This window comes from Jaculus jaculus, chromosome 9 (genome assembly GCF_020740685.1).
Source record: "Jaculus jaculus isolate mJacJac1 chromosome 9, mJacJac1.mat.Y.cur, whole genome shotgun sequence".
Classification (NCBI taxonomy): domain Eukaryota; kingdom Metazoa; phylum Chordata; class Mammalia; order Rodentia; family Dipodidae; genus Jaculus; species Jaculus jaculus.
In genome coordinates, this window is record NC_059110.1 from 123,970,082 (window position 1) to 124,038,439 (window position 68,358).

Consider the following 68,358-nt stretch of genomic DNA (forward strand, 5'->3'; position numbering starts at 1 on the left):
CCCAGATGCTGAGGATACAGGCCTAGATCCTGGGAATGCAAGCCCAGACAGATCCTGTTTGCAGAGCGAGCTTCCCACAAGGAACTGCGACCTGGGGGCGCCGCGTGGAGACAGAAACACTCTGCCCTTGGACACCACCTGCTCGGGGCGCGCGGGATGCTGCAGGGACACCCGCCCGAGCAGAGCAACAGCTGGCGGCACGGCCACCACTGCCCAGCCAGCCCGCGTCCTGTCCTCCACCTCCGCCTCCAGCCCAGCTCAGCGGGCGGAAATGACGGTGAGCGCGGGCAGCGTTGACGTTGGCAGAGCCCAGCCGCTCCCAGTCACCGGCTGGCAGACGGGGAGGGCGCTTCACCGGACTCTCTGTGTCCTCCTGGGTTGGCAGACCTCACACGTGCGGCGCATCTTGGGTTGAAGTGAAAGGGAATCCTTCTGTCCCCCACCACGCCTGCAGGCGGCACCTCCATCCCTGTCCCCAGTCGGGGAGGCTCATGGCACTGAATGATCTTGCCTCAGCTGTCCTTTCTACCAGTATGAGGTCAGCGCCTGGCAGGGTAAGGCATTCAATGCATCTGAATGAGTGAGGTCATCTGGTGTCTCTCCCCCTCCCCCACCAACACCATCTGAGTTTGTCCCAGACAACAGTCTGCTCTGAAAGGGGACTTGGTGCAGATTCCCACAGTCCTTGTGGGCAGGAAATCCCTCCGCATGTCTGCCTCTAACCCCTGCAGCTCAAACCCTCCAGGCCTGACACGAGTGGAGGGACTTTTAGGATGTTTATCCTGACAACATTTATCCTACTCCAGTAGCGTCTCCTCAGGGGTTGTTGGGAGGATCCCAAAAGTTGCTGGGAGCCTCGTGCTGGACTATGCAAGCAGCCACAACTGCTTGCTATTAGCATGTTATTATTATATCTAACATCATGACATACATGTGTATGTATATATGCGCACATATATATATAATGTATACATGTATTATATATAACATCATGATATATTTGTATGTACATATGCAAATATATAATGGGTATGGACGCAGATATATACACGCATATGCATATACACAAATCTACATAGTCTCATGATGTAGTCCAAGTTGGCCTCCAGCTCTATATGTAGTTGAGAATGGCCTTAAACTCCTGATTCTCCGGCCTCCACCTACCAAGTGCTGGGATTATAAGTGTGTTACACCATGTCTATCTTACAATTTTTTTGTTTTTGTTTTTTCGAAGTAGGGTTTCATTCTAACCCAGGCTGACCTGGATTTCACTATGTAGTCTCAGGGTGGCCTTGAACTCATGGTGATCATCCTACCTCTGCCTCCTGTGCGCTGGCATTAAAGACATGTGCCACCATGCCTGGCTCATCTTATAATTTAAAAAAAATAGTTTATCTACTGATTTACTTGACAGAAAGAGAGAGAGAAACAGGTAGATATATAGAGATAATGTGTGCACCAGAGCTTATAGCCACTGTAAATGAACTCCAGATCCATGTGCCACCTTGTGCATCTGACTTTACATGGGTACTCGAGAATCAAACCTAGCCCTTTCACTTTGTAGGTAAGCACCTTAACCAGTAAGCCATCTCTCCAGCTCCCCTCGCTTTTTAAAAAAAATTTTATTAGCATTTTCTATGATTATAAAAAAAAATCCCATGGTAATTCCCTCCCCACCCCCACACTTTCCCCTTTGAAATTCCATTCTCCATCATATTACCTCCCCATCACAATCATTGCACTTACATATATACAATATCAACCTATTAAGTAGCCTCCTCCCTTCCTTTCTCTTCCCTTTATGTCTCCTTTTTAACTTACTGGCCTCTGCTACTAAGTATTTTCATTCTCACGCAGAAGCCCAATCATCTGTAGCTAGGATCCACATATGAGAGAGAACATGTGGCACTTGGCTTTCTGGGCCTGGGTTACCTCACTTAATATAATCCTTTCCAGGTCCATCCATTTTTCTGCAAATTTCATAACTTCATTTTTCTTTACTGCTGAGTAGAACTCCATTGTGTAAATGTGCCACATCTTCATTATCTACTCATCTGTTGAGGGACATCTAGGCTGGTTCCATTTCCCAGCTATTATAAATTGCACAGCAATAAACATGGTTGAGCACGTACTTCTAAGGAAATGAGATGAGTCCTTAGAATATATGCCTAGGAGTGCTATAGCTGGGTCATATGGTAGATCAATCTTTAGCTGTTTTAGGAACCTCCACACTGATTTCCACAATGGCTGGACCAGATTGCATTCCCACCAGCAGTGTAGAAGGGTTCCTCTTTTTCCACATCCCCGCCAACATTTATGATCATTTGTTTTCATGATGGTGGCCAATCTGACAGGAGTGAGATGGTATCTTAATGTAGTTTTAATCTGCATTTCCCTGATGGCTAGTGACGTAGAACATTTTTTTAGATGCTTATATGCCATTCGTATTTCTTCCTTTGAGAATGCTCTATTTAGCTCCATAGCCCATTTTTTTAATGTTTTTATTAGCATTTTCCATGATTATTAAAAAAATTCCATGGTAATTCCCTCCCTCCCCACCCCCCACGCTTTCTGCTTTGATATTCCATTCTCCATCATATTACCTCCCCATCACAATCATTGTACTTACATATTCCATAGCCCATTTTTTGATTGGCTTGTTTGATTTCTTATTATTTAACTTTTGGAGTTCTTTGTATATCCTAGATATTAATCCTCCATCAGATGTATAGCTGGCGAAGATTTTTTCCCATTCTGTAGGTTGCCTCTTTGCTTTTTTCACTGTGTCCTTTGCAGAGCAAAATCTTTGTAATTTCATGAGGTCCCAGTGATTAATCTGTGGTTTTAATCCCTGAGCAATTGGGGTTGTATTCAGAAAGTCTTTGCCAAGACCAACATGTTGAAGGGTTTCCCTACTTTTTCCTCTAGCAGTTTCAGAGTTTCAGGTCTGATGTTAAGGTATTTAATCCATTTGGACTTAATTCTTGTGCATGGAGAGAGAGAGAATCTATTTTCATCCTTCTACAGATACATATCCAGTTTTCAAAACACCATTTGCTGAAGAGGCTGCCTTTTCTCCAGTGAGTATTTTTGGCATTTTTATTGAATATCAGGTGTCTACAGCTACTTGGACTTACATCTGGGTCCTCTATTCTGTCCCATTGATCTATATGTCTGCTTTTGGGCCAGTACTATGCTGTTTTTGTTACTATGGCTCTGTAATATAGGCTAAAATCAGGTATGGTGATACCACCAGTCTTATTTTTGTTGCTTAGGATTATTTTAGATATTCGAGTTTTTTTTGTGATTCCAAATGAATTTTTGGAATTTTTCTATTTCTGTGAAGAATGCCATTGGAATTTTGATGGGGATTGCATTAAATGTATAGATTGCTTTAGGTAAGATTGCCATTTTCACAATATTGAATCTTGTGATCCAGGAACAAGGGATGCTTTTCAACTTCCTAGTGTCTTCTGCACTTTCTCGCTTGAGTGTTTTAAAATTCTCAATGTAGAGATTCTTTATTTCCTTGGTTAGGTTTATTCCAAGGTACTTTATTTTTTTTGATGCAATTGTGAATGGGAGTGATTCTCTGCTTTCATCCTCTGTGTGTTTGCTGTTAGCATATATGAAGGCTACTGATTTCTGTGTACTTATTTTGTATCCCGCTATGTGGCGATAGGTTTTTATCAGCTCTAACAGTTTGCTAGTAGAGTCTTTAGGGCCCTTTATATATAGAATCATGTCATCTGCAGATAACGATAACTGGATCTCTTCCTTTCCAATTTGTATCCCTTTATGTGTGTCTCATGCCTTACTGCTATGGATAAGACTTCCAGAACTATATTAAATAAAAGTGGGGACAGTGGACACCCTTGTCTTGTTCCTGATTTTAGTTGAAAAGCTTCCAGTTTTTCCCCATTTAGTAATATGTTGGCTGTAGGCTTGTCATAAATAGTCTTTATTATATTGAGATATGTTCCTTCTATTCCCAGTCTCTGTAGGACTTCTATCATGAAGGGATGTTGGATTTTGTCAAACATTTTCTCTGCGTCTAATGAGATGATCATGTGAGTTTTGTCCTTCGGTCCATTTGTATGTTGTATTACATTTATAGATTTGCATATGTTGAACCATCTCTGCATCTCTGGGATAAAGCCTACTTGGTCAGGGTGAATGATCTTTCTGATATATTCTTGTATTCTGTTTGCTTGGCCTTCTTTTTAAAGATGTTTTCTTTTTTTTTCAGTTTTTAAAATATATTTTTATTTGCATGCAGAGAGACAGAGAGAAGTGAAATAGAGAGAGGGAGAGAGAGAGAGAGTGCAAGAATGGGCCTGCTAGGGCCTTTAGCCACTGCAAATGAACTCCAGATGCATACGTACTTTGTGTATCTGGCTTTACGTGGGTACTGGGGAATTGAACTCTGGTCTTTAGGCTTTGCAGGCAAGTGCCTTAACCACTGAGAAATCTCTCCAGCCCTTCCTTGGCCTTTTGGATCTTTCCATGACCTTCTATGTCCACATTTCACAGAACATCTTTAAATTTTTATTGATTTATTTACTTTGGTTTTCCAAGGTAGAGTCTTGCTCTAGCTGAGGCTGATCTGGAATTTACTATGTAATCTCACGGTGGCCTTGAACTCATGGCAATCCTCCTACCTCTGCCTCCTGAATGCTGGGATTAAAGGCATGTGCCACCATGCCCAGCCAAAATTGTTTTCCCTTATCTATTTGAGAGAGACAGGGAGAGAAAGAGAATGGGTACAATGGGCATAACAGGGCCTCCTGCTACTGCAAACAAACTCCAGAGGTATGCAAAATTTTGTGAACCTGGCATTCAGTGACTACTGAGGAATTAAATCTGAGCTGTTAGGCTTTATCAGAAAGCATTTTTTTTTTCAAGGTAGAGTCTTACTCTAGCCTAGGCTGACCTGGAATTCACTATGTAGTCTCAGGGTGGCCTCAAACTCCTGAGTGCTGGGATTAAAGGTGTGTGCCCTCACACCCAGCTAGGAAAGCACTTTTTACTGGGAATGGTGGCACACACCTTTAATCCCAGCACTCAGGAGGCAGAGGTAGGAGGATTTCTGTGAGTTCGAGGCCAGCCTGGGACTACAGAGTGAGTTCCAGGTTTGCCGGGGCTGCAGTGAGACCCTACCTTGCAAAAACAAATAAACAAAATAATAATAATAATAATAAAACTCAAGCAGCAACAACAACAAAAAGAAAATAACAAACAGTATTTTCAAGACAGGACTCTTGGTTGAACCAGAAAGGCTGTTAGATCTAAATTAGAGGATACAAACAAATGGGGGGAAACTGAGTATTTATCCCACTTAGGTATGTTAGTGGTCAAGTTCTTTAGGACAGTGCTAGTTTTCCATGTCCTGAGAAAAAAATGAACAGGAATCTAGAGAGACTCCCTGGAGATGAACAACTAACTGAGTAACCATACTCAGCTGAGAGTGGTCTCCTTTAAATCCACCCATAAGGGGCAGAGGAGAGGGCTCAGCAGTTGAAGACCCTTGCTTGCCAAGTTTTCTGGCTGGAGTTCAATGCCCCAGCAACCATGTAAAATGGGATGCAAAGTGGTGCACGCAGTTGTGACCCCAACACACCTGCAGCTCAGGGGCCAGCTGGTCTGATCTTTTTCAGTCCGCCAGCTTGCAGCATCAAGAGACACTGGCTCTAAGACAGTGGAGCACAGACACCTTGAAGTGGTCCTCAGACCTCCACACTGCTCTGCAGCATGTCTCCCCTACAAATATAAAGAAATACAAGGCGGGTGTAGTGGGACACGCCTTTAATCCCAGCACTCAGGTGGCAGAGGTAGGAGGATTGCCGTGAGTTCGAGGCCACCCTGAGACTCCATAGTGAATTCCAGGTCAGCCTGGGCTGGAGTAAGACCCTACCTCGAAAAAGCAAAAAACAAACAAACAAACAAAAAAAGGAATACAAAACTTTACTTATTTATTTTCACTTATTTGCAAGGAGAGAGAGTGGGGAGAGAGGAGAGAGAGAGAATGTATTCTGGCGCCTGTTGCCACTGCAAATGAAATCCAGATGTATGTTCCATTTTGTGCATCTGGTCATGGGTACTGGGGAATTGAACCTGGGCTTTCAGGCTTTGCAAGCAAGTGCCTTTAACCGCTGAGCAATCTCTTCAACCTCATACGAAGTTTTTTGCTTGTTTGCTTGTTTTTCAGGGTAGTATTTTACTCTAGCCCAGGCTGACCTGAAACTTTGTAGCCCCATGCTGGCCTACCTCAGCCTCCAGAGTTCTGGAGCTAAAGGCATAAACCACCACACCTGGCTCTTGTCTTTTTGTCTTTGTCTTTTTTTTTTTTAATTTTTATTTATTTGAGAGCGACAGACACAGAGAGAAAGACAGATAGAGGGAGAGGGAGAGAATGGGCGCGCCAGGGCTTCCAGCCATTGCAAACGAACTCCAGACACGTGCGCCCCCTTGTGCATCTGGCTAACGTGGGACCTGGGGAACCGAGCCTCGAACCGGGGTCCTTAGGCTTCACAGGCAAGCTTAACTGCTAAGCCATCTCTCCAGCCCGTCTTTGTCTTTTTTATATCTTTATTTGCTTATAAGGAGAGAGAGAGAGAGAGAGAGAGAGAGAGAGAGAGAGAGAGAGAGGGAGAGAGAGAGAGAAAGAATGGGCACACCAGGGCCTTAGTACCACCATAAAGGAACTCCAGGCACCTGTGTCACTTTGCACATTTGGCTTTATGTGAGAAGCAGGGAATTGAATTCAGGCCCTGCTTTGCAAGCAGTGCCTTAACCACTGAGCAATCTCTCCAGTGCCCTTTTCCTTCTTCTTTTCTTTTTAAGTTTAGGTTTATTGAGGTACAATTTATGTACAGTAAAATTTGCTCTTCTGAGTTTATAAGTTCCTTATAAAAGTTCCCATAACTATATGTCAGAATTGTCATGGAAACACTGCCACAATCAAACAGAATGCCCTCTCTGTGCCAATAAGTTCTTATTACCTTCCTTTATATACTTGTTCCATTTCTAGCCTGGGCATGATAGCGCACACCTTCAATCCCAGCCCTCAGGAGGCAGAGGTAGGAGGACTGCTGTAAGTTTGAGATCATCCTGAGACTACATAGTGAATTTCAGGTCAGCCTGAGCTAGAGTGAGACCCTCCCTCGGAAAACAAAACAAAACAAAACCACACCAGATAATTTGGCATCTGACTGGGGGTCCCCTCAGAGGCCTGCAGGTCAGTGGCATTGGTGCAGAGTGCCCCCTTGCCAGAGTGCCACTTATGGAAGCTTCAGAGTTTCTACTGTCATTCTGGTCTGGCTGAGGGTTCACTGAACAGTGGGCTTATATTTTTAAATGACAAATAAAGGAGCCATTCATCCATTACCTTGAAGTAATAAGAAAAGCCCTGGGGCCTGCCCAGGATTTTGAGCAGGGCAGAGACAGCTTGCCTCCAGAGGAAAGAGCTACCCCTGTGATGGTGGCCTGCTATGACATGATGACGTCCCTGTCCTCTCACCTGGTTCACCCACCTTGATGGGGTACTCCTCATTTTCAACCGTGGCACTCCTGTGTAGGCTAAATGCCACCCCAGTTTGAAGTATGCGGGATTTCTAGAGGCTACCAGGTACAGTGACCAGTAGGACTGATGATGATGTAGGAAAAATGCCATTTCTTTTGGATCAGGTGTGGTGACATTGGTCTGCAATCCCAGCACTCAGGAGATAAGGGCAGGAGGGTCAAAAGTTCAAGGTAATGCTAGGTGTGGTAGTGCACACCTTCAAGGTAGGAGGATCGCTGTGAGTTCAAGGCCACCCTGACACTACATAGTGAATTCCAGGTGAGCCTGGGCTAGAGTGAGACTAAAAAAAAAAAAAAAAAAAAAAAAAAATTCAAGGTCATTTTCTGCTACACAGCAAGTTTAAGGTCAGCTTGAGCTTTATGAGACACTGTCTCAAAAAAAAAAAAAAAAGAAAGAAAGAAAGAAAGAAAGAAAGAAAGAAAGAAAAAAGAAAACCAAGGCTGGAGAGATGGCTTAGCAGTTAAGGCACTTGCCTGCAAAGCCAAAGGACCAAGGTTCTATTCCCCAGCACCCACGTAAGCCCAGATGCAGAAGACGGCGCCAGCACATGCATCTGGAGTTCGTTTGAAGCGGCTGGAGGCCCTGGCGCGCCCATTCTCTCTCTCTCTCTCTCAAATAAATAAAAAATTTAAAAAATATAAAAAAAGTACACTCTACTGTACCATGGCTAACTCCTTGTTTCATTCTCCTGAAAACAGGGTCTTGACTGTGTTCCCCATGGCCCAGCCCATGGCAGGGTTGGTAAATACCAGTTGTTCAACACACTTGTCGAAACGGATGGACCTCAAAGGGTTTTCGGGAGCCGGGCGTGGTGGCGCACGCCTTTAATCCCAGCACTCGGGAGGCAGAGGTAGGAGGATCGCCGTGAGTTCAAGGCCAGCCTGAGACTACAGAGTTAATTCCAGGTCAGCCTGGACCAGAGTGAGACACTACCTCGAAAAACCAAAAAAAAAAAAAAAAAAAAAAAAAAGGGTTTTCAGGGAAGCTCCCTCCCTGGCGCCAGCAAGCTGCCTAGCGGCTTTCCTGGAGCGGGGACACCGAGTCTCCCTCCGTCCTTCTCTTCCTCCCTCCCTCCCTTCCTTCCCTCCCCTGGAGCAAGGGCCGAGCTGCGGCTGTGGATCTGTGGTTGGGAGTCACTGGAGAGCCGTCTGGACACGTGGAAGTGACAGGTCAGGAAGAGGAACCAGGAGTACCAGCGTTCTGCGAAGACCCAGTAACTACGTTGAGAAAGACGGGTTGAAAGCGGGGCGGGGCGGGGCGGGAAACGCGCGGAGACCCCAGGCGGAGGAGCGGTGGCCGGGACATGGGGCGGGGGTGAAGGGTGCGGGCGGGGGCGGGGGAGGCGGGGTGCGGATGCCGCCGCGGCTTCAGGTCACGTGCGCGGACTGACAGCTGGGGAGGCGCAGGGGTCACCGGGCTGGGACGCGGAAGCCCCGAGCCGCGCGCAGCCCCGGGGCCCGGGCGGCAGGTGCGAGGGGCGTGGCCGCCAGGGCGGTGGGCGGGGCCTCGAGGGGGCGGGGCCGGCGCTGGGCGGGCGGGGCCGGCGGCTCGGCTCCTCCGAGAGCAGCGGGGGCCGCGGAGCCCGAGCCGGAGCCGGAGCCGGAGCCCGAGCCCGCGGCGGCACCGTAGCAGAAGGGCTCCCCCGCGGCGACATGGGGTCGGCGGACTCCAAGCTGAACTTCCGCAAGGCGGTGATCCAGCTGACCACCAAGACGCAGGTGCGCCCCGGGGCCCCGGCCGCGCCATCCACCTGCCTGCCTGCGTGGGGGGCGGGGGCGGGGGTTGGGCGCCCTTGGCTCGCCGGGAGATGGGGTGACGGGCTGCTCCCGAGGGTGACGCTGAGGCCAGCACAGGAACGGAACGCTTTTCCGCTTGTACCTCGGGTCTCCATCCCTGGCCCTGAGCGTCCCCTCCCCGCCCCCCCAGCCTCCTTTCCCGGGAACTCCTCTCCCCGCCGCCGCCGCTGCCACCTTAGGCTGACGTGTGCCTACTCCGTGAGCCCGCGACAACGCGGTCTGCCCCCCGTCCCGCCCCGCACCCCCTCCCCCCCCACCCCCGTGCCCACAGCCTCGCTTCGCCAGCCCCTTCCTCCCCGCTCCCACCTGCCCATCCACCGCCTGGTTCTTCTCCCTGCCCCTCGGTGCCCGTGGGTCCAGGACGTACAGCTCTGGCTGACTCAATGCAAACAAAGCCCGGCCAGCGCCTGCTCTGGTGGTGGAGGTGGTGGTGGTGGTGGTGGTGGGGGAACAGCTGGTCTGGGCAGCAGCCGGCCTCCCTGGGCCCTTGTCAATGCCTGCCTGCGGGGCCGGGAAGGCCCAGGTCTTCCTGGGAGCTTGAAAAGAGTGGCCAGCAGCGGCAGCCTGCTAAGAGGATCTGTCATCAGGCCTACAGAGAGCCCTGGCTTCCCTGCTCCAGGCCCTGCCAAGGGGACGATTACGTTTGTTGTACCCTCCCCTGTCAGGTTCAGGGATGAGCAGGGAATCCCGGGATGGCTTCAGCGAAGCCCATGCTGGCATACTCTACCCCGAGTGTACAAGAGTCATACCCATCTCCTCCTGTCCCCAGCACTCACCCTCCGACCCTAGCAAGGATGGCCATGACAATACTTGTCTTGCTTCTTCAAGGGTCTCATGATCAAGGGCTCAGGACCGCCTTTATCTAGGCCCCTCAACTTCATGGGGGCTGCCCTCAGGGTGGCCTCTTGGTCTTAGCTGTCCGAGTTGTATCAGGAAAGCCACACCGCCCATCCAGCCCATCCCAGGCGGCAGTCCACTTCTTCTCCCTGCCCTGGCAAAGGTGAGGGGCTGGACAAATGCCCAGAACCTTTGGAGAGTTCAGCCGCAGCTAAGACGTGCTTGATGGAAACCAGACCTGCTTCTGCTCCTTGTGGAACCCCAGGGATGGGGCTCTTGGTCTGTGGGTGGCAGAGGCGGGTGGCATGTGGGCCTGTCTGTCAATGTAGGGTGACGGGGAAGAAGAAGGCAGGCTCCCATGTTTACCTGCCTGGGGAGGAGAAGGCTTGCCGGAGAAAGGTGTGGTTGGCCCAGCATGTCCTTCGCCATGCCAGCAAGATGATCTCAGTCTCCAGTGGCCTGCTTGGGTCCCCTTCCTTAAATGTCTCGTGCCTCTGTTTTGCTGTCTGCAGTCCTGTGGGATAGACTGGAGACCCAGTCTTAGAGCAAGGGAGTTGTGTGGGTTGGAGGGGCCTCAGTGGCCAAAGCCTGGGACTCTTCGTAGTGATCTGGTTTGGGCAGCTAGGATATGCCAGTCAGATCCCAGCGGACCTTATCGCTTAGTATCCCCATGGCTTCAGGCCAGTTGTCCACAGGGTGACCTGGCTTCAGGCCCTCAGGGGCCATGCTTTGGCCAGTAGACAAATGGAACCTTTCCTGTAGCCCGGCCCAAGCTTCTACTTACTGCCCAGCTTCCCACACCTCCCTGCCCAGCATCCTGTTTTCTTCCTGCTCTGCAGGGCCAGCCCTGACCCCCAGCATGGAGGCCAGCAGCCTAGGTCCTGTTTCTTTTACTTTTTTTTTTTCCTGTTTTCTTTTGCATGTATATGTGTGTGCATGCATGTGTGTATGTGTGTGTACATGTGCATGTGTGTGTGCGCGCGCACGTGTGCATTTGGAACATTAGGCACTATCCTCAGTTGCTTTCCCCTTTATTGAGTCAGGGTTTCTCGCTGAACGCAGAGCTCAGCGATTTGCTTAGTCTAGATAGAGAGCTTGCCCGTGCTGTCTGCCTGTCTTCGCCTCCCAAGCCCAGGGATTATAGGCACGCCCCAGTTATGTGGGTGCTGGCGACCTGAACTCAGGCCCCCGTGCTTTGCATGGCAAGTGCTTTTACCCACTGAGCTGTCAGCTCAGCTCCTAGGCTGTGGACCCTGGAGTGGGAGGGGCACCTCTGGATTAGAGACCCTTCCTTTGGAATTTGCCGATGTGGGGATTCTCTGTTGCAGGCTACGGCGTGACCTGACAAATGCACGTTCACGTGTGGCACACGTGTGTGCATGGGGATGCCATGGTGACCTGTCTAAGACGGGTCATCCTTAGGTTAGGAACAGATGTTCACCCCAATAGGAGATTGTCAGAATCTACAGCAGACCTCCTAAGTGGTGGCCTGGTCTGAGCAGGGGCCTGGCAAAGCTGTGTTAAGAATATCTGGTTTGGGGCTGGAGAGATGGCTTAGCGGTTAAGCGCTTGCCTGTGAAGCCTAAGGACCCCGGTTCGAGGCTCGATTCCCCAGGACCCACGTTAGCCAGATGCACAAGGTGGCACATGCATCTGAAGTTTGTTTGCCGTGGCTGGAGGCCCTGGTGTGCCCATTCTCTCTCTCTCTCTATCTCTTCCTCTCTCTGTCTGTCACTGCCAAATAAATAAATAAAAATAAACCAAAAAAAAACTTTTAAGAATATCTGGTTTGGCAGGGAGTGGTGGCGTACGCCTTTAATCCAAGCACTCAGGAAGCAGAGGTAGAAGGATCACTGTGAATTTGAGGCCACCTTGAGACTACAAAGTGAATTCCAGGTCAGCCTGGGCTAGAGCGAGACCATATCTCGGGGAGAAAAAAAAAAAAAGAATATCTGGTTTCAGGGACTAGCAGTTAAGGCATTTGCCTGCGAAGCTTAAAAACCCAGGTTCAATTCCCCAGGACCCACATAAGCCAGATGCACGAGGTAGCACTTGCATCATGCATCTAGAGTTTGTTTGCAGTGGCTGGAGGCCCTGGCACACCCATTCTTTCTATCTGCCTTTTCCTCTCTCTCCCACTCCCTTTCAAATAAACAAGAGTATCTGGTTTCAGGCTGGGGAGAAGGCTCAGCGGATAATGCACTTGCCTCACAAGTATGAGTTTTTGAGTTCAGATCCCCAGAACTCAACGTGAAGCCAGATGTTGCAGTGCTAATGTCTATAATCCCAGCATGCCTAGGGCAAGATGGGAAGTGAGAAGCTCATAGGCTGGCTGGCCTGGATCACATGCGGTGGTGAACCATAGAGACCCTGCCTCAAACAAGCGGAAGGCAAGGCCCCCACACAAAGTTCCCTCTGACCTCCACATGCGTGCCAGGGCATATGGGTGCCCTTCCTACATGGTACTTAGTTTCCCTGCAGGGCAGTTCAGTCTCTGAACCCTAGGCAGCAAAAGCCTGAGCAAAATGCACAGACAGACTAGCTCGCATTTTGGAGGCTTCGTTGGGTGGCCTGGAGGACAGCTGAGGTCTCTGAGGTGGGAGCTGAGACCCATCAGTGTTATGTTAAACTTTTCCTGAGGAGACATGGACAGGCTCCGACAACACACCAAAGAAACGATCCCATCCCCTCTAGCATAGTGACCCGGTGAGTTTATCGGGGTTACGCAGGGAGCAGGGTGAACAGTTCCTTAAAGGACCATGGATGACTCACAGGCGACTGTGTCACCGAAAGGCCACCTCGGCACAGGCCAGTACTCACAGTGCTCCCTTTTTGGAGCTTGCTCACTGCGTCTCAGCTGGCAGGAAAGTCTCCTCTCAAGCACTTCTTAATCTTTGTATAACTGCGAGGAGGGGCCTCGTGCCCCTGGCTTTATGTGGGCACTGGGGAATTGAACCGGGCCCTGCAGGCTTTGCAAGCAAGCACCTTTCACAGCTGAGCCATGTCCGCAGCCCAGAACTTCTTGAGTCTTAACAAGCCTGTATTTCATGTTTTTTGTTTATTTTTATTTATTTGAAAGTGACAGACACAGAGAGAAAGAGGCAGATACATATAGAGAGAGTGCCAGGGCCTCCAGCCACTGCAAACAAATGCCAGATGCGTGTACCCCCTTGTGCATCTAACGTGGGTCCTGGGGAATGGAGCCTCGAACCAGGGTCCTTAGGCTTCACAGGCAAACACTTAACCTCTAAGCCATCTCTCCAGCCCACAAGCCTGTATTTCAACTTGGAGCTTCCAGCTGGAAGAAAACTGCTGCCCAACAGTGTCCCACCCCTCAGTCACAGAGTCATAGAGTGGGCCCCAGTGAGCCTAGTTAATGCCTGTGGCATTAGACTAGCCTGATGTGGTCAGGGATGGTCACAGTGGGACTAGGAGAGGAGGAGCAGGTTGAGTCACGGGAAGGCAAGGGGGTATATCTTAACGATAGAGCAGTGCCAGCATGCATGAGACTCTGTGTTTAATCCCGGGACCACAAATGAACGAATGAGTATATAAATGCAGGTGGAGATTTGATTTCCAGAGCCAGATGTGGTGGCACAGGCTTGTAGCCCCAGCACTTGGGAGGCTGAGGCTCAAGGGTTGTAGGTTTGAGGCCAGCCTGGGTTACCTAGAGAATTCCAGACCAGTGTAGGGGTACAAGAGAAAGGAAGAGAAGAGGAGGGGTACGGAGAAGCCGATGTCTGTTTCCTGAAGGGCTCTTTCCTCTGACTCCACATCCAGCCGCCCTGGGACCGCTAAGTTCCCTCCTAAGGCTCTGCCCTTACTCGGAATTGAGATCTGAGGTGATGTTTATCTAATGAACCAAGTCAGAGGGAAAGTTCATATGTTGCTCGGCTAGGCTTCTGCTTTGCCCCACCTGCTTTAAAAAAAAATTATTTTATTTGGGCTGGAGAGATGGCTTAGTGGTTAAGGCACTTGGTTGGACCTAGGTTTGATTCCCCAGGACCCACATAAGCCAGATACACAAAGTGGCACAAATGTCCAGAGTGTGCAGTGGCTGGAGGCCCTGGTGTGCCCATTTTCCCACTCTCTATCTGATCTCTCCTTTTTTTTTTTTTTTTTTTTTTTTGATGTAGGGTCTCATTCCTGGAATTCACTATGTAGTCTCAGTGTGGCCTCAAACTCACAGCAATCCACCTATCTCTGCTTCCCAAAGGTGTGTGCCACTACACCTGGCTTTTTTTTTTTTTTTTTTTTTAAGGAAGGGTCTCACTCTAGCCCAGGTTGACCGGGAATTCACTATGTAGTATTAGGGTGGCCTTGAACTGATGGTGATCCTCCTATCTCTGCCTCCCACATGCTGGGATTAAAGGCATGTGACACCATGCCCAGCTTAAAGTTTTTTTAAAAATATTTTCAAATATGTGTTTATTTATTTATTTGAGAGAGAGAGAGAAAGAATGGGCCTACCAGGGCCTCCAGCCACTGCAAATGAACTGCAGACACATGCGCCCCTTGTGCATCTGGCTTATGTGGGTCCTGAAGAATTGAACGGGGATCCTTTGGCTTTGTAGGCAAACACCTTAACTGCTATCTGCTAAGCCATCTCTCCAACACCTATTCTCTCTCTCAAATAAATAAATAAAATATTTTTAAAAAAGCCTGTGCCACCACACTTGTCTTTTAATTTTTTTTTATTTATTTGCAGGAAAGGAGGAAGATAGAGATAGAGAGATAGAAAGAAAGAAAGAAAGAAAGAAAGAAAGAAAGAAAGAAAGAAAGAAAGAGTGTGGGTGAACCAGGGCCTCTTGCTGCTACACATGAACTCCAGATCATGCACCGTTTTGTGCATCTGGCTTTACATGGGTACTGGGGAATTGAACCCGGGTCCTTAAGCAAGCACCTTAACCAGGCTGGTAGGCTTTGCAATCAAGTACCTTTAACCACTGAGTAGTCTCCCTAGCCACCACCTCCTTTTTTTTCCCTGAGGTAGGGTCTCACTCTAGCTGACCTGGAATTCACTCTGTAATCTCAGGGTGGCCTCGAACTCACAGTGATCCTCCTACCTTTGCCTCCGGAGTGCTAGGATTAAAGGCATGTGCCACCACACCCAGCTTTTTTTTTTTTTTTTTTTTAATAGGCAGTGTCTCACTCTAGCCTAGGCTGACATGTAACTCACTCTGTAGCCCCAGGCTGACCTCGAACTCACAGTTTTCTTCCTAACTCAGCCTCCTAGGTGCTGGGGTTAAAAGCTGAGCCACACCTGGCTTAGCTTCTGCTCCTGTCAGGGGTGTTGCTACCTGGGAGGTGGGCAAATTGTCAGAGGTGGCAGCTTTTCAGCCAGTTGGAGGAGCTCTGCCATTTTTCTAGGATGTCCTTTTCCCACCCCACTCTGGCCCCAGGTCATAAGGACTGGGGTGTCATGCTCCTGCACCCCAGATGTGTGTCAGATGGCTATTGGGACGAAGAGCCTGAGGGCCTGGAAACTCCAGCCTCAGGGCCCCTCCCCTCTCCTTTGTTCCTCTGCCCCCAGCTAACTCGCTCTACCAGTTCTGATGCTGAGCAAAGCTCATGCCAGGCTTGTGCTGAGGACCATGGCCACAGGTTATCCCGGAACTCTCTGGGATGAGGGTGGTTTTCATTCAGGGACTGGCCTGGAGGGAATACTTAGGCTTTGGTAAAGCAAGCAACTCCAGCCCTGGGTTTGCTCCGCCTCCTGCAGTTCAGCTCTGCTGAACAGTTTCAGCACCTGCCATGTGGCTCAACTGCAAGATCAGGGAAGAAGGGCTGCTGGGCTAATGGGCTGCCAGGCAAGTGTACCGGGGAGTCAGGGGTATGATGAGAACAGGTGGGGCCGGAGGCTCCCAGGAGGTAGCCAGCCTGTGATCTGGTCTCTGCGAAACTTCCTGGAAGAAGAGGCCTCAGAGAACAGGATCATTGTTATTTAAAAGTTATTATTGGGCTGGAGAGATGGCTTAGCAGTTAAGCGCTTGCCTGCGAAGCCTAAGGACCCCGGTTCGAGGCTCGATTCCCCAGGACCCATGTTAGCCAGATGCACAAGGGGACGCACGCGTCTGGAGTTTGTTTGCAGTGGCTGTAGGTCCTGGTGCACCATTCTCTCTCTCTCTCTGCCCCTTTCTCTGTCTGTCACTGTCAAATAAATAAATAAACATAAAACAAAAAATTTTTAAAAAGTTGTATTACTGCCGGGTGTGGTGGCGCATGCCTTTAATTCCAGCACTCAGGAGGCAGAGGTAGGAGGATCGCCTGAATTCAAGGCCAACCTGGGACTACATAGTGAATTCCAGGTCAGCCTGGGCCAGAGTGAGACCCTACCTTGCTAAAAAAAGAAAAAGCCAGCTATAACAAACCTGTAATCCCAGTGCTGGAGAGGCGAAGGCGAGAGGATCTCGAGGACTTGCTGGCGAGCTAGTCTAGCTGACTCAGTGAGCTCCAGGTTCAGCGTAACACCGTCTCAAAAATTAAGGTGGAAGCTGGTCATACGCATTTAATATCAGCACTCAGGAGGCAGAGGTAGGAGGATCGCCGTGAGTTCAGGACCACCCTGAGACTACATAGTGAATTCCAGGCCAGAGGCTAGAGGGAGGACCCTACCTTGAAAAACACCACCACCACCACCAACAAAAACCTGTCATCATTCCATTGTAGTTTTGTGTTTGTTTGAGACAGGGTCTCAGGTATCGTAGGCTGCCCTTGAATTTACTATGTACCTGAGAAGGACCTTAAACTTCCGATCATCCTGCCTCAACCTACTGAGTGCTGGGATTATAGGCATGGGTTTATCACCATACCTGGTTTATATAGTACTAGGGATGGAGTCCATGTAGTGCTAGGAAGTGCTCCGCCAACTGATCCTCATCCCCAGTCTGCGGGTGGTTTTATATCTTGTTTATACTTTCATGACATACCTACAATACTTTCTGTTCATTAATACTGCCTTAAAATGTGAGTTTTAAAAAAATATTTTAACTAATTAGTTAATTAATTTAGTTTTGTTTTTTAGAGATAGGGCCTCACTCTAGCCCAGGCTGGCCTCAAACTCACAGTGATCCTCCTACCTCTGCCTCCCAAGTGCTGAGATTAATTAGGCGCACACCACCATGCCCAGCTCTCTTTATTTATTTATTTGAGAGAGTCAGACCAACAGGAAGAGGCAGACAGAGAGAATATGGGCACACCAGAACCTCTTGCTGCAAATGACCTCCCAGATACATGTGCCCCTTTGTGCATCTGGCTTTATGTGGGTTATGGGAAATCACACCTGTGTCACCACGCTTTGTAAGCAAGAGCCTTTAACCACTGAGCCACCAATGCAGCCTTTAAAAATGTGATTACAAAAAGTATTTATTGGGCTGGAGAGATGGCTTAGTGGTTAAGCGCTTGCCTGTGAAGCCTAAGGACCCCGGTTCGAGGCTCGGTTCCCCAGGACCCATGTTAGCCAGATGCACAAGGGGGCGCAGGCATCTGGACTTTGTTTGCAGTGGCTGGAAGCCCTGGCATGCCCATTCTCTCTCTCTCTCTCTCTGCCTCTTTCTCTCTCTCTGTCACTCTCAAATAAATAAATAAAAATGAACAAAAAAATTTTTAAAAAAAGTATTTATTTATTAGCAGAGAGAGAGAGAGAGAGAGAGAAGAGAAGAGAGACAGAAAGAGAATGGGTACAACAGGGTCTCCCTCCAGCTGCTGCAAGCAAACTCTATATGCATGTGTAGGCAAATTCCTTAACCACTGAGCCATCTCTCCAGCCCCCCAAAATGTGATTTTGATGGCTATCTCCTCTGTTCTATTTTATTGGCTGAATGTGCCTTGGCTCCCCCTCCAGCCCCCCTCCTTCCCTCCCTCCCCTTTCCGAGGTACAGTCTCACTCTAGCCCAGGCTGATCTGGAATTCACTCTGTAGTCTAAGGCTGGCTTTAAACTCACAGTGATCCTTCTATCTCTGCCTCCCAAGTGCCTTGGCATTTTTTGTTTGTTTGTTTTGTTTTTCAAGGTAAGGTCTCATTCTAGCCCAGGTTGACCTGGAATTCACTATGTAGTCTCAGGGTGGCCTCGAACTCTCAGAGTGCTGGGATTAAAGGCATGTGCCACCACACATGGCTTGTGCCAAGGTTATTTCTTGATCCATCAGGCAGTGGTTAGCCCCAAAAGCCTTTCTGTTGGGGCGCAGTTACTTTTTATGGGGGGGATAGTTACTTTGTATTGGGAGTAGTTTCTGTGTGTGTAGGGACTGTTTGGGGGCATAGGATGAGGTAGATTGGGATACAGGAGCTCCACAGCATGGTCTGAACTGCAGTTTGGACCCAGCAGTGGGGCCCATGAGTTCATTGTCTTTTTTTTTTTTTTTTTTGCTGTAGTGTCTTACTGCAGCTCAGGCTGACCTGGAACTCACTCTGTAGCTCCAGGCTGGCCTTGAACTCATGGCGATTCTCCTACCTCTGTCTCTCAAGTGCTGGGATTAGAGGCATGCGCCACCACGCCTGGCTCATTTGTCATCTTCTTCTGGAAAGGGGCTGCACTCTTGGTTTAGGCCCCTGGACACTTGACCTAGTATAATGGTATGGCTTGGGAAAGTGCCCAGGTGGGGATGTCAGCTGTCCTGTCAGAAGAGGATGGCGACTCGGACAGCGACACACAGGCCATCGGGGACTTGGTTGGACCCAGTTCCCAGCTGATCCTTGACCACGCGCACAGCAAGTGTGTGTGGCTGGCTGCTGGCTGCATCTGTGGCAGCTGAATGGCGGCCCTCACCTGTGCGGGGAGGCTCCCGGATCCTGGCTGCAGTGCAGGATAGGGCTGTGGGCTTTTTTCTTTGTCCCTGTCGGTAAGGGGCTGCGTAACTGGACACTGAGTCTCACCCCTCGCTCCTGTCCCCATAGCCTGTGGAAGCCACCGATGACGCCTTTTGGGACCAATTCTGGGCAGACACGGCCACCTCGGTGCAAGATGTTTTCGCGTTGGTGCCAGCAGCGGAGATCCGAGCTGTGCGGGAGGAGTCGCCCTCCAACCTGGCCACCTTGTGCTACAAGGTGAGGGCTGCCTGGACCCTCGCTGCCATGCCCACCCGCCCTAGGATGGCCCTGCCTGCAGTGGGCAAGGACGCATGGCCCGGGACCTCCCATGCTCGGGCCCCAGCAGTCCGGAGGCTTCACCTTAGTCTCCTTGTCTTATGTTCTCACTGGGGGGCAGGTGACCGTGGCAAGCTGTCACTTAGGAGGGCTACCCTTGGCCTTATGGAGCCCAGATCAGCTCACTTAACTCCTCTTGTGTGGGGGGGGTACTGTGAATGTCACCATTATAGAGAAGGTCTTGGTCAACCGTAGTAGGCTAGGTGCTCTTCCCCTGATGCTCCACAGTGGTCTGGACTTTAATCCCCATTCTCCTGAGCTGCCTAACCCTATGAGCTGAGATGGCCCTGCCAGGTGGGCCCTCTACCTGGGCTCCTTTCCTCTGTTTCTGTGCCCTGGGTGACCCCTGACTCCAAGGGCTATTGCACATGTCTCCCCGCTGCCCATTCTCACAGGCCGTGGAGAAGCTGGTGCAGGGAGCCGAGAGCGGCTGTCACTCAGACAAGGAGAAGCAGGTCGTCCTGAACTGCAGCCGGCTGCTCACCCGCGTGCTGCCTTACATCTTCGAGGACCCTGACTGGAGGGGCTTCTTCTGGTCCACAGTGCCCGGGGCAGGGCGTGGAGGGGTCTGTGGGCCTGGCCAGGCTGGGGTGGGGAGGACCCTGCTAGGACCCCTGGCTCCAAATCTCTTCTGGCATTTAGGAAGCGCAGGGGTGGGGTACCACTGGGTGATGTGCGTCATCACTGGCTTGGACCACTGGTTTCTTTTCCAAGGGCTCTCTGCCCCTACTGTCTTCTAACAGGGGTGGCTTTGCAGGGACAAGGCAGGACAAAAGACCCAGGGGGACAGTATTGTCCTCCTCCCGACTTTACCCACCCTGGGTTTATCCGCAGTTAGTCTCATGACTCCCAAAAGTAGAGCTGAGGCTGTTGAGGTTGGGGACACCACTTGACACCCCTCTGCTCCCAGTTCCTTTCCCTACTCTGCTCCCTTCTGGCTTAGGAGGTCTGGGGAGAGCAGAAGTCTATTCCTCTGCCTTTTTCCTCTTTCATCTGTCCATGGATGTCTTCTGTGACCCAGTCCCCGACCTTTCCAACTCCAAGCCCTGGGGCCATCTCTTCCCAGCCAGCCCCTGCTGAGCAGCTTGCTTCTTCAGCAGGGTGAGGAAGAGGACGAGAATGCCCGGCCCCTGGCTGAGTCCCTGCTCCTGGCCATTGCGGACTTACTCTTCTGCCCAGATTTCACAGTCCAGAGCCACCGGAGGAGCACTGTGGTGAGGGATCCCGCCTGCTACCTGTGTGGGCTATGCTCCTGGGTTGGGGCGGGGGGCAGGATTGTTAAGGTTTCCCGGGGCAGACGCAGGTCTTGGGGTCAAGGGGACTCTGGAGAGCAGCTTCTGGCATACCCGTCTGGGTTGGGGTGGTGGTGGGCGGTACAGCAGGAGGGGAGCTAGCTAGAGCTCAGGCTGCCTGCTGCCTCTGGGTAGCTAAGCACAAGCGTCCATTGTCTCCCCTGCCTGTGATCGTTCCGGGAAGCCTGCCTGTCACTCAGGCTCCACTGACAGTGCTCTCTGTTTCCCCTTCCTTCCAAACCCCATTCCTGGATCTCTGTCCTTCTCCTTCCAGACCCCATTACTGGATCTCTGTCCTTCTCCTTCCAGACTCCATTCCTGGATATCTGTCCTTCTCCTTCCAGACCCCATTCCTGGATCTCTGTCCTTCTCCTTCCAGACCCCATTCCTGGATCTCTGTCCTTCTCCTTCCAGACCCCATTCCTGGATATCTGTCCTTCTCCTTCCAGACCCCATTCCTGGATCTCTGTTTCCCCTTCCTTCCAAACCCCATTCCTGGATCTCTGTCCTTCTCCTTCCAGACCCCATTCCTGGATCTCTGTCCTTCTCCATCCAGACCCCATTCCTGGATCTCTGTCCTTCTCCTTCCAGACCCCATTCCTGGATCTCTGTTTCCCCTTCCTTCCAAACCCCATTCCTGGATCTCTGTCCTTCTCCTTCCAGACCCCATTCCTGGATCTCTGTCCTTCTCCTTCCATACCCCATTCCTGGATCTCTGTCCTTCTCTTTCCTGTTTCAAACTAAATTCAGTAAATACAGGAATTAATACTGCGCTGAAGAAAAACTGACCTTCTTATAAACAGTTTTATGTGTGTATGTGTGTGTGCGCGCACATGAGAGAGAGAGAGAGAGAGAGAGAGAGAGAGAGAGAGAGAGAGAGAGGGGGGGGAGAGAAAGAGCGGGAAAGAAAGAGAGAGAGAGGTGGGGGGTTATGGGTATGCCAGGGTCTCTTGACGCTGCAAACTCCAGATGCATGCACCAGTTTGTGTACCTGGCTTTACATGGGTACTGGGGAATCAAACCCAGGCCAGCAGGCTTTACAAACAAGTGCCTTTAACCACCGAGCAATCTCCCCAGCCCCCAAAAGTGAGCTTTTAAGAGATGTAAGAACATAGCCAGGCATGGTGGTGCACGCTTCTAATCCCAGCATTTAGGAGGGAGAGGTAGGAGGGTTGCAGTGAGGTCGAGGCCACCCTGAGACTACATAGTGAATTCCAGGTCAGCCTGGGCTAGAGTGAAACCCTACCTCGAAAACAAACAAAAAACTTTCATTTCTTCCCTGGCATACTGGGACCGAGGGTGTTCTGGGAGGGGCTGTCTTGAGGACGCAGGAGTGCTGCAGCCAGGGACATGGGGACTCGGCGGGCTGGCTTTGCTTCACGTCGCTGTGTTCTTGACACGTCCTGTCCCTGTCCTCAGGACTCAGCAGAAGATGTGCATTCCCTGGACAGCTGCGAGTACATCTGGGAGGCTGGTGTGGGCTTCGCACACTCTCCCCAGCCTAACTACATCCATGACCAGAACCGGTGAGCTGGACCGGGGCCAGGTTCCTCTGTCGCTTACCGAGACCCACGGGCTCTTCTAAGCAGATTCTGCCTACGTACCACGAAACCTTGGCTTTTAGAGGATAAACAGGGGCCGTTTGTTTCCATGCCTATGTGAGGGTGCTAGGCAGGGTGGGCAACATCCTCCTACAGTGGAACTGGGGTCCTAATGTCACCTCCCTGTCCCCTCCCCTCTAGGATGGAGCTTTTGAAACTACTATTGACCTGTTTCTCAGAGGCCATGTACCTGCCTCCTGCTCCGGAAAGTGGCAGCACCAACCCATGGGTCCAGTTCTTTTGTTCCACAGAAAACAGGTGAGGCGCCCCTAGCCTTTCTTTCCAGGGCCACTGAGGAGCTGGGATCAGCTCCAACCCTGTGGTCTTGAGGGAAGGCGCTGCCCCCTGGTGGCGATGAACTGTAACTCAGCCACACCTTAAACCATCAGGGCCCAATAATCATCCTAGTAGAGCAGCTGCCGGGGAGGAGGGGAGGGGAAGGGGCACCCTTGGGTGACCCAGGTCCAGGTCCTCCATCTAGAGCCGTGTTTTCCAGTAGAAATATAGTGTGTGATTTTAAGATTTAAAAAACACAAGACTTGGGATGTAGCTCAGTTTGTAGCATGCACGAAACTCTTGAGTTTGATCCTTGGCACCACATAAAGCCTGTAATTCCCAGCACTTGGGAGTTAAAGGCAGAAGGATCAGAAGTTCAAGGTCATTCTCAGCTTCATAATAAAAAGTTCAAGGCCAGCCTTGGATACATAAGTCTTTGTCTCAAAAAAAAAAAAAAGCCAGTTAAACTTGGTTTATATATTTCATTTAACTCAAGCTGTGAAAGATTAGTATTTAATTTAGAACAAATATATAACGCTATTGAAATCATTTTCATTGCCTTTCCCATGGTCCGTTTTCAAAATTCATTGCGTGGTTTACACTGCCAGCACGTCTTGAATGGACCAGCAATGTTGCCAGCACTTAGCAGCCACACGTGGCTTGTGGCCGCCCTGTGGGTAGGGAGGGGGTGTGATGACTACCCTGAGGGATGGGGAATCCTGGCTCAGGTGGGGTCACTCATGGACTACGGGGTCACTTGAGGTCACCCAGCCATCAATGACACAGAGTGCTTGGAGCATGCTCCGGCTGTGAATGCGCAGCTCCGTCAGGGCCGTACTGGTGACACAGGAGGGAGAGCTCTAAGGCTGGTGGCTGGCCTTCACGCTCTGATCTCCTCATGACATGGTTCCTCTGCTCCTCTGGTTTTTTTTTTTTGTTGTTGTTGTTTTGAGGTAGGGTCTCACTCTGTCCCAGGCTGACCTGGAATTCACTCTGTATTCCCAGGGTGACCTCAAACTCATGGTGATCCTCCTACCTCTGCCTCCCTAGTGCTGGGATTAAAGGCGTGCGCCACCAACGCCTGGTGGCTCCTCTGGTTCTTCCCCCCCCCCCCCCAAGTAGGGTCTAAGCCTAGCCCAGGCTGACCTAGAACTCATTAGAATTCACTGTAGTTCCAGGCTGGCTTTGAACTCACAGTGATCCTCCTACCTCAGCTGGAATAAATAACCTGGCTCTTCTGGGTTTTGCTGGCCTCCCACCCAACTCTTTTTGTCCTTAGAAGAGAAAGGCTCCCAGTCACCCTCAATATCAGCCTGTCAAAAGCCAGCCAGAGTTGCTCCTCACAGCCTTATCAGGCAAACTGCTGCCATTGTCACTCGCTTAGCCTCTCCAGGTCTCAGTTTCCTTGCCTGTAAGCTGAGGAGCTTGAACCCTGACATCTTACAGATCTGATTCGAGTTTTTCTATGGTCTGGACACCTGTGATTAAGCCGAGCCGTGCTCCCTGAAGGGAAGCCTACCTTCTCCCTGAGCCCCTGACCCCTTCTCTGAAGCCCCAGTGGAGGGTGTCTGCCCCCGAGGACCTAAAGGAGAGGAACAGGCTCTCCACAGGGTGTCCCTCGCCAGGAGCTCCCAGTAACAGATTCCTCTGCTGTCGGTTCAGCCTGGCCCTGGTCAGACCTGAGCCCATGCGTGGACAAGGGGGGGTCCTCCGCTCCCACCCTCTGCTCCCCCGCTCCCAGCCGCTGAATGAGGAGTTGTCTTGACTGTCCCTCCCTTGTGGCCAGAGGAGGGGCAGGAGGGCTGGGCCTGAGCTGGCACCCTGGCGCCCTGCCCTCTCTCCACAGACACGCGCTGCCCCTCTTCACCTCCCTCCTCAACACCGTGTGTGCCTATGACCCCGTGGGCTATGGGATCCCCTACAACCACCTGCTCTTCTCTGACTACCGGGAGCCCCTGGTGGAGGAGGCTGCCCAGGTTCTCATTGTCACCTTGGACCACGACGGTGCCACCAGCGCCAGCCCTACTGTGGATGGCACCACCACCAGCACCGCCATGGATGACAGTGATGTAAGGACAGGCCGGGAGAGGGCTGTGGGCAGGCGGCAGCTCCTTTAGCCGAGGCCCCAGGCAAGAGCCGTTGGGAAGCACCTTGTGTGCCTGGTGTTATGTGACCTTGAGAAAGAGACTGCTGCTGCTGCCCAGGCTGAGGTAGGGACAGGCTGAGGGACATGCTCAGCCCAGTTTCTACCTTTGGCAGCCTCCAGGGCCCGAGAATTTGTTTGTGAACTACCTTTCCCGCATCCATCGTGAGGAGGTGAGTCCGGCTCTTGGGTTCTGCCTCCCCAGGCCCACACCTATGACGGCTGCGTGGGCCATGGGCCAGTCCCGCCCCTTGCAGGAAGGAACATGGTTTCTTTGGACTGGGCCACCCCAGATAAAACGATGATGGCAAACCTTTGAGGGTTTTGAGACCTATGGCCTCCCAAAGGAGTTGGTGCTCATGTTGAGGTTCAGACAGGGGACAATGGCTTTAATGGCCAGGTAGACCCAAGTTCGTGTGTGTGTGTGTGTGTGTGTGTGTGTGTGTGTGTGTGTGTCTGCCTGTCTGTCTGTCTTCTGGCTGAGGACAATAGCCCAGGACCCTCATCTCTGAAGTTGCATGATAGGGATTTTAGCTGTGTTCCAGCTTACGAAGAGGAAAGCAGGGGGCAGCCCAGCTTGTGGGAACTCAGGAAATGACAGCTCTGTGAGGATCCCAGAGTGCTTTAGGAAGGAAGGAGTGTTTGGTGTGTGGGGCTGGGGCAGAAGGAAGGCCCCTGTCAACAAGGAATCCAGGCGGGCCAGGGCCTAATTCAGGGGGTGCATATGGAGTGGCCAGGAGCCACAGCCCTTCCTGTGATCTGCTGAAGGGGTGGGAGGCTGCACTTTCTGAGAGCTGTTGATGAAGTCGGAGCCGAGCCCCTTGAGTTCTGGAGGCAGATCTGGAGGTGGAGAGTGAGGAGGGAACGGGGAGAGGCGTGGCGGGACAGGACCTCCTCTCGGCCCCCTTCTAGGACTTCCAGTTCATCCTTAAAGGCATAGCCCGGCTGCTGTCTAACCCCCTGCTGCAGACCTACCTGCCCAACTCCACCAAGAAGATCCAGTTCCACCAGGAGCTGCTGGTTCTCTTCTGGAAGCTCTGTGACTTCAACAAGGTAGGCGGCCACCAGAGCCCGGCCTGAGGACCGTGCACACGGGAGACACGGACGGGGCTGATGGACTCACTGGGGTCCGTGGAGTCCCAGGACAGGGACACCATCTTGGTCTCTGCATCCTGGGGTAGGGGGTGTGACAGAGCTGGCTCTCCCACTGATGCAGCCCACCTGTTCTCTCTTTTGCTCCCAGAAATTCCTCTCCTCCTTTTTTTTTTCTTTTCTTTTTTTTTTTTTTTGAGGTAGGGTCTCACTCTAGTACAGGCTGACTTGGAATTCACTCTGTAGTCTCAGGGTGGCCTCGAACTCACGGTGATCCTCCTACCTCTGCCTCCCAAGTGCTGGGATTAAAGGTGTGCGCTGCCACACCCTGCAGTGTTTTTTTTTTATTTTTATTTTAATTTTTCCAGGTAGGGTCTCATTCTAGCTCAGGCTGACTTGGAATTCACTATGTAGTCTCAGTCTCAGGGTGGCCTCGAACTCACAACCATCCTCCTATCTCTGCCTCCTGAGTGCTGGGATTAAAGGCGTGCGCCACCACGTGGGCTTTTTTCTTTCTTTCTTTCAGAAATTCCTCTTCTTTGTGCTGAAGAGCAGTGATGTGTTGGACATTCTGGTCCCCATCCTGTACTTTCTCAATGACGCCCGGGCAGACCAGTGTAAGACAGGGCCTGCTCAGGGGTGGTGGTAGGGTTTGCAGTGGGGTCCCCATGACTTTCGTGCCTCCTGGGAACTCAGGGTGCGCCAGCTTCCCAAGATGGGTTCCTACTCTTAAACTCTTCCTTCCCTCCCTGCCCTTGGACCCCCCCCCCCCCGTGCTGTGTGTCCCATCCAGCTCGGGTGGGCCTGATGCACATCGGGGTCTTCATCTTGCTGCTTCTGAGTGGAGAGAGGAACTTCGGGGTGCGACTGAACAAGCCCTATTCAGTGCGTGTGCCCATGGACATCCCGGTCTTCACGGGCACCCATGCAGACCTGCTCATCGTGGTGAGGGGGTGGCCACAGCCAGCCTTGGGGTTGTGGGGGTGACGTCCTCGTGGCTGGCACAGAAGGCAGACGGTACCTCACATCATACCTCTCCCGCCCTGCACAGGTATTCCACAAAATCATCACCAGCGGCCACCAGCGGCTGCAGCCCCTCTTCGACTGCCTGCTTACTATAGTGGTCAATGGTAAGGCTCGGAGCCTGCCTTCTCCAGGTGTGCCAGCAGGGGGCGCTGGGCCCACAGGGCCACCACCATCTGCTTCCTGACTTCATGCTGGAATAGAATGGGACCTCATGTTTTCTAGTACCGGATTAATTTTTTAACTTTATATTTATTTATTTATTTGAGAGAGAGAAAGAGGCAGAGAGAGGGAGAGAGAATGGTCACGCCAGGGCCTCCAGCCACTGCAAATGAACTCCAGATGCATGCACCTCCTTATGCATCTGGCCAAGCCATCCCTCCAGCCCTAGTACTTACTGTATTTTAAAAATAACGAAAGAAGCAGGTGATAATAGCTTTAGAGCTTTAAAAAGTATTTTATTTGTTTACTTGAGAGAGAGAATGGGGGGCAGATAGAGAATGGGCACCCCAGGGCCTCCAGCCACTGCAAACAAATTTCAGACTCATGCACCATCTTGTGCATCTGGCTTACGTGGGTCCTGGGGAATTGAACTTGATCCTTAGGCTTCTCAGGCAAGTGCCTTAACTGCTAAGCATCTCTTCAGCCCCAGCTTTAAGGTTTTTTGAATTTTTATTTATTTATTTGGAGAAAGAAAGAGAAAATGGGCACACTAGGGCCTCCAGCCACTGCAAACATACTCCAGATGCATGTACAATTTTATGTATCTGGCTTTACGTAGGTACTGGGGAATTGAACCCAGGCAGTCAGACCTTGCAAACAAAAGCCTTTAACCACTGAGCCATCCCTCCAGCCCTAGAATTTTATATAATCCACTGAATTCAACGAACTGTCACTTTGACACATAGCAACTATGAAAGTAGTTGGGAGCTGTGCGTGGTGGCGCACGCCTTTAATCCTAGCACTTGGGAGGCAGGAGTAGGAAGATAGCCATGAGTTCGAGGCCACCCTGAGACTACATAGTGAATTCCAGGTCAGCCTGGGCTAGCGAGTGAGACTCTACCTCGGAGGTGGGGGAAGGTGCTGGGCTGCAAGTTCTGGGGGATGGCTGTGCCCTCCCTAGAGAGATTCCTTCAATGGCGCCATCCCACGTCTTCACTGAGCGCCTGATAGGCGGGGCTGGCTCTGAGAGTTCCCTTGTGAGCCAGACAGCCCCTCCCAGGTCCCTGCTCCCTGGGGTCCTCAGTCCAGAGAGGGAGAGAGACATGTGATAAGATCAAGCTGTGGTTCCCTCTTTGATTCCTGACTGATCCCTAGGCTGAGCCAAATGCTCTAGCAGCCTGGCATTCTAGAAAGATATAAACTCCTGACTTTGATTCCCCGCTCAATTATTTTATTCCTGGGGACTTGGGCCAAGGTTTTTTTTTTCCTGAGATAGGGTCTTACTCTAGCCCAGGCTGACCTGACACTCACTCTGTAGTCCCAGACTGGCCTCAACTCACAGTGATCCTTCTACTTCTGCCTCCCAAGTGCTGAGATTAAAGGCGTGCGCCACCACAACCCCTTTTAGCCCCAGTTTTCTCTCTGTAAAATGGGGGACAATCTTGGCCAGTGAAGGGGACAATCTTGGTTGGGTATGGTGGTGCACGCCTTTAATCCCAGCACTTGGGAGGCAGAGGTAGGAGGATGGCTGTGAGTCTGAGGCCACCCTGAGACTACATAGTGAATTCCAGGTCAGCCTGGGCTACATTGAGACTCTACCTTGAACCCCCCCCCCAAAAAAAAGTGTGTGTGTGTGGGGAAATCTTATTCCTTTTCTGTCTCTCACTGGGGTGGGAGGATGCCTGGGAGAGATGAGCTGTGTAAGGCTTTGAGGCTGAATGGGGGAGGTAGATGCTAACCCCCTCCCTGGGTTGTGCAGGAGGTACGGCTCTTGGGGTTCGGTTGAGAATTTATAGGTAGATGGGGGCGAGGGTGATGGGGAGCTAGGGGTGGGTTTCTGCCCTGGCCGAGGGAGTGCAGGGGTGGCTGGTGGGGGCCTAGAGTGAGCTAGCTCTCCTTTGCAGTGTCGCCCTACCTCAAGAGTCTGTCCATGGTGTCTGCCAACAAGCTGTTGCATCTGCTGGAGGCCTTTTCCACCACCTGGTTCCTCTTCTCAGCTGCCCAGAACCACCACCTGGTCTTCTTCCTCCTGGAGGTCTTCAATAACATCATCCAGTACCAGTTTGATGGTGAGTCACCGGCTGGAGCCCCTAGCCTGGCTTCCTTGTCTAAGGAGACCCCAGCCCAGGAGCCCTGCCTGTCTGCTCATTCCTTCAGTGGCACCTTTACTGGTCACCTGCAGTGTACTTGGGTGTAGGGCGGACAGTGGGGAACAAAGATATGCTTCCTGCCCCATGGAGCTCACAACTGGGAATGGAGTCACAGGCAAGAGACTTTAAGCTAATGAGCCCATCTGGAGTCTGACAGCTGCATTGCCCAGAGTGGTAAGACCCTGTGGATTGCAACAGAGCACCTTCTTGCTCAAGTCACAGATGTGTAGCTGTCGGGTAAATTCAGAACTTGCCGCAGCCGTGAGCACGTCACATCTCTGAGCTGTATCTGCGAGGTGGCTTTAATGGGGCGGAGGGTGGGGGGGACTGGGAACGTGACTCCGCAGATAAAAGCCCCTGCCACACATGCCCGGGGAGCCAGAGTTCAGACCCCCAGCATTCCCGACCATACCGGGTGGCTGTGGCAGGCTCCTTGTAATCCCAGCAGGCTGGCTGGCGAGACAAGCTGGGTCTCTGAGCCCTAGGTTCAAATGAGAGACCCTCCCTCAGTAAGCAGGTGAACAGGGACCGAGGAAGACACCCGGTGTCACCTCTGGCCTTCACGTGCACACACATGCCTGCACACCATGCACGTTGTTGCAGTCCGGTTCGCATTGCTGGTAGAAATCACCCAACCAAGAGCAGCTTCTGGGAAAAAGAGGTTTATTTTGGCTTATAGGCTCGAGGGGAAGCTCCACGATGGCAGGGGAAAATGATGGCATGAGCAGAGGGTGGACATCACCCCCTCGCCAACGTAAGGTGGACCACAGCAACAGGAGGGTGTGCCAAACACTGGCATGGGGAAACTGGCTATAACACTCATAAGCCCACCCCCAACAATACACTGCCTCCAGGAGGTGTTAATTCCCAAATCTCCATCAGCTGGGAACCTAGCATTCACAACACTGAAGTTTATGGGGGACACCTGAATCAAACCACCACACACGTATACACGCAAAAAGTGGCCGTCACAACAGTTCTGTGAGTCTCTTGCAGGGCATATCAGTAATGAGTCAAGTAGTCCACAAAAAGCACTCAGTGCCATGTCTGCCACTCAGATGTTGGCAGTTGTTGTTATCATTTCCAAAATAGGTGAAATTTACCCTAATCTATGAAGGATGGGTGGGGGGAGGGGTGCCCTGTACCCAGGCCCTGGAGTGGGATGTTGAACTTCATAAAAGCAGAGCAGGGACTGGAGAGAAGGCTTAGCGTTTAAGGTTCGATTCTCCAGAACCCACATGAGCCAGAGCACAGGAGGAGGGGCATGCATCTGGAATTCAATTGCAGTGGCTGGAGGCTCTGGCAAGCCCATTCTTTCTGTCTCTCTCCCTCTCTCAAATAAATATATAAAATATACTTTAAAGAAATTAGCCAGGTGTGGTGGCACACACCTTTAATCCCAGCACTCGGGAGGCAGAGGTAGGAGGATTGCCATAAGTTTGAGGCCACCCTGAGACTACATAGTGAATTCCAGGTCAGCCTGGGCTAGAGTGAACCCCTACCTTGAAAAACCAAAATAAAAATAAATAACAGCAGAGTACTGTGGCAAGGTGGGCGGGGAGCTGAAGGCCTTGGAAACCATGGGTGTCTTTCCCCGGGAACCTCAGGAACTCCGAGGTGGGCAGTGGAGTCAGGTGCACACCATGTCCTTCTGGACTTCTCTTTGGTTCAAGGAGAGGGACAAATATTCAAATACCAGGCTCAATGTGGAGACCATGGGGTTCAGCATGTCCCTCTGGGTCAGGTGTTACCCTATCAGTGCTGGGTCTCAGGCGGATCTCAAGGAACCCGAGGAGGGCCCAGGGCTGTTTCCCCACAGCCTAACATCTTGACATCACCACAGCTGCACACACAGCTGGGTCCGTCCTGTCCCGGCTCCCCTCTCTGTGTGTCCTAAACTATCTGCTAGCCCTGGGGGGAGACATCCCTCCTGTCCTGCAAACACTCCTCCCCTTTCCCCTGGAAGCCAGCCCAGAGAGAAGAGGGTAGGAAGTGAGAAGCAACGCATGTTTCCTCCTGACAGGCAACTCCAACCTGGTCTATGCCATCATCCGCAAGCGTGGCGTCTTCCACCAGCTGGCCAACCTGCCCACCGACCCACCGTCCATCCACAAAGCGCTGCAGCGGCGCCGGCGGACGCCCGAGCCCCTGTCCCGCACGGGCTCGCAGGAGGGGGCTTCCATGGAGGGTTCGCGCCCTGCCGCACCCGCCGAGCCAGGCACCCTCAAGACCAGCCTGGTGGCCACCCCAGGTCTGGCACTGGCAGAGGAGAATGCGGCTTGGGTGGGACGGCATGGTTGGGAGATGGCCGTGGTCTCTGGGGGCATCTCCTTCGCGGTGGGGGATGGAGATACTGGGTGGGCTCAAAGGCAACTTGGCAGGGCACGGATTGGAGCTGCGCATGGCTCTGAGAGGCGAGGTCAGATGTGTGGAGGGAGGGTGCAGAGAGCCTCACAGGGGCTAGAAGACCTCTATACCATGGTCGGCTCTCCCTCTTGTGTCCCACCTAGGTATCGACAAACTGACAGAGAAGTCCCAGGTATCAGAGGATGGCACCTTACGGTCCTTGGAGCCCGAGTGCCAGCAGAGCTCCGCAGAAGGCAGCCCTGTGGAGGGGGTAGGCATTGGGGCACCTGAGAGGGATAAGGCTGGGTGTCACCTCATTGCCTTCCTTCCTGAACGCCGAGGTGCAGGTATGGGCCAGGCCAGGGCACTCTGGGGTCACCTGCAACAGGACAGCTCCAGTGCCCAGGACATCCGGGCTGCACTGCTGGCTTTGGGGGACGAGGGGCGCGCACCGAGCCCTCCCTTGTTTACTGCTTACAGGGAAGCCCTTGGTCTTCAACTTCCTCATCCATCAGCCTTATCTGAGGCTGGCCTTTACCCAACCTGCCCTGTCAGCCCCTGGCCCTAAACCTGTCACTGGGCTGGGCTGGGCTGGGCCGGGCCTGGGGCCCAGGGCAAAGGGTGCCAGGCTGGGTCTGCACCTCTGTTGGAAGCAGTTCCTCTTATGGGAGGGGGCAGTGGAAGAACCTCATTGCCCTTTGGCCCAACCTGTACCCACTCTTAATCCCTGTCACCTTCATTCCTTTCTGGGAACCAGGAACTCAGCCAGGCATGGAGGGAGCAACGGAGACTGTCCAGTGCGTCCACCAGTGGCCAGTGGAGCCCAACATCAGATTGGGTGAGGGACCCGAGCCAGAGGGATTGGGAGTTAGGAACTGAACTGAGACTGAGCCAGGGTTTCCCTTGTCGTCCCCCCCCCCCCCCAATGCCTTAAAAACAGCTCAGCAAAGACTTAGGTAGGAAGGTATCCAGAGGCCTCTGGCCTGGGACTTGGGCTGGCCTTAGTCCTTCCAGCTGTGTGGCTGTCCCCCATGTTTGTCCTCTGCCTAGCTCCCCCTGCCTACCCTCTCTGCTGTGTTCCCAGCAGGATGGAGCTCCAGTTGTCCCCAGGGCTGACACCCTTCACCCTTCCTGAGTTCCTCCCCGCGTAGCTTTCACTCCCTGTAGTTTCCTAAGAGTTTCAGATCATGCTGTCACAGGGATGATAAGCGTCCTCGTCAATGGTGCCATCAGCAACAGAGTCCCACTGCAGGCCCTGCTCAATGCAGGCTGCCTGGGCCTGGGGTGGGGTGTCACAGTTTATACCCCAGGAGCCTATGGCTCTGGGTCAAGGTCACAGCTCGATGCGTGGCTCCCACAGATCCTGTCCTGGAAGTCGAAGCTGCCACTGCAGACCATCATGCGTCTGCTGCAGGTGCTGGTGCCTCAGGTAGAGAAGATCTGTATTGACAAGTGAGTAGGAGGCTGGCTCGGCAGGTGGCCTTGGAAGAGGGCCGACCCGGGTTTGGGAAGAGGGTGGTAGCAGGAGTTGGGATCCCAGGGCGAGTCCGTGCGAGCCAGCTGGGGCTTCCTCCTCCTCCCCTAGGGGTCTGACGGATGAATCGGAGATCCTGAGGTTCCTGCAGCATGGTACCCTGGTGGGGCTGCTGCCTGTGCCCCACCCCATCCTCATCCGCAAGTACCAGGCCAATTCAGGCACCGCCATGTGGTTCCGCACCTACATGTGGGGCGTCATCTATCTAAGGTGGGTCCTGCGAGGGGTGGGACAGTTATGGCCCGAGTGGATTTGGGGTTCACCCGAGGGCCTGTCCAGTAGGGCCCTTCGTTCTGTCTCTCCCCGTCAGTGTAACGTGGCTAATGTCTACCAGTCCAATCAAGATGGTCTCATCCGTTTGGACGGGACATCGAGATGGGGAGTTGGTGTGAGTGCTCTTGCCACCCAGCTCCTCCTTGGAGCCTTTTCTGCAAGACAGCCACCTTGTGTAGGTGACAGCTCGCTCCCTCTACAGGAACGTGGACCCGCCCGTCTGGTACGACACTGACGTGAAGCTGTTTGAGATCCAGCGGGTGTGAGGATGGAGACCGGCGGGACACGGTCAGGAGGGACAGGCCTGGCCGCTGATGCTCCCTCCGACCTGCTGGCTGAGCTTTACAGAACCACCATCAGGACCTGGGGCAGGCAGAGGGGTCTAGTTCCGGATGGCAGGCCCTTCTGTGGCGGGGGAGGATGGGGACAAGAAGTGTCACCCCTCTTCTCCGTGTTGGCCTCCTAGGAGCTTCCTGTGTCCAGGGCTGCAGGCCCCACTAGAGGCCCCGGCCCACTCTGGCTCCCCCCTTCAAGACCCACTGCTGTTGCTGCCCGCCCCAGAAGCCACAGGCCACCGTGCCGTGGTGGATTGGCCCGAGGAGGAGCCGTGGGCTGTCCCTGAGGCGCCTGGGCAGGGTACAGGGAGTCCTGGTCACTTTGTCTGAAGCCGCTGCAAGAAGCTTGAAGGAGCGTGGCCAGCCTGTTGGCTGTGAAGACTGGGGGCTAGCTGCTTGCAGAGCTAGACCGGAGGGTGCGTGATCTTAGGGCCTTGCAGTGGGGGTATTGAGGATCCCCTGCTCCAGCGTCTGTTCTCTGCCCTATCCACTGCCCAGGTGACGGGGGCAAGCTCTGGCTTCTGGGTCTCCCTCGCCCCACTTTGTCAGTACAATCTGCCACACACAATCAGCCACTTTCCACAATAAAACTCCCTGTCTGCACTCCGCCTCCAGGCCTGCAGTTCCGGTGGGGGAGTGCCGGGCCAGGGCTCTTATCTTTCGGGCAGCTGAGGACTCTGTATCCCCTCCCAAGGGCCCTTGACCCATGACTGGGAACCAGCATTTGTCATTTTCTTGGGCAGGACTGTAGGACTGGGCTTTGTCACACAGAGTTTGGGAGGAAAAATTCAGGGGTGGCTAACGGCCTGAATCTCTGTCCCCTGTGTGGCCACAGCCAGCACTGATGACCTGAGTCATCACCCCTGGGGCTTTCAAAGTATGTTTCCTCATAGGAGCAGGAATTCCATGGAGTGTAGAGCCAGGGTCACAGCTGCGCTCTCTGGGCCTCACCCTGGGCACGGCTGGCTGTTTGCTCTGGGCTTAGAGAGATGGATGGTCTGTCAGTGCCACCCGCTCACCTTTCTGCCCCACCCCGTGGCTCACTGGCCCAGGCAGGCCTCAGGGCTGGACCTCGAGACCTCTTCTAATGAACCAGCTGCAGGAGGTCCCGTAGGCTCTGTCTCTAGAAAGAATGCTGGTGAGTGGCAGAGTTTGGGGCTACACAAGCCCAGGCCCACCTCTTCCTGCCTTTGCCTGTGTACCAGGCAGAGACTGGCCTGTTTCAGGTCTGTCTCGGCCCAGGCATTGTCCCCCCACACCTGGAGTGGCAGTTCTGTCCCCAGGAACAAATGCCACAAAGGCCAAATGGAATCGATCAAACAAACAGGGTTTATGGCAGCGGGAGAGAGCTGTTGAGCCCTGCCTGGCGGTTAATTAATGAGCTCATTAAGAGACAGTGTGTGGAGAGAGGAGCGGGGCTGCCTGCCAAGCTCCGAGCCTCCAGGATGTCCTGGGCCAAGCTGGGACCATGTGTTCCCTCTACAGCAGGAGGCAGACTCCAGGATTCCAGATCAGCCCTCCCAGAGAGTCGTGGCAGGGCCCATCACCCGTCTCCTGGGATGCACCCTGTGCTGTGCAGATTGTCACCATGAAGAACGTGGCAGCCATGTGCCCAGGCCCAGCTGTGGGTGTCTGAAGCTCTGGGTCTGGGTCCTGCCTTGGGCCTTGAGCTGCAGGCAGTTCTTTTCCTTCTGACCAGCTTGAGGAAGGGCCTCTGGGAGTGCTGAGCGGGTCTCTGGACCTTGGGATGATGTGTCTGCCTCGATGTCCCAGGCTTCTCTCCCTTGGTACTGCGGGACTCTGCTCAGGCTGGGCTTCCCGGGAAGCCTCAGGCCCCCAGGTAGACCTCCACCAGCCCCCCGACAGAGTGCATGCGGTAGAAAACTCCCAGAGGCAGCCCGAAGTTGACGATGGTGAACCACGTCCGGTAGCCGTAGAAATCCTTTTCCAGTCCGTTCTCAAACTCTGGGTGTATGCCAAATGCAGGCATCATCCACAGCTGGGGGAGAGAGAGAGAAGGCTGCTGGGTAATGGAGCATCTCTCCTGCACCCGAGGCTGGCCTGGTACCATAGCTCCTGCAGCTCCGCCCTCCTTCATCATTGGCTGCTTAGAGCAACCTCCTTTCCGCCGTGTCTTGCCCTTGCCAACCAAGAGGGTCTTGGCCACTTTTTTGGTTTGCCTGGGGTCAGGCTGAGCCCTAGATGGATCACAGGCCTACGGATGCCCAGTATGGCATGTGGCAGGAACTCCCCAACCTCCTGTGCTACACTAGGCAGGCCTCACTACTCACTACTGTACTTTTTATTATTATTATTATTTTGGTTTGCTTTTGGTTTTTCAAAGTAGGGTCTCGCCCTAGCCCAGGCTGACCTGGAATTCACAATGAAGTCTCAGGGTGGCCTTGAACTCACAACGATCCTCCTACCTCTGCCTTCCGAGCACTGAGGTTAAAGGTATGTGCCACCACGCCTGGTTTCACTTCTGGTTGTACTTCTGTTAGTTGTAGCCATCTTGTCCCCTCCTGCCTCCCTGAGCAAATTCTTCCTATCCCTCAAGACCCACACCAATCTTTCTGAGGCCAGCCCTGGGCCCTGGGCCTTCCCAGATCTTCTGATGCAATTTAGAGCCAACTTGTCGCTTATTTTCTGCCCAGGCCAGCGGTTTTGCATCTGGGGTGTATTTTTAGTGCTTCAAGGGTTTGGGGCCAGACAACTCTTTGAGTTGTCCCAGCTCTGTCACGTAAAAGCTGTGGGACTTTAAAACAGTCAAACAACCTTAGCTGCAGTTTGTTGAAGGAGGAGAGGAACAGTGTCTGCTGCACAGAGGACCTCTGATGTGCCGGGGGGGAGGGGCGGGGTGGTTGGGATAGTGCATGGAGAGGTAAGCCTGCAACTTAGCAGCTGCTGGAAGCAATGGATCATCAGTTTCTTCTACTAGGGATCTTTTTTAATGATTTTTTTTTTTTATTTGAAAGCGATGGACAGAGAAAGAAAGAGGCAGATAGACAGACAGAATGGGCACGCCAGGGCCTCCAGCCTCTGCAAACGAACTCCAGACGCGTGCGCCCCCTTGTGCATCTGGCTAACGTGGGTCCTGGGGAACTGAGCCTCGAACCGGGGTCCTTAGGCTTCACAGGCAAGCGCTTAACCGCTAAGACACCTCTCCAGCCCCCAGACAGAGGTTTTCCCCCACCCTGCTGCAAGTCCCTGCCCAGCTACTCACTGTGATATTACAGAGGATGAGGAAGAGAGAAATCTCCTTGAGCATCCGCCGCTTCCAGTTGAGGTGGCTGTAGGAGTGGATGTAGGCCCTGGAGGCCCTCCGCAGGTCCTGGCCCAGCTCCATCAGGGAGCCTCTGCGATGCAGCTCAGCCTCCAGCTTCCCCACCACTTCCTCGGGCACGGGCTCCCAGAGCGGGCGCCGGTGCAGGCCTTCGATGATGAAGAGGTTCTGGGTTATGTGCTGCAGGATAAGCAGCAGCGAGTAGGCCAGGATGAGCTGGTTGAGCAGCTCCTGCGGGTGGGTAGCCACGATGGCCACAATGGAGAAGTAGGCGATGCCCATCTGGCCCAGCGCGGCACCCATCAGCAGCACCACGTCCAGGCTGCGGGTGGGATTCTTGACCGTGTCCAGTTCCCGCTCCTCCAGCCCATGGATGGCCGTGCCCGCCAGGCATGCCAGGCTCATGGTGGGCAGCGTGGCCACATAGAAGGCATAATAGAGGGTGAAGTATTGGCGGGCAATCTCAGGGCCACTTGCCTCGATCTGGAAGAGCACAAAGACACACACGCCGGCCACCAGCGCCAGCAAGCCCAGCAGTGGCCCAAAGATGGCTCCGTGCAGGCGGAAGTGTGGTCTGTTGGGGTGGGCACCCGAGTGGGCTGGCAGGCGGCGGCCCACGTTCTTCCACATGACGAAGAGCACGGCACAGCAGATGAGGCAGTGCTCGGTGCTGAAGGGGTAGAGCATTAGGTAGCCCTTCCGGAAGACCTCGCACACTGTGGCATTGAGGCACAGGCAGGTGTTGGTCTCTTTGCCTGGCAGGGGATAGGGTGGTAGAGGATAGACATTCTAGACCCTGCCCTGTGGTAGCGCCAATCGCTCTCATTCCCCCCCCCCCAACCCCCTTCCTGGAACAGGCTGGAGTTGGAAGGGACCCAGTTAGAGAAGTGGGAACATCTGAGGCCCAGGCATAGAAATCAGAAATCAGGGGGCCTAGGGAGAAGGCTTAGCGTGTAATAAGAGTGTTTGCTACGCAAACGTGAAGTCCTGCGTTTGATGCCCTGCACCCATGTAAAAAGCTGGGTGTGGCTGTGCAATACTGTAACCCCAGTGCTGAGGGAGGCGAAGGCAGGAGACTCACTGGAGCTCACTAGGCCACAAGGCTAACCTAGAGAGCCGGGTGTGGTGGCTCACGCCTTTAGTTCCAGCATTTGGGAGGCAGAGGTGGGAGGATCGCCTTGACTTCAAGGTCGCCCTGAGACTCCATAGTGAATTCCAGGTCAGCCTTGGCTAGAGTGAGACCCTACCTTGACAAAAAAAAAGACTAACCTATAAACAGCTGCTCCCAGTTCAGCAAGAGACTCTGTCCCAGGGAGGTAAAGTGCAACAGTGATGGAGGAGGACACGGACCCTCTCCTTTTGCCTTCCTATGTGTGTACATATGGGACATGCACACACACACATGCACACGCCATATACACAAACATGATTTTAAAAAAATTGGAAATCATACAATTATTTTTTTTTTCTAAAGGAATTCAAGGGCTGCAGAGATGGCTTAGCAGTTAAGCCTCTTGCCTGTGAAGCCTACGGATCCAGGTTCCATTCCCCAGTACCCACATAATAAGCCAGATGCACAAGGTAGCACGTGTGTCTGGATTTTGTTTGCAGTGGACAGAGGCCCTGACACATTGATTCTCTCCCTATCTGCCTCTGTCTCTCTCCATCAAATAAATAAATATTAAATTAAAAAAAAAGGAATTCGTGGGGCATGCTGGTGCATATCTTTAATGCCAGCACTTGGGAGGCAGAGGCAGGAGGATCACTGTGAATTTGAGGCCACCCTGAGACTACAGAGTGAATTCCAGGTGTCAGCTAAAGTGAGACCCTACTTTGAAAAACCAAAAAAGATAAAAGAAAAAAAATGGAATTCAAGACTTCAGGAGGCAAGCTTACATAAAGCATTTCAAACATCAAGTCCCTGGTGCCAAATGTCACCTCCACGAGTTGCTTGCTGGGCAGGGCACACCCAAAATTTGCAATAGGGATCTGGTTGCCACACCCAAGTACAGTGACATGACTGGCCTGACCAGCACATACTGGGGTGATCAGAAGTTACCACCCCGGGACAAACTGCTTTTCTAGCACATGGTGTCACTAGGAACATGCTGGGGCCCAAAGTGCTTAACCTGAATGTAAGTAAGACTTTGGGGCAGACTTTCATTTCCTTGAGAAAGCCTGGGAGAGGAGAAGGAGGAAACGGACATATCTCAATGTCATTAGAAAATGGAGATGGAAGATCATTCATCAAAATGCCAGCCAGGCATGGTGGCACACACCTTGAATCCCAGTACTCGGGAGGCTGAGGTAGAGGATCGCTATGAGTTCAAGGTCAGCCTGAGACCACCGAGTGAGTTCCAGGTCAGCTTGGGCTAGACTGAGACCATGCCTTGAAAAAAGCAATGTCAAAGGGGCACACACCAGTAAGCATAGCACTTGGGGGGCTGATGCAGGAGGGCCATAGGTTTGAGGTCAGCCAGTGTTAGAAAATGAGACCTTATCTCAAAGAGCCTAGGAATGCATCTCAGTGGTAGAGCACTTACCCAGATAAGGCTCTGAGTTTTGTTCCCAACACCACAAAACACAAAACCAAGCAAACCAAGCTGAGCATGGGGACATACATCTGCAATCCCAGCACTTAGGAAGCTAAGACAGGAGGGCCAGAAGCTCAAGGTCATCCTCAGCTACATAGGGAGTTCCAATGTAGCCTGGACTACATAGAAACTGCCTCCAAAAAAAAAAAAAGCATATGTATACATATGGCAGGAGAGATGGCTTAGTGATTGAGGTGCTTGCCTGCAAAGCCAAAGGACCCATGTTTGATTCCTCAGGAAACACATAAGCCAGATACACAGGGTGGTGCATGCATCTGGAGTTTGTTTACAGCAGCCTGGCACACCCATTCTCTACCTGCCTCTTTCTTTCTCTCTCAAATAAATAAATAAAAATATTTTTTAAAAATACTCCAGCCAGGAGTACTGGTGCATACTTTTTTTTTTTAATTTAAAAAAAAGCATTTATTTATTTATTTATTTGGCAGAGAGAAAGAGGGAGAAAGAGCCGGAGAGAGAGTGGGTATGCCAGGGCTTCAGCCACTGCAAATGAACTCCAGATGCATGTGCCCCCTTGTGCATCTGGCTTATGTTGGTCCTGGGGAATTGAACCTGAGTCCTTTGGCTTTGCAGACAAATGCCTTAACTGCTAAGCCATCCCTTCAGCCCCAACATGCTTTTAATTTCAATGCTCAGGAGGCAGAGGTCAGATGATCTTTATAAGTTTGAGGCTACCCTGAGACTACATAGTAAATTCCAGGTCAGCCTGGGCTAGAGTGAGACCCTACCTCTAAAAACCAAATAAAATAAAATAAAATAATAAAATAAAATAAAATAAAATAAAATAATAAAATAAAATAAAATAAAAAATAAAATAAAATAAATAAAATAAAATAAAATAAAATAAAATAAAATAAAATAAAATAAAATCTCCACACAAAGCAAACCATTTAACTGAATATATTGCATATCTGAACCAGCGGCCTTCTGTAAGAAGCAGAGACAGGAGAATCTTTGGGCTCACTAGCCACCCTATCTGACTGAAAATAGCAGCTCTAGGAGTTACAGGTATGTGGGTCACACCTGGCTTTAAAAAACTAATTATTTATTTGCATATATTTGTGTGGGGAAGGCATGCCAGGGTATCTTGCTACAGCAAATGCCCATCTGGCTTTACATGGGTGGCTAGAGAATTGAACTTGGGCCAACAGGTTTCGCAAACAAGTGCCTTTAACTGCTGAGCCATCCACCTGAATTTATAACATGGATGCTGGGGAATCAAACTTAGGTCCTCTGAGGTCCTTAAACTTGGGTGGCAGGTACTTGTACCTGTGGAGTCATCTTCCCAGCCTTTACTTTTTATTTTATTTTATTTTTTGTTGGAGGGGTGAGGGAAAGAGAGAGAATGGATGCACCAGGGCCTCTAGCCACTGCAAACAAACTCCAGATACATGCACCATTGTGTGCATCTGGCTTACGTGGGTCCTGGGGAATCAAACCTGGGTCTTTAGGCTTCACAGGCAAGTGCCTTAACCACTAAGCCATCTCTCCAGCCCATTACTATTTGTTTTGCGAAAGGATATTTTAGCCCTTACTTTTTGCTTTGAGACAGGACATTCTTCTTCTTCCCCCTCACCCCCCGGTTTTTCAAGGTAGGGTCTCACTCTAGCTCAGGCTGACCTGGAATTCACTATGGACTCTCAGGGAAGTTTCGAACTCACAGTAATCCTCCTACCTCTGCCTCCCGAGAGGTGGGATTAAAGGCATGTGCCACCATGCCCGGCTGAGACAGGACATTCTCAAGTCACCTAGTGTGTCTTGAGCTCACTCTGTAGCCCAGGTAGGCCTTGAACTTTCAACCCTCTTGCTCAGCCTCCTGAGTTACTGATCTTATAGACCTGCACTATCCGGTCTGACTAATTTCCTATTCTTTAACTCATCTGTGTGCTTGGATTTTAAACAATAATAATAAGTTAGGACCTAAACATGGCCCAGTGGTAGAGGGCTTGCCTAGTGTGAGTGAAGCCCTGCTGCACCCCCAGCACCCCCCAAAAAAATCCATGATTTCACTAGACTAAAATCTCTTTGTGCAGTCTTCCTGCAAAGTGTAAACAGATTATAGGGAATGCCTATAGCACACGGGCGTGCCGTGATTTATGTGTTAGGTGTGTGAATGAATGAGTGCTGGGCGGGCTTGTCTGCACGCAGGTCATGATGGCACTTGTGGGCTCTGTGTGTGTGTGTGTGTGTGTGTGTGTGTAGGGGCAAGAGAACAGACATGGGTGTTGCCAAATCCCACAGATTGCAAGGTTTCCATGTGAGTTAATGGGATGCCACATCTAAGGGCAGCCTGGACAGGCTGAGGGTTGGGCAGATGGGACCATCTAGGGAGAGTTTTCTGCCTACGAGTCTGCTCCCCCTCCTGATATATATGTATGTTCTTAAAACTGCAGGAGGGAAACATTCCTTTCAGCATGGAAGGCTTTTTAGTTTCTTGCAAGAAAGATGCAAATGCCTCGGGTGGGGCGCATGCCTGAAGGACTTCTCAGTGACCAACTCAGCCAGGACTGGTGACTGGCTTGCTGACAGCCACATGGCTGTAGGGAGTGGGGTGCCGGGTGCCGGAGCACCTGATGGAGCATGAAGGGGACCACTGACAAAGTGTACTTTTTCTGTTTAACCATTGACTGGCATTGAGTTTGCTCCCAACTCTCTGTGACTCCCTGGCTTGGGAGAGGCCAGTGTGTGTGTGTGGGGGGGGGGGTACTTATGGTGCACACATACGCCTGTTGGGGGAAGGTCTGGGCCCCTCTGTACCTGAGAACTTCTCCAGGAGGGCGTTGAGCTCTGCCTCAATCTCACGGTGCATGGAGTCATTGGTCACCGCCAAAACCCACAGCAACAGGTTTGTGGCCAGGGTCAGCATGAGGCCACACCTGAAGGAAGGGTCAGACTCCACTCACACAGCCTGGCTGGCTCCCCAGTGCCCGATCCCCACACCCACCGTCACCAGGGACAGGGTGGGCCCTCAGTCCCAAAGCCAGATGCCATGTGGCATCAGGATGTTAGGAGTGCTGCGAGTCACCGAGGGTACAACCTGGACTAGCCCACAGCTGCAGCCCCCCACCCCCGGGGGTCTAGGGAAATGGAGGTGTGTGCGGGAAACAGGAGGTTCTGGAGGGTGCGCGGTCTTACCTAGTGAAGTTGGTCTGTACCTGAACACAATCCTTACAGTGTTTCCAGAGCACCCAGGTCTGAAAGAAACAGGACCTTGAGCCCAGGGACTGGTGAGGATGGCAGGCTGGGATGTGTATACCATAGCAATGGAGAGCCCAGGGAGAAAGCAGGGGTTGAAATCCTTGCTTTGTCATTTCCTTGCTGTGTGGTATTGAGTTAGTGGCAAAACATCTCTGAGCATTAGTTGGCTCAGCTCTGGAAAGTGGCCAAAATACCATTTTGGGGGCTGGAGAGATTGCTCGGTGGTTAAGGCACTTGCCTGCAAAGCCTAATGACCTAGGTTCGATTCCCCAGTACCCACATAAAGCCAGATGCACAAAGTGATGCATGTATCTGAAATTTGTTTGCAGTGGCTAGAAAACCTTATGTGCCCATTCTTTCTCTCTCTCTCTTTCTCTCTCTCTCTCTGCTTGCAAATAAATTTTAAAAAGTTTTAAAAAGCTGGGTGTGGTAGCATATGCCTTTAATCCCAGCACTCGGGAGGTAGAGGTAAGAGGATCACAGTGAGTTCAAGGCCACCCTGAGACTCCACAGTGAATTCCAGGTCAGCCTGGGCGAGAGTGAGACTCTACCTTGAAAAACCAAAAAAAAAAAATTAAAAAAAAAACACGTATCATTTTGGGGAGGTGGGTAGTGCCTACTTAGTGATGCTTGATCCAAGACCTGGTACATAGCAGATATAGACAGGAGCTTGGGTATCTGGAGGAGGGGGGATGTCTAGGCATATGCAAGTGGGTATAGGCTCATGAACTTACAGCTGTTTACATCTGGGAGATGTAGGTGGAATGAGATGCAGGTGTACAAAGGCGTATGTCGATGGGGGCACATGGAGGAGGGTTGTGCTGCGTGTCTGTGCCCTGGACATGGAGACACTGCCTAGGTGGCCATTTATTGTATAGGCTGGGTGGTATGTGGGGGTGGGGGTGTGTCCCCAGAGGAGTGAGGGTGGGAAAGGCCCGTCACCTGAACGCCCATGAAGACCATCTCCACGGCAGGGAAGATGAGCTCCACGTCTGACTTGCAGTGGCTGTGGCTCACGTCGTAGCCCATGCGGAACGCGTTCAGACAGATGGTACAGCTGCCGAAGAGTGCCAGGGAGCCTGGCCGGTTGGCACCGGGCAAGTGAGCCTGAGAACGTGCCCTGGAGCTGCCTGTCCTCCACCCCATCGCTCTCCACCCACTGGCACATCAGCACTTACCCCGCACCCAAATGGGTCCCGCGTGAGGGTCGCGGTACAGCACCGCGTGGGGCCTTCGCGCAGTGCCCATGGCATAGTAGATAAGCCAGAGGAGAGACAGGGCCTTGAGCACGGCCAGCAGGATCCACACGTCACCCAGAGTGACAGCCACGTTGTTGAAGATCATGCTGCAGATGAAGGCCCCGCCCAGGAACACCAGGTTCAGGGCCAGGAGCCCTGAGAACAGCTGTCCTGCCTTCTGGGCCTGCCGGTCCCTGCGCAGAAGCAGCGAGAAGTGCCGTGCCAGCCAGGACTTCCGTGGAGATGGGCCAGGGGGTCCCGTGTCCTCCTTCCCTGTGCCCACCGGGTCCTCGTGGGCGGGGACAGCTTCATCGGGCTGTGCTTCTGGATGGGGAGTGGGTGCAGCCTGGGCAGGAGCTGGAGAGGGAGAAAGAGCCCTGGGCTGGTTGGATGCTAGGACTCCACCTCGCCCCTGAGGGCCGTGTGATAAGCAACCTCTCTCTGGTTGGGGCATTAGCGCTGACCCATCTCTCTACCGGGACCCAAGGAGGTCGACACAGACCAGAACATAGACAGTGTGTTCTGCATATAAGCGTAAGAGATGATGGCCCCTGGTGTGAGGACCACCTACACACCCAAGCCCCTCTTCTTGACTCAGTGTTTTATTCTAAAGAGGGATACTGAGGCCTGCCCAGGGAGCCAGGGGCATATGCAAACTGCCTGGCCACTGAACAGTTTCCAGAGCTGGGCAAGCAACACACACCCTGTCAGTTCCTGTGGGAGTTCCACCCTTGGAATGTGGGTGTCTTCTCTGGTTCTGATAGTGGTGTATGATTGCCTCGTGGCGTGTTGAGAAGCACCCTGGGGATGAGTGCGGTGGGGGAAGACGCTGGTGGCTCCTCTGCGGGGACACTTGTCTCTCTCCTGAGTGTGAGCACACATCCGGCGTCAGCCATGCTGTGGAGCTGCTGGCTCCTCTGGAGGTCAGCAGCTCCTCCAGGCCAGAGGTCAGGTTCTGATTGATGCAAAGGTCTAACACTTGCCCACGTTTGCCCTTGACTCTGGAAGTTTCTGGACAACTTTCGGCACCAAATCCATGGACAGCTTTCCCTCCTGGCCCAATCCAGGAGGCTTTTCAGAATATCTTTTCCTCCCAGGATCCCTCACCCAAGTTGAGCCAGGTGAGGTTCCCAGGGACAACTTCCTGTTCCTTCTCTGCCAACCCCAGGGGTTCCACCTCGCTTTCATCTCAGCCCGCCCCCACTTCCCCTAGCCACTCTCGCGATCTGAGGCCCAGATGGCACTTGGCACCTTGGACAATGTACTTACGCTCTCCTCATCAAGGAAATGAACAATCAACTATGGAATGGCGGTGCTCCGTGGGCAACAAGTTCTTTCTCTCCCAATCTCTCTCTCTCCCTCTCTCTCTCTGTCTCTGTCTCTTTGGATCAGACTATGCCCAAGGCCTTGTGCTAGGCAAGTGCTATACCACTGAGTTATATCCTCAGCCCAACAACTCCTTGGGAGAATACATGAATTAATTCATGAATTTGATGATCTGATACCCGCCAAAGTGTGAAGAGGAGTGCAGTGGTTAGCTGTTTGTGAATTTCCTTTCGGTTCCTTCCAGATTCTGGCGACAACGAGACGGTTGGGGTTCTTGGTGAATTTCAGAGCACGTGGGGGTCACTGGAGGGCAAGATTCCAAGTTCTCTCCCTTCAGGGTTCCCTCCCTGACAGCTTCCACCTGCAACACTCCTTTGATTCAGCGCTGCCCGGGAGGTTAAAGGGAGCTATCAAAGGTGGGTGTGTGTGTGAGTGTGTAAATGTGGTTCATAGTCTTGCACGCTGCCGGGGTGGGCGTCAAGGAGTTGGAGAAGAGGGCTAGATCCAGTGTGCATGAACCGACAAGAACGCCGCCACCCCTTGGCACAATCCCTCGGCGCGACGCCAGTGGACGGGGTGGGCCCAGACACCAAACTGGTTTACGGGTGGCTTCCGAGGCCTTGAGAGCGGTCGGGGCGCGGTGCAGGGCGAGGAGCGCCGGACCAGCTCGGAAGGAGCAGGCTGCTTGAGCGCAGTCAGGGCAGCTTTGGGATTTTTCTTTCACCCAAGGGTCTTCAAGGCCAGGTCAGCGGCGTTCAGGCAGTCCCCACCCCCATACTCCTTTAACCATCCATCCATCCATCCATCCATCCATCCATCCATCCATCCATCCATCCATCCATCCATCCATCCATCCATCCATCCATCCGTCATCCATCCACCCATCCACCCAGCCACTCACCCATGTTTCTGACTTTCCGGGCTTTGGTGCCCCCTTTGGACTGGGCGGACCCAGCCTGCGCCGGGCGCGCTCTGCGGACCTCTGTGCGCCCCAGGAGAGGAAGTGGACGTGGGCGCAGAGATTGAATTCAGTGGGGAGCGGGAAGGGGGGCACGGAGGAGCCAGCCTCCCGTGGCAAGCTCGCCTCCTCACCCACTTTCCTCAACCAGTCCTGCAACCCCTGTTTTCTGAACTTCGCTTTGGGAGGAGTAAGCGAGCGTCGCGGTGGGCTTCGGGGAAGGTTCCGCCTGTTGATGGAGGAGCGCGCCCCGAGTCCCCGGGATCCTTACCTGAGCTCTGCGCAGCCATGGCCGCGGGCTGAGCGCCGACCGGGCGCAGCGCGGATCCTCGCTCGGCGCAGGTGAGCTGCCAGCGCCCCGGGACCGAGGCCCCGACGCCCTGCCCCCGCCGGACTGCGCAGCCGCCGCTCGGGCTCCGCGGCCCATCGATTTTTCTGTTGACTTTGGGAATCTCATTAATCCCTCGTTAATGAGCCCGCCGGGGGCTCGGGCGCGACGGAGCAGCCAATGGCCCGGCGGCCGGGCGGGAGGGCGGGGTCAGGGTGGAGGAGTGGGGTGTAAGGTCGCCAGGTCCATAGTAGAGGGCTTGTGGGGGTTCAGGCCATTCTGTCCTGGGGAGGACAAGCCGGGCATGCGTGTCCAGCCATCGGGTCTGGGGTCGCCCGTTTTCAGTACTGTACCCAGCAACGTAAATGAGCCAAGCGCTCCTCAGGGTCCTCCCTCTGCTTTAGGTCAAAAATTAAAAATTAAGCCGGACGTGGTGGCGCACGCCTTTAATCCCAGCACTCGGGAGGCAGAGAAAGGAAGATTGCCATGAGTTCGAGACCACCCTGAGACTACGTAGTGAATTCCAAGTCAGCCTGGGCCAGAGCGAGACCCTACCTCAAAAAAACAAAGCAAAACATTGGGAGGCAGAGGTAGGAGGATCGCCATGAGTTCAAGGCCACCCTGAGACTGCATAGTGAATTCCAGGTCAGCCTGGCCTAGAGCGAGACCCTACCTTGAAAAACAAACAAAACAAAACAGACAAACAAACAAAAAACAAAACAAAACAACAGCAACAACAACAAAAAAATTAACTCAGGGTGGAAGACAACCTGTCAGAGCCTCATCCTGACAAGCCCAGACATGGAATAGGAGGCAGGGGAAGAGGCATCCCTCTGGGCCTCAGTTTCATTAGTGGCCTCTGAGACCCACGGACTTCGTGTTGCATTCATGGTCTAGACCAGCTTCCTCGTGGCCTCAGTGATGCTCTTCCCTGCCTGGTCTTTCGGCTCTTCTGGCTGTGGTATTTCCATTCCAATCTTTCACTCAATAAAATTAAAAATTAAAAAGCCAGCTGGGTGTGGTGGCGTTCACCTTTAATCCCAGCACTGGGTGCTGTGAGTTCAAGACCACACTAGAGTGAATTCCAGGTCAAGGTCAGCTTGGGCTAGAGAGAGACCCTACCTCAAAAAATAAAAAGAAAAGAAAGAAAAAGAAAGACTAAAAAGCCAGGCATGATAGCGCACACCTATGATTTCAGCACTCAAGAGGTAAAGACAAAAGAATCAAGTATTCAAGAGCATCCTTAGCTACATAGTGAGTTGGAGGCTAGCCTGGACTACATGAGACCCTGACTCAAAAAAAAAAAAAAAACAGAGCCAGGCGTGGTGGCGCACGTCTTTAATCCCAGCACTTGGGAGGCAGAGGTAGGAGGATCGCCATGATTTTGAGGCCACCCTGAGACTACATAGTGAATTCCAGGTCAGCCTGGGCTAGAGTGAGACCCTACCTCAAAAAACCAAAACAACAACAACAACAACAACAAAAAGCCACACAATAAAACAAAACAAAGCAACCTTCTCCCCCTTGTGGCGGTGCATGTGAGTTCCAGGTCAGCCTGGGCTAGAGTGAGACCCTACCTTGAAAAGAACCAAAGATAAATAAATAAATAGAGAGATAAATAAATAAAAAATAAAACAAAACACCCCCAGTACCCTCCCTCCAGCAAACTAAAACAAAATCGATCTCCGGCCGACCGTAGCCTTCAGTGTTCCTCCTGCCTCCCTCAAGGTGCAAGCCCCAAGGCTCTGGAGAAGCTCTGGGACCCTGGGAGGGGGGTGGGCAGGTAAGGGGAGACCTCCAGGGATGAGGACTTGAATCCCTCAAGTTCTCCTAAACCTGAAACAACCCTGTTATGGACTTGGATTCCTGACATTCCTGTAATCTGGTACAGGGGTTCAGATCGGCAGGAGGAGTAACTCCTAGCGTTGATGGCACCAGAGTATACTATAGCTGATGGCAACTCATTGAGCATTTCACAATAACAAATCGAGAGGACTTTGAAACCTCGCAGCATGTGCCAATCATTCTCACCTGATCATGACATACTGCATGTGTGCACCGAAAAGCCACCCTTTCCCACACATGTGTACAGTGACGGGGCCAATTAAAAAAATATATTAACAGAGATCACTGCTTCATAAAGAAGGATTTTCAAAGAATAGTTTATTGAGTGCACTGCAAGAGGGCAGTGGGCTGGGCAGTAATCAGAGGGCCACCTGCGGTTTTGAAAAAAAAAAAGTTTGAAAATGGTTCCTGTTGATAGGAAGGCTCTCGCTGGCTGTCACCTCGGAGCACGTCGCTCTACCTCTCTGGGCCTCAGTTTCTTTTCTTTGTAAAACACGGATAATGCATTAGGTCAGACCATCCTAAGTTTACTTGTGTCAACAGACACAAAGGAAATACGATTACCTGTATGTGTCATCTGGAGATAAGGAAAAGAGGAAGGTGGTAGCTTGGGAACTCCATACAGCCCTTCCCAGTCACGCAGTTACCTACTGTTTAGATAGTCTGCAGTTCATACTCAGTTCATGGTGACATGTTTGAGGAGAGACTTGAAAACCCTGGGCCTTTCCAGCTTGGGCAGCCAACATGCTCTCCTGTGATCATTCATAGGAGGCAGCTGAAGAGAAGTGAGAAACAAGGAGGTGAACTGTGGAGTTGTTGGTTCTCAGCTCCAGGCAGTTCACTGGCCAGGCCACTGGGATGAAGAATGGGGCCCAAAGCCAGTACTTCCGGTTCCTGCCTGGCCTAGGATGGCTGCAGAGAGAGGTCTCCTCCCCACAGGGTCTCGAAGGGGTGATAGACAAGTGTTCATTTTCATTTAAAAACTCATCCTGGCCAGTCGTGGTGGCGCAAACCTTTAATCCCAGCACTCGGGAGGCAGAGGTAGGAGGATTGTTGTGAGTTCAAGGCCACCCTGAGACTCTCCATAGTGAATTCCAGGTCAGCCTGGGATAGAGCGAGACCCTACCTCGAAAAACAAACAAACAAACAAAGGTCCTGGAAAAATAGAACTTTTTGTGTAAATTCAAATCTGAGGCTGGTGGGCAGTGGGTGGGACTGTGCCACCATGACTGCCAGCCCAGAGCGGCTGACGTGCCCCTCCTGTACCTCAGGACAGCACGTAGACCTCCAGCAGGCTGGAGACCGCGTGCATGCGGTAGAAGATGCCGAAAGGCAGGCAGATGTTGACGATGGCCGCCCAGAGGGAGTAGCCGTAGAAGTCCACCTCCACCGTGTTGCTGAAGTGAGGGCGGGCCCCGAAGGCAGGCATGATCCACAGCTGTGTGGAGAGGGGGCTGCGTGAGGAACGGACCCAGGACGGACCTGCTCCTCCTTCTGAGGGCTTTACTGAGTGCGACCAGATGAGGTCCCAGCCTTCTAGATTCATGGACACTTTGGGCTGAGTGTCATCTTGGACAGGGCCTGATGCTGTCTAAGGAGCCCAACTAAGCTGGCCTACTCCTAGGCTAAGGTTCCAGCTATAGTCTACCCCCTCCTGTCCTGTTACCCGGGCCCGCCTGTGGGATGGACATTCAATAGATGATGTAAGAAATTGGTATCAACAGCTGAACCAGCAGAGGGAAAGGCATGTGCTCTGGTGGTGGTGGAGGTGGTAAAATTGGTCAGGCCCAGGGCAGGGGATTCAGGACCCAGCCAGAAAACTCTCCTACCCCAGCCCGCCATGAGGTCTGCTGTCTGCTCCACCTTCCTAGTCTTGGGGTGCGGAGGGCAAGTCTTCACCTCTGGCTAGGAGCTCAGATGGTCCCAGTGTGGACTTTGAGGTTGGTTTGACCCTCCCCCAATCCTGAATAACTCTGTTCTTGGGGATGTTACAATCTCCTCTGAGTCCATTTCTGTCCCATAAAATGCAAGGACGAGCTGCAGCTGGCAGAAGGGATCAGATTCGGATACTTGGACCAGGAACAACCTCTTGGGGGTCGCTGTCAGCCTACAAGCCAGGCCTAGTGGGAGGTGGGGCCTGGGCGGGGATGGGGTATAGGAGACATGGGTGGGCAAGACACCAAAGGAGTCCCAGACATAATGATTTTTGTGTGTCTAGTGTGTGTGTGTGTGGGGGGGGGCACACGCGCATGTGTACGTAGACCTGTCTACCCCATGGGGGTGTGTGCAGAAGCCAGAGAATGCTGGAGGTCTTCCCTCATCATTCATCTACCTTTCCTTGAGATGGGGTCTCTCGCTGAATCTGGAGCTGCTGGTTTTGGTCAGTCTGGCTGACCAGTGAGCCCCAGGGATGCTCCAGTCTCCACTCCCCACAGGCCTGGGGTTGCAGGTATGGCCATGGCAGCTGTTTATGTGGGTGCTGCAGAATCATACTATGGGCAAATCAGGCCCTAGTGCTGTATGGCAAACACTCCTTACCTGCTGAGCATCTCTCTAGCCCCACAATGAGATTTTGAGCCTTATTGCTTCCCTAGTAAGAGCAGAGTTTGGTGACCACATATTTTTCCCTCCTTCCCTTCTTTCTGTCCATCCGTCCTTCTTTCCTCCTCCTTCTTCTCTCTCTCTCTTTTTTTTTTTTTGAGGTAGGGCATTGCTCTAGCCCAAGCTGACCTGGAACCTGGAATTCACTATGTAGTCTCAAGATGGCCTCGAACTCACAGTGATCCTCCTACCTCTGCCTCCCAAGTGCTGGGATTAAAGGTGTGCACCACCACGCTTGGCATAATTAAATATTGACAATCTCTGGCATGGGGTTATATAATTAACTCTGAGGGGACCATGGCTGTGTGGGAAGTTAGTTGCCTCTAGGATGGGCAGTATGGAGAGGGAAGCTACTAAGAATTCACCTGCTGTATTTCATGCAGAATTACGTGGCACAGAATCCACCCTTTGGGAGTTGTTCTACATTGGAATATATTCACACATATGTGAGATACATGTATGTATATATATATTATATTTTTTAGAGCTGGAGATAAAGGCTAGGTTTTGTTTTTTTTAATTTGAGGTAGGGTCTCACTGCAGCTCAGGCTGACCTGGAATTCACTCTGTAGTCTCAGGGTGGCCTCGAACTCACAGCGATCCTCCTACCTCTACCTCCCGAGTGCTGGGATTAAAGGCGTGCGCCACCATGCCTGGAAAAACCTAGAATTTTGAGACTATTGTGGAAGTACTCTACAACTAAGCTATATCCCAAGCCCCAGGACCTACCATATTAAAGCTTTTCTACATTAGGGTATTTCTTCTAATAGAGGGTACAGTCAAAATATCTTTTAAAAGATTGAGTCAAATATCATTAGGAGTGTATTTTTTCCATTTGGGATGAACAGTCATTCTTTGGTATCCACGAGGAGTTATTTCTAGACCCTCACCTGGAGCCCATATTTTTAGGGGCACCAGCACCCAAAGATGTTTATGTCCCTGATGTAAAATGATATACCACTTGTGTATAACTTGTGCATATCCTCCTGTATACTTCACAACACCTCTAAATCTGCATTGCCAGTGTGTAAATGGCACGCGAATAGTTGGTACCTTGTATTGTTATGAAAAGGGAAAAATCTACGTGTTTAGTATGGATGGAAATATTTCCCTAATATTTTCCATCTGAGGCGTGGGTGAAGCCTGGGCCACGGAACCCACAGATCCAGAGGCTGATACTCATGAATGCACATCTCTGCATCAGAGATTCTTGCCCTGGAGAGCGTGTCTGCACTGAGCCACTTCTATGCTAAGTGTAGCTGTGTTGGGGATGTTTCTGTATTGGGGTACACCCTTGTGATGGGGGTTTCTGCTCCAGGGTGTTTCCATCTAGGGATCCAACTTATGCTGAAGGAAGTCTGTCTCTCTTAGTAGCAAGGTTTGCCAAGTCATCGGGGAGGAGACAGCTGTTAGATGCCTTCCTCTTCCCTGCCAGCCCTCCAATGCACCTTGCCAACAGACCACTCACACTTATGCTGATCTCTGCCACCTCCTGCCACTGCTCTAGTTTATCCCAAGAAGTAGGCAGGTCACAAGATCCCAGGAGCAATCACACCTTCCACCTGACAATGAGGTCTCCCACTTTCCACATCAGCTCCTAGCTCCCTCTCACCTTGGCCCACCCCCTCATCAACCTTTCCCTGGCACCCCTGCCATCTGTTACATGCCAGAGGGCTGGGATTTCATTCTCTCTGTGTGGCTTGAGATACTGTTTGCCTAAGGGTGGCAGCTGGCTCTCTCCAAACCTACTTCTGCACTAAGATTCAACGACTAATTGAACACTGCCCCCCCCCAGCATCCTTTCTTAGCTTCCTTTTACTCCCTCCTCCCCCACCTCCCCCAGCTACTCACAATGATATTGCACAGCAGGAGAAACAGAGAAATATCTTTTAGGCACCGACGTCTCCAGTGGCACCTGGGGACCGAGATAATGGCCATTGCTTCCTGAGGAGTTTCTGGGTTGGGGCTTCCCAGCCTAGGAGTGGACGGGCAGGCGGGCAAAGCGTGGAGAGCATCCAGATTGGCAAAGGTGAGACCTTGGCAGGGCTCCTTGGGGGGCGTTTTGTGAGGTGTAGCCCCAGGTGGTCCCCGGTGGAGGCTCTCAATAATGAACACATTCTGGAAGGTGTGCTGGGCAATCATGAGCAGAGAATAGGCCAGGTTGAGGGCTCCCAGGAGATCCCTGGGCGTGCCCACGACTACAGCCACGATGGAGTAGTAGGAGATGGCGTACTGACCCAGGGCAGCACCCATTAGCAGCGCCACATCCAAAGTGCGCGTGGGGTTCTTATGCTGGTCCATGGCCCGGCGGTCGAAACGGTAGATGACTGAGCCACTCAAGCTGACCAAAGTCATGAGCCCAAGACAGACGATGTTGAAGCTGTAGTAGGTGACCAGAGCCTGTCGGGTGCGGCCTCCTTCCCCGCTCACCTGGACCTCATAAATGATGAAGACGGCTAGTCCCACCACAAAGAGCATCAGGCCCAGGATGGGGCCAGCAAAAAACGTCTCTCTGAAGACACTGACCCGGGATGGCGTGTGGCCATGGCCGTGGGCCGAGACTAGCAGCCTTCCCACGTTCTTCCACATGACGTAGAGCATGGTGGAGGCAAAGAGGCTGTACTCGATGTTGAAGGGATGCAAGTAGAAGCAGCCCTGCTGGAAAACCTGGCAGAGAGCTGTGCTGCAGGAACACGGGTCTCCTCCGGCAGCGCTGCCCGCGCGTCCCACTACGGAGAGAGGACACAGGCCGGGCAAGTTTCTCTCCGCCAGTCACCACTGCGGCGCCGGGGTTCTGACAGAGCCCAGCATGGCCGTCCGCTGCACAATTGTTTACTGAGCACCTAACTATGTCCCAGACACTATGACATGCACCAATGTTCTTAAAACAAACAAGGGCTGGAGAGATGGCTGAGTGGTTAAGGCACTTGCCTGAGAGCAAAAGGGACCCAGGTTCAATTCTTCAGTGCCCATGTAAAAGCCAGGTGTACAAGGTGGTGCACGGGTCTGGAGTTCATGTGCAGTGGCTAGAGGCCCTGACACACCTATTCTCTCTCTCTCAAATAAATCAATAACATACATACATATATATGTATATATATATGTATGTATGTGTATATATATATGTGTGTGTGTGTACATATATGCAGATATACATACATATATATGTGTGTGTATATATATATGTATATGTATATATATATATATATATATATATATATATATATATATATATGAAGAAACAAAACTGGGGGCTGGGGAGATTTCTCAGTGGTTAAAAGCTCTTGCTTTCAAAGCCTGTCCACCCGGGGTTCAATTCCCCAGCCACCTATGTAAAGCCAGGTAAGCATTTGTTTGCAGCAGCAAGAGATCCTAGTGCACACAGACAGCCAGCCACACACACACACACACACAGAGATGAAAAAAAAATTAAGCTGAGCGTGGTAGTACATGCCTTTAATCCCAACACTGAGGGGGCAGAGGAAGGCGATCGCTGAGAGTTGAAGGCCAACCTGACACTACACAGTAAATTCCAGGTCAGCCTGGGCTACAGTGAGACCCTACCTCAAAAAAAGTTTTTAAAAAAAACCTGCACTGCAGATCTCCTCACCCCCATTCCTTCAGTCCCTCTGCACCCATGACGATGCCTGGTTCCCTGAGATGGGCAGGCTCTGGTCCTCTTAGAAGGTGGCCCTCTTGGGATCCCCTGAGTTCAGGCTTCCTCATTGCTCTAGCATCAAATAACCCAGAGCTCCAGTGACTGTGCCCAGGTCTCATCGTGAGCTCCCATCACTTTGGTTTGCACCACAGTGACAGGGAGCTTGACTCGACTTCAGAAGGTGCTTTTTAAGATAGTTTATGTCTTCGCAAATGGCTCTTTTAGCCCCCCAAACTCTCTTAAGCTCTATCTACAGGTAAGGAAGCTAAAGTCCAGTGAGGTGGGGCAACTTGTAATGAGACAGCCAATAAAAACTGCATGAGGGGTTGGAGAGATGGCTCAGCAGTTAAAGCATCTTGCTTGCAAAGCCTGACATCCTGGGTTTGATTCTCCAGTACCCACACAAAGACAGATATGCAGAATGGTGAATGCATTTGGAATTTGTTTGCACCCATTCTCTCTCTGTGTGAAAATAATTAATAAACAAAAACTAAAGTGGGGGCTGGAGATATGGGTCAGTGGTTAAGGCACTTGCCTACAAAGCCAAGGGACCTAGGTTTGATTCCCTAGTGCCCACATAAAGCCAAATGCACAAGATGGCATATGCATCTGGAGTTTGTTTGCAGTGGCTGGAGGCCCTGGTGCACCCATTCTCTCTCTATCTGCCTCTTTCTCTCTCTCTCTCAAAATAAATCAATAACATATACTCTAGCCCAGACTGACCTGGAATTCACTATGGAGTCTCAGGGTGGCCTCTAACTCACGGTGATTTTCCTACCTCTGCCTCCTGAGTGCTGGGATTAAAGGCGTGTACCGCCATGCCCGGCTAATAAAATATTTTTGAAAAAATTAAAAAAAAAAAAGACAACTGCATGAGGGTCCTCTTTCCCTCCCCACGGACCCACCTGTTCCGGTGAATGGCTTCCTGGGACTGTGTTCACGACCATCAGAAGATACACACGATGGTCCTGCTGGCCTGGACTCTCCCTGCAGGCTGCCACCATGCTTTCTATTCCCAGGTCCTTTCTCATGGCAGCGGAGGACTATGTGTGCATGGTTGTCTGTGGTTGTGCAGTTGACTGTGTGCACAGGTGTCTCTGTGTGTGCGGGTGTCTGTGTGCATGTAGGTGTTTGTGTGCACAGATGTTGTGTGTGTGCAAATGTCTCTGTGTGCACAGGTGTCTGTGCACAGGCATCTTAGTTATCTAGTCTGGCCCTGGCTAGCGGGCTCTTGGAGAACTCCAGAGTAGACTCTGTGCTTCCCTAGTGTAGCTCACTGGTTAAAAGCCAAGATGGGGCAGAGGTAGGAGGATTGCCATGAGTTCAAGGCCACCCTGAGACTACATAGTGAATTCCAGGTCAGCCTGGGCTAGAGTGAGACCCTTCCTCGAAAAACTAAAAAAAAAAAAAATAATAATAATAATAATAATAAAATAAAAAAGGGTGGGGGCTGGGCTGGAGAGATGGTTTAGCAGTTAAGGCCCTTGCCTGCAAAGCCAAGGACCCAGGTTCAATTCCCTAGGACCCACCGAAGCCAGATACACAAGGGGTGCACACATCTGGAGTTTGCAGCAGCTGGAGGCCCTGATGCCCCCACTCTCTCACTCTCTCTCTCTCATATAAATAAATAAATAAATAAATAAAAATAAAATATTTAAAAAGGGGGGCTGAAGCCGGGCATGGTGGCGCACACCTTTAATCCCAGCACTTGGAAGGCAGAGGTAGGAGGATCGCCATGAGTTCGAGGCCACCCTGAGACCACATAGTTAATTCCAGGTCAGCCTGGGCTAAAGTGAGAGCCTACCTTGAAAGAAAAAAAAAAAAAAAAAAAAGCAAAGCAAAGATGGACTTGAGCGGTAGTGCTCCATTCCCAGGCTCTGTGACTCTGGACAAAGCACTCATCCCTCTGTGTGTAGTTTGTGCACCTGTCAAGTGTGACTATTAATGCTACTTGGGTCCAAAGGAGCTGGGATAGTTAACCAGAACTTGGCAGGATGCAGGGTACACACTAGCCACACAGCCTACGTTCCAGTGACGTCAGCATCTTTCTTATCACGATGTGGGGATTGTTTCTCACCTCTTCCTCCTTCCCAGCCTCGTGCGGCAGGACTTCTCTGCCTCCCCTCCCTCTCCTTTCCCCTCCCCCAACTTGATTCCTCTTTCTGTCTCTTCCAGGACCTTGGGTCCATTCTTGGAGGGAGGGAGACTTGGACAGTAGGGTCAAGGCTGTACCTTTGAGGATGAGGCAATACCCCATTGCTACTCTTTCTGGTCACCTGTACCCACACTTCTGGGGTAGAGCCTGGAATGGGAGGAGGCCCCTGGCTTCCACCTTTGCCTCCATCCCTGCACAGAGGCACGGTTGACTGGCTACCCACGTGCATGGCATCCACCCAAAACCTGGCGATCACAGACCCAGGTCTACGAGGAAACTCACGGTCAGGGGCAAGGCGGGTGTGGCTGGTGGTGTTGGCTGAGCTGCTGTACGAGTGCGCCTGGTGCACAGACTCATCCACTACGGCTGCCATCCAGATGGCCAGGTTGGTGGTGAGGGTGAACATCAGCCCACACCTGTTTTGGGGTGATGATGGGGGAGAACAAAGGCTCATGAGGCATTGACACACTTGGGGCCCTGACAAGTCAGGAGGAGGGCTGGGGTTAAGGGAGCCTTCCAGAGAGATGGCATTGTTAGAGGAGAAGGCAGCCAAGCTCCTGCGAAGAGGGGAGATGAGCTTGGAAGGTAGACTCCGCCTGACAATACCAGGAGAGGGCCAGCTGGTTTCCAGAGGCTCAGCTCCCACTAAGGGGAAGGGCACAGAACAGATAGTGGGCATCAAGAGGACCAAGGGGTCTGAGCGGCTGAAATCCCACCCAGGAAGTAGAGGGAGGAGCCCCACCCAGAGTGGCACCCCTCCTCTCTCACCTAGGTAGACTCTCAGACATGGACATTGGACTGTGGCTCTCACCTGGTCAGGTCCAGGTGGGTGTGGATACAGTCTTTAGCAGAGACCCAGAGGAAGTAAGTCTGCGTGGAGAGAGGGAATGGACTGAGTACACCAAATAAAAGCTAAGCTCTAGAGCCCTTGTGCATGTCCACACCCAAGCCCAGTATGGCATTCTCTCTACTCCAGGAGCCCTTATACTTCTGGATTTGGGATTATTTTAGCCTAAAGGTACAGTTTCTATAAAAATAGTCATTCTCTGTTCCTTAAAGGTTGGCGAAGTGTCACCTGTAAAGCTCTTCCCTCCTGGGGAGTTGGGCCAGGGCAAATGACAGGGTGCAATTACATTTTTGGCTATCAAGCTATTTGTTTCTGACAGCAAGGTTAGCCTAAGAATGTGTCTGCTCAGGGCGGGCATGGTGGTGCACACCTTTAATCCCAGCATTCGGGAGGCAGAGGTAGGAAGATGGCCGTGAGTTCAAGGCCACCCTGAGACTACACAGTGAATTCCAGGTCAGCTTGGGCTAGAGTGAGACCCTACCTTGAAAAACAAGAAAGAAAGAGAGGAAGGAAGGAAGGAAGGAAGGAAGGAAGGAAGGAAGGAAGGGAGAAAAAATATGTTTGTTCAAGATGCAAAGGGTCTTGATGCCTTATTCCTCTGTAGTCCAGGCTGGCCTCAAATTCACTCTGCAGTCAAGGATGACCTTGAGCTTCTGATCTTCCTGTTTTCACTTCCCCATGTTGCGATGACAGGTGTGTTCCTCACACCCAGCTCCTCGGGGCCTTCTCTCCTCTGTCCTCATCTCCTGCTTTTTTTCTCCCTTTGTTGTCCCATGAGGTCTTGGCCTCATATGGCTGCCACTGGATCCCTGGCATGGGCACTGCTGGTGCAGGGGCATTGGTGGAGTTTCTTGGCGGGGCGGGGGGAGGGAGGTGTGCCTGCCAGAGGACAGCCCTGGGTGTTGCTTCCCTCTGGCACCATCCATCTTGCTTTTTGAAACTCATTGGCTTCGAACTTGACAATTAGGCTAGACTGGCTGATCAGTAAGGCCCAGGGATTCTCCCCATGCTGGTATTACAAGCATGCACTCAGCCTTTCTTTCTTTCTTTTTTTTTTTTTTTGGTAGCCCAGGTTGATCTGGAACATACTCTGTAGTCCCAAGTTGGCCTTGAATTCACAGTGATCCTCCTACCTATGCCTCCAGAGTGCTAAGGTTAAAGGCGAGCATCACCATGCCTGGCTTCATCCAGGTTTTTTTTTGAGGTAGGGTCTCACTCTAGCCCAGGCTGACCTGGAATTTACTATGTAGTCTCAGGGTGGCCTTGGACTCACGGCGATCCTCCTACTTCTGCCTCCCGAGTGCTGGGACTAAAGGCATGTGCCACCATATCCGGCCTCACCCCAGCTTTTTCACATGGGTTCTGGAGATTGAAACTCAGGTCTTTGTGCTTGCAAGGGAGTACTTTACTGACTGAGCCATCTCCCCAGCTTTCATGAGCTTTTTAGCTCATGGGATTAGAGACCAAAACTACAGAAGTGTCAATGTGTGGAGCTGTGGACATCTGGGTGCCAGCGGGATGCTTCAGGGCAAGGTCCATCTCACTAGTCATCACAGGCATGTTACAGGATGAGAGCTTTCTCTCCCATTCAAGGCCAGTCCTGCCTTAGCTCAATCAGAAGGGCTTCCAAAATGGTCTTTATGCAATACATCCCCAAAATAAAATTGAAACCCCCCCCCAAAAAAACGTAAAAAAACAGGCATGATGGTGCACGCCTTTAATCCCAGCACTGGAGAAGCAGGGTAGAAGGATCACCGTGAGTTTGAGGCCACTCTGAGATCACATAGTGAATTCTAGGTCAGCCTGGGCTAGAGTGAGACCCTACCTCAGAAAGAAAAAAACAAGGGCTGGGGAGGTGGCTTAGCAGTTAAGGCACATGCCTGTGAAGCCTAAGAATCCAGGTTTGTTTCTCCAGGTCCCACATAGGCCAGATGCATGTGTGATGCATGTGTCTGAAGTTTGTTTTCAGTGGTTAGAGGCCCTGGTGTGCCCTTTTCCTTTCCCCTTCCCCTCTGTAATGAATAAATTAAAAACAAACAAACAAAACAAATTAGTTAAAAAAGGGGGCGGGGGTATGGGGGCACATGTGTTTAATCCAGCACTTGGGAGGCTGAGGTAAGGAGGATTTCTATGAGTTCAAGGCCAACCTGGAACTATAGAGTATATTCCAGGTCAGCCTGGGCTAGAGCCAGACCCTACCTAAAAAGAAAAAAAAGAAAGAGAGAAAGAGAGAGAAATTGGCTGGGCATGGTGGCACACGCCTTTAATCCCAGCACTTGGGAGGCAGAGGTAGGAGGATTGCTGTGAGTTCAAGGCCACCCTGAGACTCCATAGTGAATTCCAGGTCAGCCTGGGCTACAGTGAGAGCCTACCTCGAAAAACCAAAAAAAAAAAAAAAAAAAAAAAAAGAATTTGAACTTGTCTGCAAAGTCCTAGTTAAAAGCGCCCCACCTTCTGAACAAATACCAGACATGGAGCTGTGGCTGAGGCCACAGCATGGCCCTGGGCAGAGGCCGATGCCCTCCATGGGTACCCAAGGTTCTAGCAGCCAGGGCTGGAGCCACCACAACACCTCCTAGGTGTTAACTATTGACACTGCTTGAGTTGAAATAAAACTGCAGCGCCCCTCAGTAAGAGCTCACACTTAAATCTTACTTCATGAGTCAGTGCTTCCTTGTTTGTGGGCTCATACGATGCTCACCACATTCTGAACCCATTTACTTGATGGCTCCGGGTGGACGTGGGTGTGGAGCTCAGGTCTCCTGGCTCCTTGCTGAGTATTGGCCTTGTCCTACCCAGGACACTCGACCCACCTACCTGGACAATGACAAACAGGGCCTGGATGATGGGGTGCAGGATCTTGATGGCAGACTGGCACTCAAAGAAACTGGAATAGTAGCCAGTCTTGAAGACATCCAGGATGAGGGTGCAGATCCCAAACAGCACCAGCCCACCTGGGGATCAGGGGCAACAGGATGGTGGTCAGAGAGGTAGGGGGAGGCTTGCCGGGTGGAGGGTGGGCGGTCAGATGGGTGAGTGTGGGGAATGGGCGGGTGACTGGGGTAGATGAGGGGATGACTGGGGAGGGTGGAAGGATAGGTGAACAGGTAAATGGGAAAGTGGATGCACTGAAGGATGAGTGGGTGGATGGAAGGAAGAGTGGATGAATGAACAGACGGATGGATGGGAGAAGGGTAAGGGAATGGGCAAACTGAAGAGCTGGAAGATGAATGGAAGGATGCGTGCATTACTGAGAGGGCGGGTAGATGGACATCCTATCCTTTGAGGCCGCAGAACTAAGGGGAAGGGCGCTGGACCAGCTCCACGCGTGGTCATTGTCTTCTGTTTTCTGCTCCCCCCCCCGGGGGGGGGCTGCTTGTTATCACCTCTCTCCAAACTTTGGACAAGGCGAAGACGCTTCCTCCATCCTTCTATTCACCTTCTAAGAACCCCTCTTTCTCCTCCCCTCTCCCACAGCATCCTCCCTCCATGGGGCTCTCACTGCCTTCACTCTTTAGGAAGAAACTTCTCACCTGTCTACCCAAACCCGCATTCTGCAGGTCCTCCAAGAGCCTGGCCTCCATCCAGCTCCCCCGTGGCGCCCACCCCACGGCCACCACTCCCCACCCCTCCCCGCACCTCGGAGCCAGATGGGGCCAGCGTGGGCGTCCCGGTGGGGCACCGCGCCGCGGCAGCGCGAGGTGCGCAGGAGGTAGAAGGCGATCCATAAGGCCGCCAGCAGCATCATGGCCGTGAGCAGCGCGAACACGTCGGTGTCGTACACGGCCACCTTGTTGAAGGCGCCCCCGCTGACCAGCGTGCAGGCCAGCAGCAGCACGTTTACCGCCAGCAGCACCGACAGCAGCCGGCCGCCCTTTTTCCACACTTCGCGGGGTCCAGCCCCGGGCGCAGGCGGGCTTTCCTTGGGGCCTTCCTTGGGGCCCGGCACCAGCACCTCGGACATGGCTGGGGGAGACTGCTACTCACTGCGGGGAGGGAGAACCACACACCGGGTCAGCCCAGGGCGCTCTCTTTCTCCCGTGTAACCCCTAGATTTGGGGACCCTGGAAGCTGGGGGCTGAGGATGCTGGAAGCATCGCTGGGGAAGGGGAAGAGAAAGAAAAACAAAATTCAGGCTTCACCTCCGCTGGATGGAGAGCAGAGACAAAAAGCACTAGGGAGGCACCCCGTCTAGGATCCCACTCCCCAATTCCGACAGGCCTCTGGCAGGGAGCACGCACCTGGCTGCAACGGGAGCCTGCACGAAGTTGGGGGTCAGGGGGTTGCAAGTGTCTCCTCTCTCCGATGCCAGGCTGGGTGGGTGCTTTATACCGGAGAGGGCAGGGTGATTTACAGCCGCAAGAGCTCGGCTCCATAAACCGCTCAGTCCTACTCACATGATCCATCTTTTCTCCCAGCTGAATTTAGGGAAGGGCGGGAGGGAGCCAGATAAGGTGAGATTTATAGTTACCTGTTAAGATCTACTCCCCTCCCCCCTTCCCCACACACATCCAGGTCGCCCTGGCCGGGTCAGGCTCAAGTGCGGTCCCGCATTGCGGCACCCCCATGGTCCCATTTCCCTGGTGCCCACATCGACCTGGCGCAGGGGCCCCGCATCTGCCCTGGGCCCCCCTGAGCTGACGGCCAAGTGAGACCTCAAGTGCCCACAGACACCTCGACGCCCTCCCAGCCCCGGCGCACTCTGTACCTTTGATCTCTCTCGCGGCCCGCAGAAGATCGGGGCACGTTTCCCCTTTCCCCACCTGCCCTGCCAGTGACCCCAGTTCCTTCTTCCTCCAGCCCCTCCCACTGCCGCCCTCCGCGGCTGGCCCGCGGGATGCTGCAAAGTCTGACCTCTCCAAGTTCCCACGCGGCGCCAGCCAAGGTGCGTGCTGTCCCCTACTGCCCCCTGCTGGAGAACGGTTGGCAGACCCCGCGCCAGGGGATGGATGCCCAGATTGCCAGAGCGTCTTGTTCGCGAATTGTCTTGCCCTCGGTCCTCGTGCCTCACTAGGTCCACTGTCCCCTGGGTCGGGGCTGCCTCTCCATCCCATGCTCAGAGGCTCCCTCCCCAGGCCTTGGCCCACTTCTTTGTTTTGTTTTGTTCAAGGTAGGGTCCCACTGTAGCCCAGGCTGACATGGCACTTACTCTGTAGTCCCAGGGCGGTCTCGAACTCACGGCGATTCTCCTACCTCTGCCTCTCCAGTGCTGGGATTAAAGGCGTGCTCCAACACGCCCAGCCTGGCCCGTTTCTTTGAAGAGTAAGGAAATCAAGAGGCACCATGCCAGGACCTTTAGTGAGGACATAACCCCAAACTGTACCAAGAATGGGCCGCAAAAAGGGGCAGAGCGCTGGGGTGGGCACTTTTAGAGAAAGAAAGCTGGGCTTCACTTGTGTCAGTCTGATGTACTGAGAAAGGGGGCATTTAGGACCCAGGGGAAGTCGGGGGGGGGCGGCTCCCTGGGCAGCGGGAGATCCTCCCCCCTCCTCCCGCCGGGGGAGCTCAGATGTCCCTGTAGCGGTGGCTCTGGCGATCCGCACCCTCCATCTGCGGCAGCAGGGGCTGGCGGCTCTGGCCCCTGGCCGGCCCCTTCTCTCAACCCCATGCCTCAGCCCTAAGCCGGCGGCCCTCCCCTTGGGGGGACATTACCCTGGGCGCCCTGCGGGCCGGGTCTCCGTCGGGCGCCATGAACGACCAGTACCACCGGGCCGCGCGGGATGGCTACTTGGAGCTCCTGAAAGAGGCCACCCGGAAGGAGCTGAATGCCCCAGACGAGGATGGCATGACCCCTACCCTCTGGGCTGCCTACCATGGCAACCTGGAGTCGCTGCGCCTTATCGTGAGCCGAGGGTGAGTACTCTCTTTGCCCAGCAGGGGACCAGGAAGAGCGCCCAGGTAGGTACGCCCCTAGGACTCCATGGCAAAGTCTAACCCTCCGCCCCCCGCAGCTGTCTCCTTCCCCTACTGTTAGTCCCTAAGGTGGGGCTGGGAAGCCTGAGTGCTTAGGGGAGACACACGTGCAAAGGCACTTATGACTTGGTGAAGCTTTGAGAGCTACTGGAATTCGGGGGTCCGTGACTGTGAGAGGGGTGAAGTTGGAAGAGATTTCTCCCATGGAAGGATCTGGAATGGAGAGATGGCTGAGAAGTCTCAGCCGACCAAGGAGTGGGGGGACTAGGAAAGGAGGCCCTTTGTTGACGGCTCCCCAATCTAGAAGCCAAAGGGCGCGTTCTGCACCACCCACTGCTCCACCCATCTCTCCCCCCATCCCGCTCACTCCTGGGATTTATGGACACTGTCCACGGTACCAAATGTCACTGGTTCAGTGTGATGAGGTGGTCAAGTGGTTAAGGGGGTAGACTGGCTGCCAAATGTCAGTTCCAGCTGCCTCATTAACGTTCCCCTCCCCCGCAGCGAGGCCCAGCTGAGTAATGGGAGACCATGCTTTGCAGAAGGGGCTCCTTCCTGTCTCCGGTCTCCCCTTTGAGAAGAGGGTGGACACGGAATCCAGGGATGTGGAGCAGCAGATGAGGAACGCAGGACTCAGGCTCACGAAAGTAGGCTGGGGGAGGGGGTGAGGAAGAGCTAAATCACATTAGGGGAGCATCTTCCCCAACAGTTGGGTAGAACTGGTCTGGATATCAGTGTGGAAAGAACTCCTCAGGAGGGTTCATCTCGGGGCCCTGGGGGTTAGGGACCAGGGACCCAGCTGACCGTGATGCCTTTGACCTGAGCATATAGCGGGTGAGGAAAACGACTTGCCCTCTCCCATTCTCTGGCTGCTCCGTGGGCCCAGCAGCGAGCAGGAGCAGCCCCTGAGAAGAGTGAGACAGCAGAGGCTGCAGGACTGGCTCCTCCTCGTTTCCTAAGTGCACGCAGGACCCTGTCCCCAGGCCATCTCGGTCAGAGAGATTCATGAGGGTCTCATGAAAGGGTCTGGAGAAGAGGGCTCCGCTTTAGTGACCCAAACCCCCTGCGTTCTAAGGAAGTGAGGACTGGTGCTCAATGGTTGTGGGTCTGATGTCCGCGAAGGGGAGGCTGAGCAGAGAGGGATGGGGGGGGTGTGGATGTTGAGACAAGGGAATGATTATTTCCCCAGCTCTGGAGTGGCCTTTGTGGCCTCATTAGTGTGTGGAGCAGGGGCCCTGTGCTGGGCCCTGAAAGAGGGGCAAAAATTCCACAGGACCCAGCAGCTGCTGCTCCTGGGGGAGGGGGGGGCAGAGTCTGCCATGAAGGGCATTAGAGTGGGCTACTAGAAGGGGTCAAGTCAGCTGACCTTAGAAGACTCCCAAAGGTGAGGCAGCCTAAGGAAGGGAGGCCAGCCCTCCTGCTGTCCAGTTCTGGCTGCCCCCACGGTCCCCTCCTGGCCCAGGCCAAGACCCGACACCTGCTCTAACACTGGCTTTGCCAGGCCTGGCCCTGCTCCCTGCCGACATGGCGGTGCCCACCGCATGCCAGCATGCACCCCGCACACACTCAGGCAGCTTGGGCCTAGCATACGGCACCCTTTGGTCCTCTCTCACCGTCACCCTGTAACACGTGGGCGGCTACACTCACCGCGGCGCTTGCCTAGAGACCCAGACTCGGGCCTGGCCCACCACCTCTCTGGGCCAGCTCTCTGCTGGGCCCATGAATAATTCACTCCCTTCTCTCAGCGCATCAAATATTTATCCCCTGAGATTCCCAGCCCTGGGCTCTCTGAGGGGAGGGCTCCGCCCCTGCCCCGCCTTCGTGTCGCCCCGCCCCTTGTGGCCCGGGTGCACTTGGTGGCCCCTGGCGGGGGCGAGAGGCTGGTCTCCTGGAGTTCCCAGAAGAGGTTTTAGCCTCACGGGTCCATTTTGGCGTTCTGGGGAAGTCCATCAGATCCTAGGGCGCCCCTTTCTTCTCCTGCCTCCCCCCAAACTCCCCATCCCTTCCACCACGCTTTGGCTTGCTAAGGAGGCTCATCACGCTTCCTCCCCACGTGCTGTTCCTGCAGGGGTGACCCGGATAAATGTGACATCTGGGGCAACACACCCCTACACCTGGCAGCTTCCAATGGCCACCTGCACTGCCTGTCCTTCCTGGTGTCCTTTGGGGCCAACATCTGGTGCCTGGACAACGACTACCACACGCCGCTGGACATGGCCGCCATGAAGGGTCACATGGAGTGCGTGCGCTACCTGGACTCCATCGCGGCCAAGCAGAGCGGCCTCAGCCCCAAGCTGGTGGGCAAGCTCAAGGACAAGGCGTTCCGCGAGGCGGAGCGGCGCGTCCGCGAGTGCGCCAAGATGCAGCGCCGGCACCACGAGCGCATGGAGCGGCGCTACCGGCGCGAGCTGGCCGAGCGCGCCGACGCGCTCAGCTTCTCCAGCCTCACGTCCAGCACCCTGAGCCGCCGGCTGCACCACCTGGCGCTGGGCAGCCACCTGCCCTACTCGCAGGCCACCACGTTGCACGGTACGGCCAAGGGCAAGACCAAGATCCAGAAGAAGCTCGAGCGGCGCAAGCAGGCCGGCGAGGGCACCTTCAAGGTGTCCGAGGACGGTCGCAAGAGCGTTCGCTCGCTGTCCGGCCTGCAGCTGGGCAGCGACGTGATGTTTGTGCGCCAGGGCACCTATGCCAATCCTAAGGAGTGGGGCCGCGCCCCTCTCAGGGACATGTTCCTCTCCGACGAGGATAGTGTCTCCCGTGCCACGCTGGCTGCCGAGCCTGCCCACTCGGAGGTCAGTACCGACTCAGGCCACGACTCCTTGTTTACCCGCCCGGGCCTGGGCACCATGGTGTTCCGCAGGAACTACCTGAGCAGCGGACTGCACGGGCTGGGTCGGGAGGATGGAGGTTCGGACAGGGCGGGCACGCCGCGGGGTCGGCTGCAGACCTCCCCCAGCCTGGACGACGACAGCCTGGGCAGTGCCAACAGCCTGCAGGACCGCAGCTGCGGGGAGGAGCTGCCCTGGGACGAGCTGGACTTGGGTTTGGACGAGGACCTGGAGCCCGAGACCAGCCCCCTGGAGACCTTCCTGGCCTCGCTGCACCTGGAGGACTTTGCCCCGCTCTTGCGGCAGGAGAAGATCGACCTGGAGGCGCTGACGCTGTGCTCGGACGTGGACCTCCGCAGCATCAGCGTGCCGCTCGGGCCGCGCAAGAAGATCCTGGGCGCCGTGCGCAGGCGCAGGCAGGCGCTGGAGCGCCCACCCGCCCTGGAGGACACGGAACTGTGAGTGCCAGGCCAGGGGTCCCGGAGCTGGGGAGAGCCCGGGGGGGGGGGGTGCAAGGGCCCCGGAGAGGAGTGTGGAGTGGGGCGTGGGCGTTATACCCTATCACCTGAATTCTAAGCGTCCGGCCATCATTTAGAAGTCCCACGGATAAACCGGGTGCGGTGGTGCGAGCCTTTAATCCCAGCACTGGGGAGGCTGAGGTAGGAGGATCGCTGTGAGTTTGAGGCCATTGTGGGCTATCGAGTGAGTTTCCGGGTCAACCTGGACTAGAGTGAGACTCTGCCTCAAAACACAACAAAACAAAACGAGTCCTACTATTGTAGTTATTACCTGCTCAAAAAAAAATAAATGCTTGCTTTATTTTTAAAATTCAACATAGGGTCTTGCACTAGGTCAGGCTGAGCTGGAATTCACTATGTAGTCTCAGGGTGGCCTCGAATTCTCAGTGATCCTTCTACTTTTGCCTCCCAAATGCTCGGATTGAAAGCATGCACTACCATGCCCGGCCAAGAAACTGCCTTTTAATGTCAATTCATTGGTGACTGGAGACACCCCCCCTCCCCAACAGGAGGTAGGGTCTCACTGTAGTCCAGGCTGACCTGGAGCTTGCTCTGTAGCCCCTTGATGGTCTCGAACTCACAACGATCCTTCTACTTCTGCCTCCAGTGTGACACCACACCCAGTTGGATTGTAAGAGGCACCTCAATTCCGGGGTTAGCCAAATGTGAAAAGAAAATGGCTGTCAGCGCCCAGAAGCCCCGACAGTCATAGGCATTACAGTTAAGGCGTTTTGAGCCGGGTGTCTTAACAGGAACTGAGCTGTGTTCATATTGAATCCTGAGTTGTACCATCTCCAGTGTATGATGGGGGAGCAGGCAGAGGATCAGCAGTTGCATTATAGCCTACCCCACACCCTGCCACTGCTCTGGGCTAAGCCGGTCTTGATCTTAGAGTCTGTGGACAAGGTGTCTGCTCTAGGAGGGAGAGGGTGACAGACAGCAGGTCGCAGCTGCCGAAGCCCTCAGAGCAGTTGCTTTTCCTTCTGTCACCAAGCTCTACTCCCAACAGAGCCAACTGTAATCTTGGAGACAAAATTGCACTTAAAATGCCATCATAGAAGAAAACAAAAAGAAAAGAAAATGCTCCCGTAGGTGCCCAGGGCTGTCACCACACTGGCCCTCTGATTGGCCATTTCCTTCTGTTCTCTCCCCTTCCCCCATGGCGTCTCACAAGTTCAGCCAACACTGCCCTTCCATATGACACTTGCGGCCTTTACCCTGAAGGGAGCTTACGGGCAGGCAATGGCTTCCAGTTTGGAGAATGAGGGAGTCAGTGTCCCCCATCCTGACCATCAGCCTGCCAAGAAATGGGAGGCTATGCTCTTATAGAGGTAGACCCTGGAGGGAAATGAGGTCTTTGAAGGCCGTCTTCTATGGTTCGCTTGTCTGTCTCTTTCTCCACAGATAAAAGGGACTCCTTTTCCTCAGACCAAAATGAATTGCGAGTTGCCACAACCCGT

At 52.9% G+C, this 68,358-nt stretch overlaps 4 protein-coding genes across 5 annotated transcripts; 2 read left to right on the top strand and 2 right to left on the bottom strand.

Moving 5' to 3' along the window:
• The first annotated feature begins 9,164 nt into the window (after positions 1-9,164).
• On the top strand, positions 9,165-34,190 carry Hid1 (HID1 domain containing). 2 transcript variants are annotated; one of them, XM_045157903.1, is made up of 19 exons: positions 9,165-9,300; positions 19,112-19,261; positions 19,756-19,926; positions 20,458-20,574; positions 22,072-22,178; positions 22,395-22,511; positions 24,376-24,598; positions 24,789-24,845; positions 25,585-25,725; positions 26,291-26,381; positions 26,558-26,709; positions 26,816-26,894; positions 28,854-29,018; positions 31,123-31,350; positions 31,610-31,716; positions 32,203-32,283; positions 32,806-32,897; positions 33,031-33,189; positions 33,455-34,190. In XM_045157903.1, the coding sequence occupies exons 1-19, from the start codon at positions 9,235-9,237 to the stop codon at positions 33,516-33,518; spliced, it is 2,367 nt and encodes a 788-aa protein (XP_045013838.1). In that variant the 5' UTR covers positions 9,165-9,234; the 3' UTR covers positions 33,519-34,190. The 2 variants fall into 2 exon arrangements, with proteins under 2 accessions (XP_045013838.1, XP_045013839.1); XM_045157904.1 differs by having other exon boundaries at positions 20,461-20,574.
• Positions 34,191-34,958: 768 nt separating this feature from the next.
• Otop3 (otopetrin 3) lies at positions 34,959-46,629 on the bottom strand. Its single transcript, XM_045159570.1, has 9 exons — positions 46,341-46,629; positions 46,146-46,226; positions 45,848-45,976; positions 43,859-44,275; positions 43,623-43,759; positions 42,618-42,676; positions 42,240-42,358; positions 36,811-37,625; positions 34,959-35,586 (listed from the first exon to the last, which is right to left on the bottom strand). The coding sequence occupies exons 1-9, from the start codon at positions 46,627-46,629 to the stop codon at positions 35,416-35,418; spliced, it is 2,217 nt and encodes a 738-aa protein (XP_045015505.1). The 3' UTR covers positions 34,959-35,415.
• A 3,013-nt stretch (positions 46,630-49,642) lies between these two features.
• On the bottom strand, positions 49,643-61,600 carry Otop2 (otopetrin 2). The gene is made up of 6 exons (XM_004655167.2): positions 61,276-61,600; positions 60,454-60,590; positions 57,601-57,659; positions 57,072-57,205; positions 52,828-53,705; positions 49,643-49,813 (listed from the first exon to the last, which is right to left on the bottom strand). The coding sequence occupies exons 1-6, from the start codon at positions 61,598-61,600 to the stop codon at positions 49,643-49,645; spliced, it is 1,704 nt and encodes a 567-aa protein (XP_004655224.2).
• A 1,687-nt stretch (positions 61,601-63,287) lies between these two features.
• Ush1g (USH1 protein network component sans) lies at positions 63,288-66,842 on the top strand. The gene is made up of 2 exons (XM_012948133.2): positions 63,288-63,489; positions 65,618-66,842. Exons 1-2 carry the CDS (start codon positions 63,326-63,328, stop codon positions 66,840-66,842), a joined length of 1,389 nt encoding a protein of 462 aa, XP_012803587.2. The 5' UTR covers positions 63,288-63,325.
• The last annotated feature ends 1,516 nt before the right edge of the window (positions 66,843-68,358 follow it).

What these genes read in the sequence shown, in the direction of transcription:
- Hid1 (XM_045157903.1), top strand. Translation starts at nt 9,235, where the DNA reads ATGGGGTCGGCGGACTCCAAGCTGAACTTCCGCAAGGCGGTGATCCAG. An exon ending in CCGCCATGGATGACAGTGAT is followed by an intron (nt 24,599 to 24,788) that starts GTAAGGACAGGC and finishes TACCTTTGGCAG; the next exon opens with CCTCCAGGGCCCGAGAATTT. An exon ending in GGAGCCCAACATCAGATTGG is followed by an intron (nt 32,284 to 32,805) that starts GTGAGGGACCCG and finishes TGGCTCCCACAG; the next exon opens with ATCCTGTCCTGGAAGTCGAA.
- Otop3 (XM_045159570.1), bottom strand. Translation starts at nt 46,629, where the DNA reads ATGGGCCGCGGAGCCCGAGCGGCGGCTGCGCAGTCCGGCGGGGGCAGG. An exon ending in CCGGAAAGTCAGAAACATGG is followed by an intron (nt 45,977 to 46,145) that starts GTGAGTGGCTGG and finishes CTGGCCTTGAAG; the next exon opens with ACCCTTGGGTGAAAGAAAAA. An exon ending in CCTCCTGGAGAAGTTCTCAG is followed by an intron (nt 37,626 to 42,239) that starts GTACAGAGGGGC and finishes ATCCCCTGCCAG; the next exon opens with GCAAAGAGACCAACACCTGC.
- Otop2 (XM_004655167.2), bottom strand. Translation starts at nt 61,600, where the DNA reads ATGTCCGAGGTGCTGGTGCCGGGCCCCAAGGAAGGCCCCAAGGAAAGC. An exon ending in TGGCCCCATCTGGCTCCGAG is followed by an intron (nt 60,591 to 61,275) that starts GTGCGGGGAGGG and finishes CCTGATCCCCAG; the next exon opens with GTGGGCTGGTGCTGTTTGGG. An exon ending in TCCTGCTGTGCAATATCATT is followed by an intron (nt 49,814 to 52,827) that starts GTGAGTAGCTGG and finishes CTCTCCACACAG; the next exon opens with CTGTGGATCATGCCTGCCTT.
- Ush1g (XM_012948133.2), top strand. Translation starts at nt 63,326, where the DNA reads ATGAACGACCAGTACCACCGGGCCGCGCGGGATGGCTACTTGGAGCTC. An exon ending in CGCCTTATCGTGAGCCGAGG is followed by an intron (nt 63,490 to 65,617) that starts GTGAGTACTCTC and finishes CTGTTCCTGCAG; the next exon opens with GGGTGACCCGGATAAATGTG.